The following is a 72,089-nucleotide window of genomic DNA, read 5'->3' as shown; positions in this document are numbered from 1 at the left end:
CGTGCCATTTGCGTGGTCAGCTACAGCATGCTGACAAAGCAATGGTGCCTGCACATGCGTGGGTGCCATGTGTGTGCTGATGCCACGTGGGGCTTTTAGGGACACATGGCATGCCAGACAGAAGCTGCATGGGGTGGCGGAGTGCAGGTAAAGACCTGCTCTCCTCTTGCTTAAAGCACCTGGGCTCTCGTCCCGAAATGTGTTCGAACTACGGTTCATGCACATCCCTATCCCAAATCATGTATAAGCAGAGCCAGTTGGTCAGCATTATCTGAACCAGCCCTATGACTGGTTGTATAATATTGTGGGTTTGTTTTTTTAATGGTATGTGTAATTGTATTTCTGCGTTAATTCATTCTTTGCACCTCATTATATATCTCCCCCCATCCTTTAATGTAAGCTGCTTTGTGTCCCTGTATAGAGAAAAATGCAGGGTGTATGTTTTTACAAATAAAAATAAGTAATAAGAAGAACATAAGAACAGCCCTGCGGGATCAGGCACAAGGCCCATCTAGTGCAGCATCCTGTTTCACACAGTGGCCCACCACATGCCTCTGAGAAACCCACAGGCAAGAGGTATGTGCATGCCCCCTCTCCTGCTGTTGCTCCCCTGCAACTGGTGCCTCTGAGGCTGGAGATGGCCCACAGCCATCAGGAACATAGGAAGCTGCCATATACTGAGTCAGACCATTGGTCTATCTAGCTCAGTATTGTCTTCACAGACTGGCAGCGGCTTCTCCAAGGTTGCAGGCAGAAATCTCTCTCAGCCCTATCTTGGAGAAGCCAGGGAGGGAACTTGGAACCTTCTGCTCTTCCCAGAGCGGCTCCATCCCCTGAGGGGAGTATCTGGCAGTGCTCACACTTCTAGTCTCCCTTTCAAGTGCAACCAGGGCAGACCCTGCTTAGCTAAGGGGACAAGTCATGCTTGCTACCACAAGACCAGCTCTCCTCCTAGTAGCCATCAGACTAGTAGCCATTGATAGACCTGTCCTCCATGAATCTGTAGAAGCCCCTTTTAAAGCCATCCAAGCTGGTGGCCATCACCACATCCCATGGCAAGGAATTCCATAGATTAATTATGCGCTGTGTGAAAAAGTACTTCCTCTTGTCAGTCTTAAATTTAAAAATCCTGCCTTCAAACACAGCAGAAGCTAAAATGTCAAAGTGTGCTAGTGTAAAGGCTCTACAGTATTTTGCTACTGTAAGCTTATCTAAGTAATGAGCAGGTTTCATATTCAAAAGTTGATTACCAACCATTAATCTCCTTGGTATAGAACTTGCCACGCTACGTCATAAATTCTTTGGGAGAGTGCCAGGCTAGCTTGATCAAGATTCATTGCCAACAGTAACTGTGGAACAAACTCATAGGAAAGCAATTTCCTTTTAAGTTCCATTTCCCAGTTGGAAGTGAACTTCTCTGCTAACATTAAGTGGTAACAATCCAGCAGGATTAACGTTTATTTTAAGCCAAAATTTAAATATTAAAAACCACATTTTAGACTCAACATTTATCAAATCTGCCTCCACTCTCAAAGCTGCGATGGAAATGCCTCATGGCACTTGAAACCACTTTCTAAGAAATTTAGATTGCACGGCTTCTAAGGTTTGGATGTTAGGATAAAGGCCGAGCTGCTCCATAGAGCAAATGAGCCAGCACCTTGGACTCAAATGATGAAAACACTGCCTCTAGAGTTAAAAAGCATCAAAATTACCAATTATGACCTTTGAGCATTTTGAATGACATATTCTTATTGGGCTCAGAATGAAATATAATACCTAAGTACTTATAATAACTGACCTGTACGAGCCTCTGCCCATCAATAGACCAACGTGAGAGCTTAGGGCGCTTAACAAACCTCGTAATCTGCGTTTTGGAGTAGTTAATCTGCAGAGCATGATCTTTACAATAAGGAGTGAGGGGATTAAGTGCTCTTCTCAAGCCAATAGGGGTCTGTGATAGCTTTACAGTGTTTTCTACATACAAAAGCACTGCTACAGGTTTAGAGGCTAATATTGGAGAATGAAAGTCTGAATGAGTCAGAAAGGCAACCATAGAGTTTATGTAGACATTAAATAATAACGGAGTGAAGATACATCCTTGCTTCATGCTTCTATTTATTGGAATATCTTTAGAAGAGTAACCTGCTGCATTGCACCTAACTTTTAAATAGGTGTTCTGGTGCAATTTATATACCAACAAAAGTAAGTGATGATTGATAGTGGATGCATGAAGTTTAGACCACAACCTTTCCTTAGATACTGAATCAAGTGAATTTAAGACTGTCAAATGCAGCATAAAAGGCCCTTTTTGGCTTTGAAATATATTTTGCTATCAAATGCTGAAGAATCAAGGTCTGAGACATTAGTGAATAACCAGGCCTAAAACCAGCCTGTTCTGGTAATAGAATAGTTTTGGTGTCTATCCAATCCAGCAACCTTTCATATAAATGCCTAGCATAGAAAGATCAGACTTATGCTCAAAAGTCTTATCGGTCAATAATTGGCAAGAAGATCTCTTTTCCCTTTTTAAAAAATGCGAACCATGACAGCAATACCCCAGTTCTTTGGGATAGATGCCGATCAATTGATAAAAGTAAAAAGTGAGGCCAAAATGGGACCCCACCATTCAATATTATTTTTTAATACACTCTAGAAGAATAAGTCGTAGCCTGGAGCCTTTCCAGGTTTCAGATATTTTACCAAATTAGAGATCTTGACTGGTGTTATTGGAGGTCATTCTGGGAGTGAGTGAGCAGTTAGATCAAAACTAAAAAGGTGATTTTCCTCCCTTGAATAAAGGCCATAAAAGTGACTCTCCCATACAGTGGCCAGGATAATACAATCCAAATGGGAAGGACCTAGTATTGTACTTATGGCTACATGATGCCAAAAAAGAGTTGAAATTTTGGCCCGAGAGGTAGCTATCAATTATTGCCATGAAGCTCTACATGCACCCATTTTTAAAGATCTTATTACAAGTTTGTATTGCTTTTTCAGACACAGCAAGCTCTGAAGAGTTACTATCGAGGGATTCTTCCTGTATTTCATGTATGTGTTTACAAGGGTTCGTTTAGCTTGATAGCATTCTTGGTCAAACCAATAGTGTGAATGGGTATTTCTATAGGGACGCACCCTCTTATAATCAAAATAAGTTAATATCAAACAAAAATGATACTGCATACGTGCTCACTAAGATGCTATTAAATGGACTGTCCGTTTACCCTTGGTTTGAAAGGTTTGTGGTCTTTCACAGCTTATTTTCAGCTTTGTATTATGAAAGCCCACTAAATAAAATATTTGTCACACCTCCCCACCCCCAAGCTTCATAACTAGAATAAATTCATTTTAATAATCTTTCTTTGGGAGGCGGAGCATCTACATATTGACATAAAACAGAGTTCAACTTTGTTCCCTTCAATAACAAACTAGCACAGAAGTCTAAGCACTCAGTTTGACATGGTGGCAGACATAATGTGGGTGGTTCTGAACTTCCCATACTAGTGCTAATACCTAAAATTGTACAATCACAATTGTGTGACACTATGTGCATAGGAAACAACGGATGTAGCACAATGCAACTGTGATTGCACTATTTTAGTTATTAGCACAAGAGCATTCTTGCGCAATGCCACAGACAGTGCTTTAGATATCCCCAGCAGCACAGGTGGTTAAGAACCACCTACCTTAATCTGCACAGGATGTCAGTCATTATTTTTCATTTAGGTTTTTTACTCAGCTTAAGGCCTCACATAAATATGTCTCAGACACCATGACCTAAACTGGGAGCCCTTGGTTGTTTGCATCATCAGGGCCAGGGGTGGAACCACCATCGGGTGAATATGTTCAAAGAACCCAGGCCGCCACCAATCAGGGATCATGACCACAGCCCCTGATGCGGGTGTGTGTGTGTGTGTGTGTGTGTGTGTGTGTATTTCGGTCTCAAACGGGGCCATGCGGCCCAGTTTGGAACTGAAATTGGCCTGCGCTGCATTGGCAGCATTAGGAACATAGGAAACTGCCATATACTGAGTCAGATCATTGGTCTATCTAGCTCAGTATTGACTTCACAGACTGGCAGTGGCTTCTCCAAGGTTGCAGGCAGGAATCTCTCTCAGCCCTATCTTGGAGATGCTGCCAGGGAGGAAACTTGAAACCTGCTCTTCCCAGAGCGGCTTCATCCCCTGAGGGGAATATCTTGCAGTGCTCACACATCAAGTCTCCCATTCAGATGCAACCAGGGCAGACCCTGCTTAGCTATGGGGACAAGTCATGCTTGTTACCACAAGACCAGCTCTCCTCTCCTAGCATTGCTCCTGCTCTCGCTGCCAACGTAGCAGAGCCAATCGATCTCCCTCCCAAATGGGGCTGCGTGGCCCCGTTTAGAAGGGAGATTAGCCCGCCCATTGGCAGTGTGGCTGGAACGGGTCTCCCAGCCTTAAAGGCAGGGAGAGTCACTCCAGCCCGCGCTGCCCAACACAGCACGGGCTGATCTCCCTTCCAAATGGGGCCACACTACCCCGTGTGGGAGGGGGAACATGCCCCTGTGATGTGGGGGCGTGGCTAGTCGGCCCCCTACAACTGACACCAGATGCGGGGGTGGGGGCAGGGTGCTGCGGCCGCAGCTGCACACAGGCTGCCGCCAGCCTCCCTACACTCATGACCAGGGCTGTGACTAGTCAGAGGAGGGAACTGTAAGTAGTTTGAGCAAAGATGGTAGCACTATTTAAACATCATGTTGTTGAGCGGATTATGATAGCTAAATGGAAAGTGTTCAGAGGCAGTATACCAGTTACCTTCATGCACTGCTTGTGAGATTCCCACTGGCATCTAGCTGGTCTCTTTTGCAACAGGTGCAGGGATGCAGGACTAGAAGGGCCTTTGGTCTGGTCCTATGTTTGAGATATCTGTTTGAGATCTTCTAATGATTATTTCAAAAGAAAAGAGTGTGTTGGACTAGGGCCAAGGAAACCCAGGTTCATATTCCTGCTCAGTCAAATCCCTAGCCGACCAACATATCTCATAGGGTTATTGTGTGAAAAATAGTGGGGTAGTCCATATGCCCCACTCTGAGCTGTTCGGAGGAAGAGTGGAATATGCACATGAGCAAAATGGTGGCTTAGAAAGGAATAAAAAGGGAGCTTAGAAAAGAAACTAGTTTCAGTTTTTACGGTGACCTATGGAGTCTTGGTATCCAAGATTTCCAACTCAATTTCATTTGTGTTTAGTGAGGAGGAAAAGAAGAGGTTAGATTTAATGTCAATAATAAAGACATTGTTTTAGAGAACAAGTGAATATCCTGTGAGCACTGTCTCAGTCAATAAAATCTTATCACAGAAATTGTGTTGTAGAAGCTGAAATTTTGCTGCCTCATAGGACAGTCAAAGGTGTTAATCGCTGTAATATTTATTCATAGACAAAACGTAGCACTTTTGTCAGAAAAGGCCACTGGCTGTCTCTCATCAGTGTGACATTTGAAGGATTAAATAGGAATCAAGCAGAGCATTGTGGTATTTAAAGAGGCTGATAGGATCAGTTGCTTTTATGGCAGGCACTATTTCAATTTTATCCATTTGTGCTGGAGACAAATGGCACGCGCTGAAGTCCATTTAAATACAATTTGGATTGCTTAGCTTTAACCCAAGACTCTTTTGCATCAGACTGCAACTTTAATGTAATCAGTATTACAAAAGAGAGGCCTACACATCTGGACTGGAGACAGAAATAAAATTGGGCATGAAGTATGCTGGCACACGTGGCACAACTTAGGAGTGGGTCTGCTCAGTGCCTGAGCTGAGTAATCTCACAATTTGTCAGATTCATGATGGCTACCAAAATGACGACCAGGGAATGCTCTAGTGTAAGAACAGTTTGGGCTGAGTTGAACAAAAAGCCACTGAAGCTCTTCTCATGATCAAGTGAGAAGGGCTACCCTCTTTTGAGGGGAGGGAGCCCGAAAGCGCTTACCTTCCCACAGACAATTCTCCCTTGGTCCCTGAGTGGGCAGATCATCCGCCCAGACGAACAGCGGCTCTCCTGCCATCTGCCCTGGCCTCGCTTGGTAGCTCTGGGGAAGGGAAGTGCTGCCACGTGGTGCCCCGTTCCCTGGAGCCCCAGTAATGCACTGCGCGAGTGCGTGGTGGATTTCTGGGACTCCCCTCCTCCTTCTCTTCTCCCGAGTGTAAGCAAGAAGCTGTGGTGGACAAACGATCCGAAAAATGAGGTTAACGGAGCACTCGCTCCATTAACCTTGTTTAAGAGGGTGGCTATGTAGGCATGTTTGCCACCGTGGAGCTACTGGGCTTGCCCTCGAGCCTGGTGGTTCTCATGAGTGAGCAAAACTGGGCTGGACCCTCTTAGCCCAGTTTTGCTCGCTCTCGAGAACAGCCTCACTGTCTCCTTGCACACCCCTTTGGCAGTATTGAAAAATGCGATTTCCCCTTTAAAAGGTTTTCTATGATACTGGCACAGTCAGACCAGTATAGTTAAGAGATGAAGAGTAGTTTCAACATTCCACCATTATAAGCCCTGAACATTCTGTTGCTTATAAAATCAAAACCATTTGTCCGATCTGCCTGGCCATCAACATACATTCACTAAATGACAAGGGACACCTCCCCTGCAAATTTGGTGAAGATTGGCTGAAAAATGGTTAAGATAGAGCAGTTTAACGGTCTTCTCTTTTGAACAGGCTTTAAAGGATTGGTGACATTCTTTTGGACTGAGGAAGTGGTATTTGCATGAGTTTGCAGTCCATTTTCATAGTTTCAGCCTTTAGATAACATGCCAGAAAAATGCCTTTTGTATATCCCTCTGGAACTCAATCAATGGTTATTTCACAATTGATCCTCAAAGTTGCATTTTAAGAGGCTGAAAAATGCATCTTTTCTGCTAGAAGAGTCTGTGCAATAGGACTTTTGAAGCTGTGGTGCCCACAGCATTGCCCACAACCAATATGATGGTCATATGATCAATAAGCCTAATAAAGATATTCATTCATTCATTCATTCAATATGGTGGTCACCTCCTTCCCTGTCCAAACCATGGGAGCACAGCCCTTCAGTTTCCTTCCCTGCTCTCTTCTTTCCTTTCCCCACTGCAGCTATACCTTTTAATACTGCTCCTTTGCCTTACAGAAAGTGCTGTTCAACTCTGGTCGTTGGTTATTCCATGGCTGCTGGTTCTTCAAAACCATGTGTGTTTCATTCCAACCTCCAGCCCAAACCGGCACATTGCTTTGTGCACCTAGGTGTAAGCAGGAGGCAGGGAAAGGAGACACGGTTTGTTTAGCTAGGCTGCAAAAGGCTCCTCTGGGCTCCTCCAGGCTGCAGTATGTGGTTTGTGTGTGAGAGATGGTTGTTGGTTCTCCAATACCATGTGCATTTCATCCCGACCTTTAGCCAAAACTGGCATGCTGCTCTGTGCAACCGGGTGTAAGCAGGAGATGGGGGACAGAGACATGTTCCATTTAGTTAGGCTTCCAAGGGCTCTTCTAGGCTGCAGTGTGTGTGTGTGTGTGTGTGTGTGTGTGTGGCTGCAGAGTGTGTGTCTGTGTATGTGTGTGCATGCATGAATGGCTGCAGTGTGTGTGTGTATGTGTGAATGGCTGCAGTGTCAGTCTCTCTCTCTCTCTCTCTCTCTCTGAAGGGCTATGTCATTTGTGTACAACCTTTACACTATTTCACTGATAACACCAATTTGAAAGAAATTAAATCAAGCAGGAGAACTGTGAGGTTTATGGGAAATTTCTGGGAAGATAATCTGTAGTTTTGGATATGGTTGTTAAAGCATTTGTTATTTTTAATTATCATTGTTTATGTGTGTGCTTTTTTAAGAAAAAGGAAAAAAGACTTAAAGTGAATACAAATTATCTCCTTGTTGTTGTGTCATTATTCACTGTTGAATAATCATGAGGTGAGATCACACTGTAACTATTACTGAATCCACTAATTTCATTTAATTGTGTTTTTTTCTGATGGGGAAGTGGGCAGAGTGTGACTTTATCTTAGTTAAAGGTTTTACAAAGTTTTTGGTGTTCAGCATCAGGAAGTTCGACCTTGTGGTTTGGGTAAGCTCTTCTCTCTAATCATATTTCCCTTTAAAAACACCTGGACATTCAGTAATAAAAAAACCCTTCAGTTTAAGATGAGAGTTAAGATGCTTTACATATTCACGTGCTCTAAAAAGAATGGAAATTGCAAGTTAAGGTGTCCATCTTAATTTCCGTGCCATATAAACTGTAAAGACTTTGTACAGTTTGGTATATGATGATGACTTTAGAAATGAGGCTCCGTGCACCCACACTTTGCCTATGGTCTTTCCGTTGAACATTGGGATAGGGAGGGATACATCCAGGCAGACATTTAACAGGTGCAGTTTCCCTATTCACTTCCTAGAAATGCCCAGTGAATTTCTGCCTGATGCATCTGTTAGTCAAACTGCTCCAGGGTAATTGGTGAACACCCCAAAATCTACTTTTGGACTTGTATGAGGAAAATAAGCTCAGCAAGGAACTGTTTCAGTAAGTTTTAATTTGTGGACTCAGGAAATGATTGGATTGAGACAAAATTTAACTTTTGAAATTAAAAGAAGGTATTTATTGTAGGAAGGGGTACAGAGGAGAGAAATATGTGGTTAAAGCAATATTACTATCAAAAATACATTTAACTGCAATCAGGGGCGTAACGATAGGGGGGGCAGGGGGGGCATGTGCCCCAGGCGCCACTTGGGAGGGGGCGCCAAAAAGTGCCCCTGCCAGTCCCCTGCTTTTGGCAAAAAAAATTTTTTGTGTGATTTTTTTTGGGGGGGGGGTCATTACGGAGATCTCCGGTGGGCGGGAGCTCCCATTGGCTGCCGGAGAACACATGACCACCATGCTGGTTGTCTCAGTTCCTCCCTCCCTGCTTGCTGCACGCAGGAGGAGTGGAGCGGAGTAGCTTGTGAGAGCTGCTGCTGCTGGGGACGTTCCTTGACTCTGCCTGCCTGCCGTTTGCCCATTACACTGCCCTCTGGCTGCATTTTATTCTTCTGTTCTGCATTAACAAAGTAAGTTTCATTGCTCAAATCTCTCTCTCTCCCCTGTGTGTGTTGTGTGTGAGAGAATGCCCCTACTCCCTTGCATAACGTCCTCCTTTTAGCTCTTCTGTGCTTTGCATAGCAGGCTTCACCCCCCCCCCCCCAAACCGAGGGTAGCTGCCTGCAAGTGGAGCCAGTGGCGCTCTCCTGGCTTGCATTGTGTGAGCTTCTGGCTTGCATTGTGTTTCTGGCTTGCAATGTGTTTCTGGCTTGCAGTTTCTGGCTTGCATTGTGTGAGTCCCGGTGGGATTGCAAAAGGAAACTCACGCAATGCAAGCCAGGAGAGCGACTTGTGGCTCCACTTGCATTGCCCGAGTTTCCTTTTGCAATCCCACCTCTGCAAAAGGAAACTCATGCAATGCAAGTGGAGCCACAAGTCACTCTCCTGGCTTGCATGCATGAGTTTCCTTTTGCAGAGGTGGGATTGCAAAAGGAAACTAGTAGTACTAGTACACAAGATCTTTGCAGCTCTGCTAGTAATTACAACTTCTGGATCATCCCTTAGCACGGGGGGTGGGGTGGCAATTTAATTTGGAACTCATTAATATAATTTTTGAATAATGTTCAGTCTGTCTGGATTAATACTAGGTTTATTCTTTATAGCAGATTTTTATTAGCAACATACAGTCTACAACATTTTCAGCCTTGTTCATTTGGTGCATATTGTAGATGTTCTGTCTCCAAAACGTAAGTACAGCATCTATATTTTTGAAGGGGGGGAAATCCCATTTAATACAGTGTGAACAAATTGGTCCAAAAAGTAGCAATGGGAAGTTTTTCTTTCTGCCCCTGTAGCTTTAATAAGATAGAGTGCACAAATATCACTTGATTAACAGCTGCGATATTAATTTCCCTTTTTGGTTGCTTGACTCACAGAGAGAATCATGTCAAGGCAGTGGAGAACCAATTAAATTGATTTTAATCTTGGTTAGGGAAGATAACATGCCTTTTTCTCTCCTTGTTTAAATAATTAAAGTTTCAGTAGGTATTATTTCTGGCTTTAAAGAAATTGGTATCTTAATGTAATGGAATCCTTCTAATTACATACGTAATAGTTTTTAAAAAGTTAATCACGGTTTTTCATTCAATGTGTATTTTGTTTTACATATTGAACTTATATTTTCCTTTGAGAGAGTTTTAAAAATAAGAGGAAATTGGGAAGGCTTTTTTAAAACAAAGAAAAATCTCACCCCTACTTATTCATGATCTTTTTGATTTGCCTGTGTAATTTCAAGCAAGTCAGATGTAATTGCAAATAACATGCAGAAGATCCCAGGTTCAATCCCTACCTCCAGGTAGGGCTGGGAGAAACTCCTGCCTGAAACCTTGGAGAGCTGCTGCCAGTCAGTGTGGGCAATAGTGAGCTAGGTGGACCAATATCTGACTCTGTAGACAGCTTCCTACGTAATCAAACCATAACTTGCCCTTACGTTCAATCCAATTGGATGCATTCACATTCACAGCTTACATCCAATAAACTGCTGAGTAAGCCCTCCAAACTAGGATCACACAGTGTGGTTTGCAATTCTGGTATATGAAGGGCCCAAACCTCAGTTTTGCTGTTCAGGTGCATAGGCAAACGGTGATTTAATTAAACCAGGAGGTTATTTATTAAGACTGTGTATGAGAGGGAAGCAGAAAGAGGAGGAGATCATGGCTCAAATAATGGTGGCTGAATGTGGCCATTGAGTTTCCCAGGAATACAACCAACGTAAAGTGTGCAACAAATAGACATTATTATAGAATTAATAAACATAGAATATCTATGATAGACTAGAATATATGTCTATTATAATTTAAGTCTCTATTATAATATAAGCATAAATCTTGAATAGACAAGAATATCTATGATGCAAAAGACTAGAATACCTGTCTTGTCTTTTCCATTTTGGGACACAAAACCTATTACTATGTTTAAAAGCATTTATTTTCTGGCCATGAGGACTGCAAACTTAGGCTGTTAGTATGCAAGACATTTCTTTAAAATATATATTTCTAAAGAGCCTTGTAGCCTCATGTTTCCTTTTTCCTGTCCCAGTATACTTGCACTGATGCAGCCCACAACCCACATTTGACTATGACTGTGACACATTTCCATATTTCCGGGGGCAGCCGGGGGGAAGGAGAGTGGGGGGGGGGGGGGCGCAATTTCAGTGCTTGCCCCGGGCGCCGTTTTCCCTAGTTACGCCTCTGACTGCAATGAGGTGTTTTAGCTGAGAGTCCTAATTGTGTAAGTTCCCAGGCAGGCAAGAGAAAGAGGCTTTTTAGTGAAGGAGGCAGTTGGATTTAAGAAAGGGGAATAGAGATAGAGTTTGGGTCCAGTGAGGGGCAAATGCTCGTATCACCTGGTTTTGACTAAGGACTCTGGGAACAACTAATGAACCTCGTTCCTCAGGAACAGGAACAGCTTGGGCCAAGACAAGAAGGTTGGACGGGTTAGTCGGTAAAGGTGAATCCACAAGGGTGCTTCCTTCATGGAACCAGCTTCCTATATTAACGAGGAAGACTGGGCAGATCAGGCTGGGCAAGAAAGCCAAACTGGAATGTGGCACAAAGTACCCAACACAGTCTTGCGTGTTGGCCTGTGGACGGTAAATCACTCCAAGAGTTGCTGGTAACTCCAAAGTAGCTAGTGCATAGAGAGCATGGAGATCACAAGGAGCACACTGGATCATGTAACTGGAACTTCTTATACCCAAAGACATCCTGGGGGCAAATTCCAAATGACCTTTTTTGTCGGACAGGTGTGTTGGGTGGAACTGACAAGGATTCCATTGTTGGTGATCTTTCTCCCTGAGTGTAACAATGTGGGAATTGCCGAGGTATGCCAAGGCTTTTGTCATGAAAAGTGCATAGATGTGAGAAGAAGAAATCTGCATGGATGGAAGGTCCAATAATCCAATCAATATTTTTAATGGATGCATCTTTTAGGTCCTTATTGCTGACTCAACCTCTTTTGTGAAGGGGGAGATTTACCTCTGCAAGCCTTATCTGTGTTCTTTCACTAAGTGACCTGTTCCCACATACCATAAGTGGAGAACTCACAATACTGTGAGGCTCTTGAGCATGTCCAGAGTGAGATCTTCAAGCCTGGAGACTCAAACACAAACAAGGGGGCTCCTGGGAGACAACAGAAAAGCATTGCTAGTAACACATCTCTGATCAAGGCAAAGTGTGGGTGTATGGAGCCTAATTTCTAAAGCTTTCATATACCAGACTGTACAAAGTCTTTATAGCTTACTAGTAATTTTTAGCCCGTTGTAATAACGGGCGCTAGCCTTAAGGGGAAAAGAGATTTATTTACGGCCCCGCCCCCCAAGTGCGGCCGCAAGCGGGCCCAGTCCTTTCCTGTTCGGCCACGGCAGCTACTGCCACCTCTTGCTGAGGCCGCGGCCGCCATCGGGGCTAGTCGCCCCGCCACCGCCTCACCCGCACTCTCGGTGGCGTCGCAGCCGCCGCCAACGGGGCCAGTCGCCCCACCGCGGCCACAACTACCTTTGGCCGAGGCCGCGGCTCCGCCGCCGCCTCGGCCACACTCTCCTCCTGCCGTTGGCGGCGGCCGCTTCTCCTTGGCCCGCCGCTTCTGCTCCTCCCGGCCCTCTCGCCGTAACGGCGGCGGCCGCCATCGGAGCCAGTCGCTCCGCCGCGGCCACCGCCTGGTCCAACATGGCCGCCCGTCTCTGGGCGGCCGTATCTTTTTCGCCCGATCTGGGCATGCGCGGAGCGCATGCCCAGATCGGGCGAAAAAGACACGGGCGGCACGGACGCACGCCCAAGGCTTTTATGGGTAAGGATATGGTGCAGAAGTTAAGATGGGTAATTTAACTTACAATTTCTATTCTTTATAGAGCACGAGTGAAAATATAAAGCATCTTAACTCTCATCTTAAACCAAAGGTTTTTGGATTACTGGATATACATAATGGGAGAGGATAACATATTATTTTCACTTGCAACAACAGTTAATGTGTGTTTGGAGGGTTGGAGGGGAAGGGATGAAGCTCCGTGGCTTTATATGCAGAAGCTCCCAGGGCCAATCCTTGTCATCTCCAGGTAGCACTGGGGAAAGACTCCTGTCTGAAACCCAGGAGAACTGCTGCTAGTCAGTACATGATACTGAGGTAGGTGGATCTTTGCCTGACTCAGTATGTCAGCTTCTTTATATTTGCTTGTCAGAAGCATTTGCTAAATAGAAAAAAAGCAGAAGTCTTGGTTTCTTTTCAAATCAGACATTTGGGCTTTCAAAACCCAGGAAAACAGCAAACCTGCAGAGCTGCTGGCTGTTAAGGATCATGCTGTCCCGCTTATATGAAGAGTGGAGCCCTCTCTGCTCCATGCAAAGAGAGACAGATGCCACCCCCTGTAGGCTAAACTTACCACCCTCATCAGGTCTAGTGTTTATCCCCCAGCCCTAGGAACAGCCACTCAAGTGGGCCTGTGTCAGCTGTCTATGGGGGGAATTTCAACTGACTCAGGCCAAGATATTCCATTTGCTCCTCTTCCTGGTTGGTTTTCCTCATCTCACCATGATAGGAATACAGAAGCAAGGTAGTTGGCAAAAGGTCTCTTCTGTTCTTCTCTTTCCCCAGCTGCTGTGCATTGCTTCTGTTGCCTGTTGAGGAGCCACACTGGGCCTGGCTTTATCTCCCAGCCCCAGAAACAGCTGCTCAGGAGAGCAAGTATCATCGTTGGTTAAAAAAAAAAAAATCTCTTCCCTACTTCCTCATGAAAATATCTATGACTCAGGCCAAGGAGTTCCATTGCAGAAGCATTTGAAGAGACTTCCATACTCAATAAACCCTGCCCCTTGCTCAGGCTTGAAGGGTTTTTAAAAAGATGCCTCTTCCAGACTCCATTTGAAAGAACAGTTATGTGTCTCAGTCTCTGCTCCCTCACTGCCGGGAGTGTCTTGCTTCCTGCAAGGTAAGTGCAAAGGAGTGAGGGTGTCAACGAAGCCTTGGTTGTGATTTGAAACCACTACTTCTCATTAATGGCCCGGAGAAAGTTCTGGAGCAAATAGCAGAGAGGGCCTTGCAATCTAGCCTCTTCTTCCGAGGCAGCCAGGTGAAAAGGTTGTTGATGGAAGCAGTTCCACTAGGGAAGAAGGCACAAATCAGTGGGTCCCAGGCAAACTGATGGAGGTGGTAAATTCTACCTGCCTCTAACCCAGAGCTGTTCAACTTCGGCCCTCCTGCAGATGTTGGCCTACAACTCCCACAATCCCTGGCTATTGGCCATTGTGGCTGGGGATTATGGGAGTTGTAGTCCAAAAGCAGCTGGGGTGGGGTGGCTAAGTTGAGCAGGCCTGCTCTAACCTATCATCATTCACATAAGCATTTTTAAAAACAAGTTTTGCAGTTAGTTAGTAATTCATCTATAAATCCCTTGAATGAAATGCCATAGAGTTAATCAGCTGTGAAACCATGAGGGGTGAGGGAGAGATTTTCCTTATCTTAGGTCCCTGTTTTTGGACTTGCTGTAAATACTTCTTCATGTGGTGCTATGTTAATAGGCTCCTTCATGCAGAACATTTTTGGCAGTCAGGTAGTGTTCTCCAAAAGGCTGATTATTTTCCCTTGCCTGAGGCCTGCTGCTGATCATAAGTTACTTTTCTCTTAGCACGTCACACATAGTTTAAATCAAGAAGTGCAGCAAGAACGGAGCATTTAGTCATGCACTAGTTAAAGACCTTCCAGCAAGTAGAGTTCTATACTGAGGTAGTTCTCTGATAAGAAAACTAAAAACAACAAACCCTAAAATCGTGGGGATTATAAAAAGGTAGAGAATGAATTCAACGGTGTACAAAAAAGCTAACTATTTGTTTTTATACTTCAGTGCTTTAGCACAATCTAGCTTGTGGCCGCTTTCAAAGCACTTTCAAGTGTCACCATTCTCACAACCTATCATCTGTCTACAGCCTGAGGCAGTATGGGATGAGAAGCAACACAAAATGAAACAAAACAGAATAAAATGAAAGGGAGTTTAACATAGCTGCGCAAACCAGTTCTTGTTTAAATTCCATGGGAAGAGAAATAAAGAAGTAATAGTTAGAGGCAAAATATCTCTACAGGTTCTTACACATTTTGTAAGAAAATAGGCAGATCTCTGCCTTAGGCCAAGAAAGGCTATTTAGTCTAGTATTCTTTCCCAACAGCCAACAACAACCAGCCAGATGTCTCTAAAAAGCTCACAAGTGGCTCAGACAGACCACCTGTTTTTTGTTCTCCGCATAGGGAATTCAGAGGTATACTGCCTTAGAACACAGAGGTTCTATTTAGCTATCATCACTGTTGATAGAGTTAATGACTTCTATGAATTTGTTATAACACTTTAAAACCAGAACTTGTGGTCATGAATGTAGTTAGGCATTCTTATGAGAAATGATAATTGTTGAAGTGCTTTTATTTGCTAATTGCTTTTTGGATGAGGCCAGTGTCATCACATAAAGCATTATAGATCCTGCCATTTTCCAAAGCTGGAAGAGACCCATGTCAGCAGCAACCACTAAAAATAATGCACTACAAAATACATGGCACAAGATTCAAATGGCATTACTGCCCCACTTTCTAACATGGGGCACAATCCATCATGAGGTTCTCCTGGGGAAGCCTATCTGAATTGAAAGGGGACTGCACATGAGTGCAGCAGTGTCCATCTGCTCTTAATGGTACCAAAAAAACCTGCCAAGAGGTGGTTGCCTCATGTTTGGGCTACCACTGAGCTGGCATATCACAGGTACCCTGTCTGAATGAGTTCTCAGTATTTTGTGCATTAAAAACATATATTGGTTAGAAAGAAAACTGTGTTTCATCTACAGGCTAAGCTCTGATGGTAAAATTACCCATTGTGATTTAGTTTCCCCACAAGATGGAAAGCGAAATTCACAGCAGGAGAATCATGGTGAGAAAGAAGCACTTTGTCATTTGACTTCTAATCAGCAGTACATATTGCTGTAGAAAGAGGAAGGCGCGGTAATAAGAGAAGCAGGCATGAAGCCTGATGGCAGGGCACAAAAGCATCTTTGACTAAGTGCCAGCTTGTGTCTTGTGATATTGCACACTGAGGTTTCTATTTAGTCATGTTGATTGAAGGGAGTAGAGGGGGGGAAACAAGAAAAGAATGGAGACAGATAATGTTTGTAATCAGCGCTGTACAATTGCTATTGTCTACACTCAGTATCCTTAGCAGAGAAACTAATTACACAACGCATTCCTCTTTTTAAAAGTTACATTTATATATTGCATGGTGACATAATATGATTTTCTCTCCCTCTCCCCTCCCTTGTGGAACGCAAACAAGACAAACAGAAACATGCTGGGGGGAAACTCTGCTCATGGCAAACCGTTCTTCCTACCGAGTCGCTGTTTTTCACATTTTGCAAAATGAAGTTAGAAGCAACTACTGAATGTTGACTGTGCAGACTTAATACCTCCAAGGCAAACTCAGTACCTTGATAGATATCTTTAAGGCTGTTCTAGTAGCTTATTATACCCACACATAAGCACTGTAACAAGTCAGACAGCGTTTTGTTGGCTATGGGTGACTTTCTGGGACTTGACTTGGGAATGTCATGGGCCAAGGCTAAGATTAACCTTAGTGGTATGTGGCCTGATCTCAGAATCTTTTTCAGGTGCAGAATGGAATAGGGATATGTGAAGCATCAGCCTCATCATTCTGAAAATACGAAGCTTCAGATTGGCCAGGCCTGACACAGATACTAGGAGCCTGAAATAATTTGGTCCTTGCCTGGTCAGCAGACCTGTACCTTCTGCTTGCTGCACTTCTGGTCTTTGTGTCAGTTCCCAGGGCCCAAGCATCATTTCTTTGGGCCCAGTACAAACTGGTAAGGCGGACTCCCTCCCACCCGCAAAAAATCTCATCCATCCATCCATCCCGCCATATCATGAGGTCTCAAGGCAGTTGTTGTTGTTGTTATTATTATCTTGTTTACACAGTCAGACAGGTGTTATTGACTGGTTTGTTTTATCCAGACATCGAGTCCTTCCCAAGGACCTGGGATGGCTGAATTTTATTGTCAATTGTTATAGATATCGTCGCAGAATATAGGCTGTTCCCAGTAAAGCTGCTTTTTGTAATTGCCTGATGGTGATTTCTGTGACCCCTATGGTGTTGAGGTGCGCTTCAATGTCTTTTGGAACTGCACCCAGGGCGCCAATTTCCACTGGGATTATTTGGGTTTTTTTCTGCCACAGCCTTTCAATTTCAATTTGTAGATCTTTGTATTTTGTGATTTTTTCTATTTCTTTTTCTTCTATTTTGCTATCCCCTGGTATTTCTATGTCGATTATTTTGACTTGTTTTTCTTTCTTCTCGACTACAGTTATATCTGGTGTATTGTGTGGCAGATGTTTGTCTGTTTGTAGTCGGAAGTCCCATAATATTTTTACTTCTTCTTCTTCTTCTTCTTCTTCTTCTTCTTCTTCTTCTTCTTCTTCTTCTTCTTATTAATAATAATAATAATAATAATAATAATTCAATTTCTATACCGCCCTTCCAAAAATGGCTCAGGGCAGGTTACACAGAGAAATAATAAGTAAATAAGTTGGCTCCCTGTCCCCAAAGGGCTCACATTCTAAAAAGAAACACAAGACAGACACCAGCAACAGTCACTGGAGGTACTGTGCTGGAGGTGGATAGGGCCAGTTACTCTCCCCTTGCTAAATAAAGAGAATCACCACGGTAAAAGGTGCCTCTTTGCCCAGTTAGCAGGGGATCAAAAACCAATAATTATAACAAATTAAAAGAAAACAATTTATGATGTAACTAAAAGCCTGGTTAAAAAGATTTATATTTAGAGTCTTCTTAAAAGTTGTCAGAGATGTAGAAGTTCTTATAGGAGTGCATTCCAAAAATCAGGGCAGCTACAGAGAAGGCCCAACCTTGAGTCACTGCCAGATGATGGACTTTTGGGCTTGTAATTGCTACCAGCAGCATTTAGGCTTCCAGGATCCCTGGATCAATGCAATTATATGGTGGTTTGTCCATTGCTTCTCTAGCTACATGCACAAATAACTCTGGGACTTATAGTTCTTGGGGGAGCATGTCACACAGGGAGGCATAAATTCCTCTGTCTCTCAAACTAGAAGCTATAACTAACTACAAAGCCCGCTCTCTATTCTACAGAAGGGCCCTGAGCTGACCAGCAATTCACTGTTCAGGATGTTGCTTGTTCTGCTTCTGACTGGTTCCAGCAAATCTCACAGTCGAGATCCCATAGGTAGTAAACAACTTTCTATGAATATTGGCAAGCATAACCTACCATTTAGTCTTAGGGTTTCCCTCCCCACAGTAATAGGTTTGCAGCCCAGGCTGACCCCCGCTGGCTCTCTGGGCCTCAGTAAGGTGTACCCTTTCCCTGCCCCCATGCTTGTACCATGCTAGTTCTAGTCCCTTACTCTGACTCTAGCAACAGAGAACAGAGGTTCCTGAGTTGACAAACACTCATCCTAGATCTAGATTTGGGGATGCCTTCTTCTAGCCCACCCTCAGCCTGTTCCTGAGAAAGATCACCTAAGTAAGTGGCAAGCTCCTGCAGTGTATGTGTTGGAGTTCCAGTGACATCGACCTTTTGCACTGACCACTAGGGGCATTGGGAATAGAGGTAGTTAGTGAGGGTCATCTGTCACTGTTTGCCTCTGCTCTATGACTCCTGCTTTGATTCCTCAGGTTCTTCCTGAGTTGAATCAGTCCTCTTCCTTTTCTCCTAGAGGAAAGGTGGAAACATCTCTCCCTACTTATTCATTATGTAGCTAAGATTAGGTCTTTCCTATCTGAATGGATTTCACCAATAAACTAGTTAAGTAATTTAGACTCTATAGTGATCTCCATGTGTGTTCCTTAAATAGCTGCGACGAGATTCACACTCTGTAACTGGAATGGAAGCTTTCCATAGCACTCCATAGGAGGCTTTCCATAGGGATATGCAGTGCTGGTGTGCAGATGCTGCATATTATTAAGGCGTTTTGGGACATTTTGCCTGCTGCATACTGTTGGGGTTTATGATGATTTCCCTTTCCCTCTGGGGAAAGTCCAAAGTATTTTTACTTTGCACTTCCCCCAAAGGGAAATAATCATAAACCCCAACAGTATACAGCAGGCAAAATGTCCTCAAACACCTTAATTATATGCACCATCTGCACACCAGCACTGCATATCCCTAGTAGTGGCAATGCTGGTGTTTAGATGCTGCTTGGGCTTGAGGAGACATCTTCTAAACTAAGTACATGGAGCAGTAATCACAAGGCCTATTATGGCAGATTTCTTTCAAATTCCACTGGGCTTTCTGCTAGGGCTTACATCTTTCTAGGTGTGGTGTTGCCACTCCATTTCTTATGTTGTCCCAGTTTGAAGTCTCTTCCTCTGAGCCTCTGCCCCAGTCTCATCCTCTGAGTCTCTGTCCAATTTGCTTTTCCCTACCTGCCCATAATAAATAATTAAAGGTTATTGCCAGTATTGGAATATTTAAAACAACAAATTATATCCAGATCTCTCTTATTATCTTTTTATTTTGATATGCTTGAAAATATAGTATGTTTTATTGAATAAAATGTATCATTGTTTAACAGTTCTTTGTCTAAGTCAAGAAAAGTTCTAGCCAAGCCATGAGACCTTGTCCAGGTAATTTATAGAATTCAAAGAAGAACAAGCCCTATTTAGACATGATTCCAAAGATGCTGTATGCCCCAGCCTCTGGATCACGGAAACACACACCATCACTGATACTGTTGGAGACGCAGCTCCAGTTGCATCATCTGTTTGAACCTTCTATTCTAATGACCCCTGCATTCTCCATTAGCCATGTGCTCTCTCTCTCTCTCTCTCTCCTAAAAAAGTACTCTCTCTCTGTACTCCTCTGTACTAAAAAGATAGAAAGTTCAGGCACACAGACTTTTTATCCAAGTATAGTACAGGTGCCCCCTCATCACTCGTGGATCCAGCAACTGTGGTTTCACGTATCCACAGACGGGCCTAAGAGACCCGGTTTCTTTATCAATGGTGCAAAAATAGGCTAAAACCCACCTATTCATGGTTGCAGAGTGGCCAGAAATGATTTCCAGCCACCATTTCTTTTAGCATGGAGCCATTTTTAGGCTCATTCTTCCTTTAAAAAAATTTCTTTGAAAATTTGGCTGATTTGGGTGGGGGGGAACCCTTCGGGAGCAACTGCAGCCCTGGAGAGCAAAGTACTGTTCATTCCTTCTCTTATTTCTCCCCCCTTCACACTTTTTAGGCATTTTAAGACGCACACACCCTGTTCAGAACCTAGCTTTCAATTCCCATAGCATTAAAGTTTTGTTATTCACGGTTTCATTATCCGCAGAAATTGGCGGGAACAGAACCCCCACAAATAAGTGCCACCTGTATGTAACTTGCGCAATAAACCTTCCTTGCTTTTGAACATTAGATGGCTGTCTTAAGAAACTCTTTAAATGGTTTGCTCTTCTCACACACGCTTGCTCAGCTATAATTAGTAGTCATGGGATAAGGGGACAAGTACACGTGCAGATTGCTAACTGGTTGAAGAACAGGAAACAGAAGGTAGGTATAAACTGAGAGTTTTCACAATGGAGGGAAGTAAAAAGTGGGGTCCCCCAGGGATCTGTACTTGGACCGCTGCTTTTTAATTTATTCATAAATGATCTGCTAGTAGGGGTAAGCAGTGGAGTGGCCAAATTTGCAGATGATACCAAATTATTTAGGGTAGTGAAATCCAGAACAGATTGTGAGGAGCTCCAAAAGGATCTCTCCAAACTGGGGGAGTAGGCGACGAAATGGCAAATGCAGTTCAGTGTTGCCAAATGTAAAGTAGTGCACATTGGGATGAAAACCCCCAACTTCAAGTATACGTTGATGGGATCTGAGCTGTCAGTGACTGACCAGGAGAGATCTTGGGGTCATTGTGGACAGTTCATTGAAAGTGTCGACTCAATGTGCAGCACCTGTGATAAAGTCCAATTCTATGCTAAGGACCATTAGGAAGGGGATTGAAAATAAAATGGCTAATATTATAATGCCGTTATATAAAAAACTATGGGGCAGCCACACTTGGAGTACTGCATACAATTCTGGTCACCACATCTAAAAAAGGACATTGTAGAACTGAGAAAGGTGCAGAAGAGGGCAACCAAGATGATCAGGGACCTGAAGCACCTTTCTTATGAGGCAAGAGTACAACAGCTGGGGCTTTTTAGTTTAGAAAAAAAGATGACTGTGGGGAGACATGATAGAGGTCTATAAAATCATGCATGGTGTGGAGAAAATTGGCAGAGAAAATTTCTTCTTCTCGCATAACACTAGAACCAATCCCATGAAACTGATTGCCACAAAATTTAGGACCAACAAAAGGAAGTACTTTTTCACATAATGCATAATCAACTTGTGGGAATTCTCTGCCACAAGATGTGGTGACAGCCAACAACCTGGATAGCTTTAAGAGGGGTTTGGATAACTTCATGGAGGAGAGGTCTATCAACGGCTCCTAGTCTGATGGCTATAGGCCACCTGCAGCCTCAAAGGCAGGATGCCTCTGAATACCAGTTGCAGGGGAGTAACAGCAGGAGAGAGGCCATGACCTCAACTCCTGCCTGTAGACTCCCAGTGGCATCTGGTGGGCCACTGTGTGAAACAGGATGCTGGACTAGATGGGCCTTGGACCTGATCCAACAGGGCTGTTATGTTTTTAATTGGGGTGAACTAAACTTCTCCCCTCCAACAGATACAGTATTTGCCTCTTCAGATGAACACTGTTGTAACTGTGTTTTGGTGCAATGCTGGGGATTTGTGACGAGCTGGGATGAGACTTCTGGCCCCACTTTTGATGCTTGTACTTGCATACAGCATCTTTCTAGTCACATCCAAATATGGCGCAAGCAGTAGCTTGGGAAGTACCATTAAGTCTAATGTTCAAAAGTGTCAATACTTTTTCTATATTACTTCTTCAAAGTCCAGCTTTCGCATCCATAGAGTGTCACGGGGAAAACCATTGTCTGAACTATTCTAATATTTGTAGGTATAGACACGTCACGGCATCTAAATATCCTTTCCAAGGTCTACCCTACCAAGTGCTAGTCTGCGGTGTATTTCTTGACTGCTGGATCCTTTACTATTGATGGTTGATCCTAAAAGGCAGAAGCTATCTACCACTTCAGTGTCTTCATTATCAATTCTGAGGATGGTTTCTGTACCTGTTGTCATTAGTTTAGTCTTCTTTACATTTAGTTGTAGTCCCATTTTTTCACTGTGCTCCTTGAATTTCATTACTAGAGCTTGCAGATCATACACATTCTCAGCTATCAGAGTGGTGTCATCAGCGTAGCGCAGGTTATTGATGTTTCTTCCTCCAACTTTAAAGCCACACCCATCTTCTTCCAATTCATCTTCTCTCAATATGCATCCTATAAGCTGAATAAATAAGGAGAGAGTAGACAGTCTTTCTCCTTATTTATTCAACTTATATGCTGAACATATACTGAGAGAAGCTGGATTGGAAGAAGTTGGGTGTGGTTTTAAAAGTTGGAGGAAGAGACATCAATAACCTGCACTACGCTGACAGCCTTCCCCCCCACCAAGACAGCCTTCTGCTCTCCCGCCCCCAAGTCCTGCTATGCTGCCTCATCATGGCGGGTGTGTGTGTGTGTGTTTTCCTGGGAGGGATGAGCGAAGTACGCCAGGAGGTATACTCCTAGTAGGGTCACTCAAAGCATGAAAGTCATCCCAGCTGCCCAGCTAAAGCAAGCAGGCACCTATATTGGGCAACAGCAATACAGGAAGGTGCTGGAGGCGGACGATCACTTCAGTGACAACGACAAAGGCATCATTTCATAGTGCACGGGAGAAGGCAATGGCAAACTCTTCCTGTAATTTACCAAGAAAACCACATGGATAGAGAAAATGGAATGATTGTCAATGTAGTGCCGGATGATGGGCCCCTCAGGTCGGATGGTACTCAACATGCTACTGAAGAAGAGCTGAGGATTCCTCAGAGTACCGATGGCGTTTATGAGGGGTTAGACTAAAGGTTAGACTAAAGCCTTTTGGATGTCTAGCAGCTGATGTTGCCATGCAAGAAAAGAAAATCCGAAGCTGCAAAGACAGAATTACAATGGGAAAGTGGAATGTAATAAGCATGAATATGGGAAAGCTCGACACAGTGAAAGATGAAATGAATCGACTACAGACTGACATCTTGGGCATCAGTGAATTAAAATGGACTGGAATGGGACACTTTCAGTCAGGAAATCATACCGTTTATTACTCAGGACACAAAAACCAGAGAAGGAACGGTGTTGCTTTCATAGTCAGGAAGGATATGGCAATGACAGTACTTGGGTACAATGCAGTTAGTGACCGACTAATATCAATTAGATTTCATGGACAAGCCTTTAATATGACAATTCTTCAAGTCTATGCCCCAACGACTGATGCAGAAGAAGAGGAAGTTGATGAGTTTTATGCAGGGCTGGATTAACATAGTAGCAAATGTAGCATTTGCTATGGGCCCCGCGTTTTCTAGGGCCCCGCACGCCTGGCTTGAACGTCTGCCCCTTCTTTTGCTCTCTATTTGGTGCTCTCTGCTGACTCTCCCCATTGCCTGCTGCTGCCCATTCTCTCGCCTCGCTCGAGGGCATTTAAGCAAGGTCTTCGTGGCACCATGGTGTTGATTGGGTTATCTATTATGTTAAGCAGCACGGGAGGGAGCAGTAAGAACAACAATAGGAACAGATAGCTTGCAAAGGGGTCTCAAAGATAACTTAATTGCCAGGGAGTTGGTCTTTATTTGTTTAAACTGTAAAAGTTTTTAAAAACATACACAGAGAGAGTAAAAGAAATAAAAGCAGTTTAGATTAAAAAACAACTAACTATTGATGCCGGGCGGAAGAAAGGAAGCTAAAGAAGATGCTAGGTGAATGTTGCCAGCGTTTTCCGACTGACTGGGAGAGGGTAAAGATAAACAATGAGAACGTGTACCTTTAAGAGGAAAAAGAAAGCCGGAAGTAACTCAGATGCACAGCAAAAGTAGTCTCAAAGTTTAGTGGATCAATTGAGGGGAGCTTATATCACGGTCTTGTTGAGTAAGATCACTTATATCCTCCTTTAGTATCTAGTGCTGTTGGGAGGGAATTTGTGATCATTGCTTTTCAAGGAACTGCCAAATTTAAGGTGAGCTCCTTTCCTCTCCTCTAGAACTGAAATAACTATTGCTGCGTTGCCAACTTCATTAGCTTTATATTGGGATGCCCGTTGAAATTGTCCAAAGATAAACGGAGGCTGCAAACCTAAACACACTTACTAGAGAGTAAGGCTCATTGAGTTCAGTGGGACTTACTTCTGAGTAAACATGCTTAGGGTTGCACTGAATGATTTGTGCATTTCCTCCTTTTAATATTAAGCATGTTAGTGTAATTTAGATTGAAAGAGGCTGTGCCTCCTGCGAAAGATTGTCTTTTGGATACTTCTGTTTTCATGGAAGTTGCTAATGCACCTCATCATAATCACATTCATTTGCAATGCATCAACTATTTTAAATATACATCTGCTTTCCTGTCAGGCTTGCACAAGAGGTTAAACATATATTCTTAATATTGTCAAATGGCCCTTTTAATGTGATGGCTGCTGGGATCCAATATGTTCTGCACACATTGGAATCAAACATCCACTGTTGTGTGCCAAAAATGCTAATAGGTTCAGATTTCTCAAAGTACAGAATTCCTGAGAACCTTTTAATTTAAACATTCAGAGCTTTGTTCCCCACCCCCTTTCTCTTTGTGAAAATAACTCCAAAGGAGAACCCATGGTCAGGAGTCACAAAAGTGTGTGTGTGTGTTGCAAAGTTTGTTGACTGGCTGGCTCAGCTGAGTGGAGGCATGGGGTGGTTGGTGGGGGGGGGGCACTAGGCAAATGAAAAAATTGAATTACTTTACTATGCAAGTAAATAATCTATGTTTTAATATTTATGTGCATTTTTTTTTAATTTGGGGCCCCTTCATAACATATGCTACAGGCCCCACACTAGCTTAATCCGGCCCTGGTTTTATGCTCAAGTTCAGTCTGAAAGTGACAGAACATGCAAGTAGGGCTGACCCTACTGGGGTTGCTCATCCCTCCCAGGAACACACCTGCCCGCCCCCCGCCATGATGAGGCAGCATAGCAGGACATGTGTGTGTGGGGGGGGGCCTCTGGGAACCATAAGTCAAAAGCTATCTACAGTGAACTTGGACTTGTTTGAAGGATCATGCTGTTATCTTTCTAAACAAGATGTGTCCATTTAGACACATCCACAAACTCTCTTTGCAATAATGACTGCTCCCCCCGCCTGACTGCAATGGGAAATATCCCAATTCTTTCCCATATCTCCCACTGTTCTGGGGAAATTAACTACCCTAGCTCTGGTGGCGAATGAGATGCAGGATATCATGTGAGAGAAAGGGGTTCTCCACTGGAAGAAAGTAGGGATGGCCACAGAAAGGACAGCGATTTACAGCAACCTCACCTCTGGTTTGATAGCATTGTGCCACACATTTCTTTTTGCCTTCAAGGGTCAGGAAAGGCAGGGTTGTGGTGGTAGTCAAAACTCTCATATATGTTAGAAGTGAAGGACTTTGCGCTGTCTCTTGTCTCTTGTCTCAGTGACATAGGAGGACAGACTAGTGAGTCAGAGGTCTAGAGGGTCAAGACATTGGTCATCCTTTCTCTACTTCTCTGACACTATCCCTTTGATATGTAGATTGCTAATCTTAGGGACTTCCTTCCTTCCAGCCGCTTCCTTCCTCTCTCCCCCCTTCTCTTCCTGTTCCTTCTGCCTTACAACATGCAAGCTCCTCTCCCTGCATCATGTGTGTAGAGAAGCAGAATCCATCTGCATCCAGCTAAATAGATAGATTAGAGATCCTAACTCCTCACTTTCCTATCTAGAATGGAGTTCTCTAATAAATATATCATTTATATTGATTTGAAATTATGAACTGGCTCCAAGTTACTTTACTCTTAGCATACACGCATGCCTAACCAAATTCCACTGTGTTGTGCCTCTTGCACTCTGCTATAATGAAAAAGGGTTTCTCTTACCAGAGAGAATTCCCAACAGGTTATGGTAGCCCAGTATTTTGACCTGTGTGTACTGCAGCTAAAGAGTTAGGTTTGTTCCAGGAGATCCAGTGAGATCTAGCAGTGGACACTTTGAATTGCTAATCTACAGCATCTGCCCTTTTACGGAGCTCAGTGAGGATGCCTACTTACCTAGAGGGAAAGCTCAGGCTGACTATCCTGAACCCAGACAATTACTTGGAATGGAAAACATGACTGAGGCTTGCATTGCGTGCTGAAGGACTACAGAAAGTCAATGAAGAAGACACCCACCCACCCCCACCCCCTGCAGATGGAACCACAGCTGCTTAGAAAACTACTAAAGAGATGTGGCGGCTCAAGGATGCAAAAGCTCAAGCTTTGATCGCGGCTTCTGTGAGTAAAAATTATCTTTCTACCATATGTGATCTTGAAACCTCAAAGGAAATGCTAAGCAAGCTAGACTCCTTGCATATGAAAAAGGGGTGGGCATACACCTTTCACTTGAGAAAGAAAATGCAGAATCTCTAGTATAAAGACGGGGACTGTTTTGTCACGCATGTTGGACTGCTATGGGACTTTTTTGCACAATTTAAAGCTGCAGAGGAGGAATTTACAGAGAGTCCAAAATTGGAAGCTCTGTTCCTAAGCATGCCTCCCAGCTGTAGCAATATAATTGGCCAATTGGAAGTCCACACCACTCTAACCTTTGAGATAGCTGTGGAAACCATCTCTTCTGGGTCAAGCAGAAAGAAAGTTTTGAATTCTCGATATGAAGGTGAATTGGCAAATAACTTTGCTCTTAAAGCAACAATTGGCCATTCCAGAGGAAACCCAAGGTGGGGAGGGAAGGCTGCAAGAGGAAACTGCATGGGCCCCCCACATTTGCAAACAAAAAGGCCTGGCTGGGTTGCCAAGGGAACTCTCTCCAGAGAGAGAGGTCACATGACCGCCAGCGGGGAGACTGCTCCTGGAATGAGGCCAACTGGGACTAATGCCTTTAGATGTTTTCTGTGTAACCAATTTGGCCACAAGGTGGTGAACTGCCTCAAGAATCAGACAAGAAGAGCTGATTTTACAGAAAGAGATTTAAATAAGGATTTTAAGAGTGCCGATTCACATAAGAATTTCAGTGTTTCCCTGATGCAAGGCGATGAAAAGTTTATTCTGGACACAGGTTCAATGGTCCACATTTCAAACCATTTAGGTTTCTATATCGAACTGTTTGATATTCCTGAAGAGACTGTTCATTTGGGAAATAATACTACAATTAAAGCAAAGAAGAAAGGCGAAAGAATTTTGTATTGCAAATTATAGGATGGATCAATTAATGAGTTTTTTGAGAGAGATGTTCTGTATATCCCTGACTTCTCAAGCTCCTTGCTTTCAATATCCAAGCTAGAGAAACAAGACTGTGAACTGTATATTAGAAATGGATAATGTGTTGTTACCCAGAATGGAGAAGTTTGCCTTGTAGACTTTGAATGCAAAGGCCTGTACAGCATGCAGGAGCAACCTGTATCAAAGACAGGCAGAGAAAGACCAGCCCGATCCAAACCTGAAGCATACCAGCCCAATGAAGTGAACCTTGCTCAGTCATGCCCGCATGAAAACTGCTTGCAACTGTGGCATAGATGCCTCGGACACAGGAGCTATAAGTCAATCCAGAACATGAAGGAAAGAGGGTTAGCTAATGGCATTGATTTTGTACCATGTGACATTGTGACTAACTGTGTTTGTTGTCTTGAGTCCAAAGCAGTTAACCAGCCATTTCCTAAGCAGAGTGAAAGGAAGACCAGAAGACCCCTGGAGCTGGTCCACAGCGATACATCTGGACCACTACCAGCGACCATAGGTAATCACAAATATTTCTTAACAATCACTGACCATTATACACAATATTCAGTTGTATTTCTACGAAATCACAGATGCTCGAGAAACTCCAGGACTACGTGGCCATGGCAAGCAACAAATTTGGGTGGAAGCCAAAGATCCTGCACACAGACAATGGAGGAGAATATATGTCCAGCGCCACACAGCAGTTCCTGAGAGAACATGGAATCGTGCATCAAACCACAGTAGCTTACAATCCGTCACAAAATGGAGTCTCAGAAAGGAAAAATAGAAGCCTCCTGGACATGGTAAGATGCATGCTTGCTGACGCACACCTCCCACAGAAACTCTGGGGAGAAGGCATCATGACTGCTACATACATACAAAACAGAATGCACACAAAGCCTGTAGGAACAACACCATATGAACTTTGGCATGGTCATAAGCCGTCCATGATGCATCTGCGTGTCTTTGGAAGCATGGCTTACTCATCCATCCCAAAGGAAAAAAGGACTAAGTTAGGGTCTAGGGCCAGAAAAGGGATTTTGTAGGCTACTCAGCACAATCCAAAGGCTACAGAATTCTGGATCCTGACACCAACAAGATAACCATAAGCAGATCGGTGTATTTTGATGAGAATGAAAGATCTACATCTTCAGTGGGGGCCTACACCGAAGCAAGCAACCAGACCAAACACCCCGACGACTGGATTATGCTTCCTGATCTCAGAGGAATTGAGGAGGAGGAGACAGAAGATCCAGAGCCAACCACGTTCAATACGGAGACCCCCAGCGATCCACCAGACGCACCTGAGGTAATGGAAGGGACCACAGAGGGTGAGCTGAGGTGATCAACGTGCTCAAACAGAGGTGTTCCAGCCCCGAGACTGTCCTCCCTCGCAAGAACGGCGGAACAACCAGAACCTTCATCATGGAAGGAAATATCCCAGCTACCACAACCAGAAGCCCAGAAGTGGAAACAAGCTGCAATTGAAGAGCTTGAGGCTCTACAGAAAAACAAAACCTGGACTTTTACTAAGTTACCTCAAGGAAGGAAAGTTATAGGCTGCAAATGGGTTTTCAAACTCAAACATGATGCTGATGGTGAGATTCAGCGCTACAAAGCCAGATTAGTAGCAAAAGGATATTCACAGAAATATGGAGAAGATTATGATGAAACTTTTGCACCAGTGGTTAAATATACCACAGTAAGGACTTTGTTAAGTATTGCTGCTAGCAAAGGAATGCATGTTGAACCTAGACGTGAAAAACTGCATTCTTGCATGGCGAACTAGAAGAGGATATTTACATGCAACAACCACCAGGTTTCTTAGAGAAAGGCAAACAGGACCTTGTATGCAAACTGCAAAAGAGCATTTATGGTTTAAAAGAGGCTGCCAGAGCATGGAACACAAAATTGAATGATATGTTGCTTCAAGCAAACTTCAAAAGAAGTGAAGCTGATCCCTGCCTGTACACGAAATGCAGAGATGGCAAATGGACTTACATTTTGGTGTATGTTGATGATTTGATTCTTGCCTATGAGAATCCAGATGACAGCAAGGAAATAATGTATCATCTGAACAGAGATGTGGAAATCAAGCAACTTGGCAACATTGCACACTACTTGGGCATTCAAGTACAAAGAGAAAAAGATGGATGTTTCCTCATCAACCAAGAACAGAAAATTAAAGACTTGATAAACCTGCTCAGACTGGAAGATGCAAATCCTACACCAACTCCAATGGAAGTGAACTACATAAAGCAAGAAAATCAAACTGAGCCACTATCTGACAACCAGAGATATCGTGAAGCATGGGGTAAGCTTTTATACATTAGTACACTCACTAGGCCAGATATTAGTACAGCAGTTGGCTTACTTTGCAGAAAGACTGCATCACCAACAGTCAAGGACTGGAATGCAATTAAGAGACTTGTTAGGTACCTAAAGGGTACTACACACTTTAAACTCAAGCTACCAGCTAACAGAGTCAACCAAAACTAGAAGCATACGTAGATGCAAATTGGGGTGGAGACCTAACAGAAAGGAAATCCACCAGCAGCCACATAATCTTCTATGGAGATGGATCCATAAGCTGATCAACCACCAAGCAAGACATAACAGCATCATCAACCACTGAAGCAGAATATATATCAGCTACACAGGGCTGTCACGAGATACAATGGTTCTGTCAACTACTGAAACATCTAGGTACAGATGTACCACAACCCATACCAGTGTATGAAGACAACCAAAGCTGCATTAAACTCTCCAAACAAGAAGATGTAAAGAGGTGTACCAAACATATTGATGTGAAGTACCATGTAGTGAGAAATCTGCAAAAGGATGGACTAATCAAGCTGATCTACTGCCCAACAAATGAAATGCTTGCAGACATACTCACTAAGCCACTACCAAGACCCTGCTTTGAAAAGCTGAGAGGGAAAATGAATCTTGTGAACTGAGTCATGAGACATCGAGAGGGGGTGTTGGAAATGAAGGACTTTGCGCTGTCTCTTGTCTCAGTGACATAGGAGGACAGACTAGTGAGTCAGAGGGCTAGAGGGTCAAGACATTGGTCATCTCTTCTCTACTTCTCTGACACTATCCCTTCTATATGTAGATTACTAATCTTAGGGACTTCCTTCCTTCCAGCCACTTCCTTCCTCTCTCTCCCCTTCTCTTCCTGTTCCTTCTACCTTGTAACATGCAAGCTCCTCTCCCTGTACCATGTGTGCAGAGATGCAGAATCCATCTGCATCCAGCTAAATAGATAGATTAGAGATCCTAACTCCTCACTTTCCTATCTAGAATGGAGTTCTCTAATAAATATCATTTATATTGATTTGAAATTATGAAGTGGTTCCAAGTTACTTTACTCTCAGCATACACACATGCCTAACCAAATTCCGCTGTGTTGTGCCTCTGTGCACTCTGCTATAATGAAAAAGGGTTTCTCCTACCCGAGAGAATTCCCAACAATATATGTACTGAAAGAAAATTCAGCTTAAACTACCCTGATTCTGAGAGTAAATTCTTAAAACAAGAAGTACTAGATAATGAATCCCTCTTTAAGTGAACCTGTGGGTATGCTCCTAGCCATGGTAAAAATAGAAAATAATTTCAGCAAACAATAGTCATCATTTTTGCTCTCTTTTTGCTTTTGTTTTTCTTTCTCAAAAGGCCTGAAGTCATGTTTTTAATCAGATATCAAAAGAAATATTTTTTATGCCAGGCCAGGGCCACAGAATGGATTAGTTCTGCTTCTGCTGTTTGCATGTGTATCCAATTACAAGGAGTTGCTGTATGCTTGACAACAATGTCACATCTCATAGATAAAAGCACTCTAAGGTGCTAAACCAAAGTGGTATGCACTAGTGATTCCATTAGTGCAAAGGTTCTTTTTAAAAATATGTGTGTATTTCTCTGCACTCCGCTTTAATTCTCCCATTGCTCTCCATTCTGCCAATGTTCATGGTTTGTTCATCATTTGAAATGCAGCCACTCAAAAGTTGGTTCATCAGAAATAAGAACTGGATGATTTAAACAAAAAATGAATAATTCAAGGCAGAAGTTATCTCAAGCCTTGCTTTCTGTGGCCAGCTGTTGGTGCAGTTTCTCTTGTAATGTGAGTCTGAGTTGCCTCAGATAAACTGCGATTCAAGATCAGTTTTAGTGATGCCTTTGCCTTCTATTACTGAAACTAGTTCAAATCTCCCTGGCCCTCTTATCATCACGATAATGTCATCAACTCTTTATTGTAATGGCAGAAATCCCATCATGCACAGGACACAGATAACTCTTCCATTGCTTATGCAACACAGGGCTGGACTTTCTGAACTCACTTCTGCTTGCCCAACTGTGACTTAGCTTCTCCCCCTACCTCTTGCTTCTTCTATGCTTTCTTTTATCCATCCTTCTTTCTGTAGTGACTGGGGGGAAATATATAAGCAGAAGGAGAGGAGAGCTGGTCTTGTGGTAGCAAGCATGACTTGTCCCTTAGCTAAGCAGGGTCTGCCCTGCATATGAAAGGGAGACTAGAAGTGTGAGCACTGTCAGATATTCCCCTCAGGGGATGGAGCCACTGAGAAGAGCAGAAGGTTCCAAGTTCTCTCCCTGGCATCTCCAAGATAGGGCTGAGAGAAACTCCTGCCTGCAACCTTGGAGAAGCCGCTGCCAGTCTGGGTATACAATCCTAAGCTAGATAGACCAATGGTCTGACTCAGTATATGGCAGCTTCCTATGTTCCTATTCTGGGTTCTAGTTGTTCCATACTTCCAGGGCCCATTCCTCCTGTCACCCTGTTCTTGACTGATGGCTCTACTGTACAGCCAAGTGACCTGGGTGCTTTCCAGACTAGCTGCTCATCATCAACAAAATTCCTCCATTCAGGCAGGTTGCATTTGGAACATAAACAGCAGGGGGAGCAGTCTCATAGCAACTAACAACACCCCCCCACCCAACAGCAACTTTTTCACGCCAGATATATGGTGTCCTCCTTGCTCTATGCTGCAGTGGTTAAATTCGCAACAAGGCATTGGAAATGTGAACGGCACCCTGCTACCCGCATAGGGATTGCAGTGTCACGACGCAGGAAGTGTGGAAGCACACTTCCGAGACACGTCCTGACCCCGTTGTAGGGTCTAGTCTGGAAAGCGCCCTGGTAAAATTACTCTGGACATTCCTCAGCATTGTGTAGGGCTACTTAATTACATCTTTAAATAAGCAGTGCCAATTATTGCTTCGATCTTCAATATTTATTTTCTACTCTGATGACAAGTGGTTCTCCAAAGTCTCAGGGAAGGATCTTCCCAGCCTTGCTACTTGAGATCCCTTTAACTAGATATGGCAGTGATTGAAACTGGGACCTGTAAAGCATGTGCTCTGCACTGTGCTATATGTTGTCCGGGGAGCACTCTCCTGGGAGCGCTATAAGGGGACCATCTTTTCAGCATTGCGAAGGGCACGCAATGACTGTCCTGCTGCCTGGGAAGACACAAAGTAGACATGGTGATGATATAGCATGGCTCTTTGCTACCTCCACAGTTTAGTAGCTGGAACTGATAGCAGATGCTCAAAGGTGGGGCTCAAAGGTGATGGCTTGCTGTCAGTTGATGTCATGACTCTGGAATCAGAACCATCCAACTGGAGATACGTAAGGAAGAAAATTCAGGAGATGAGATGGATTGAGGAGCCCCTGTGAACCCAGGTATTGGAGGCCCTCACTTCTCCAGAGCATGCTGCATGTTGCACGTGGAACAGACAGAGACAAGGGCAGAGAGAGTGAAAGTTCCGGGAGTTGTGGTGCAGGCCCCTTAGAGGGATTCTAATGTGGGGCAGCAATTCTGCTGCTTCGTGTGTGTGCTGGCTGTTTGCCTCCACTTATGTTCTACTTGCATATTTGAAAATAAAGCAAATATTACAAAAATGCCACAAGTCTAGGACTTTTCCCACCAAACCAAACCAAACCAAACCAAACCAAACCAAACCAAACCAAACCAGCTTCTCACTGTTTGGGTGAATGGAGAATGTGCAGCGATAGGCTTCCAATTCCCCTTCTCTTCCACCACATCTCCAACTCTGCCCATTTTCCCCTTCTTGGGCAGTCCTTCCAGTGTGAGGGTTCTGCTTGCGATATGTTTGTGTCAGCAAAAGGCTATCACTACAGTGGCATAATTGTTTACACTGGTTTAGCATTGTGCTTCACCAATACAGAGGAATTTGGGAATAATTCTGTCTCCATCCAGCGAAAGTAAGTTGGGGATCGAATCGCTCCAGCCCTTTTCTCATGCCCTCATGCCCCAAACATTCAACCAATGAGTAGAAGGCAGGAGGATCATTGGCTGGCTCCATTGCCCTATCAGCATGTGGCCACTAGCCCCATTCCTTACCCTCCATGAGGCAAACTAAATATAAGAACACACCCTATACATATATAACTGTATGCACATAGGGCCTCATAGTGGTAGATAGGGTATAATGAGAAATTATGGTCATGTAGGGGTCCTGATCACATACAGTATAGAGGCTCTGCACAAATAGTTGCACATGTTGAGGGCAGGGGGTGAGGCTGGTAGCCACATACTGGTCAGAGGGCAGGATCAGCTGACACAATCCCGTTCCCTTCCACACATTGATTGGATGTGTGGAGGGTGAGAGTGAGAAGAAGGCTAAAGTGATCTTATCCCTAAATTACACCAATGGGGTGACAAAATCATTTGCAACTCTCCTTGTGTTGATTGAACACATGGAAGAGGAATATGAGGGGAGGGTTCCTGTTAAAAGGAACTCTTCCTACAGAAGAGTCCAAGTTGGCCTGTTGGATAAAATATACCCAGGCACTAAAACAAATGTGTCCAGAAGCACTCCTCTTTAACTCCCGAAAAAGGTCTAAAGGAGCTCTTGGCCTGGCAGGAAAATTATGCTGCAACTACAGTTCACTCTGTGTGTTTAAAACACCACTGCAGATGTCTTTAAAAACGGTGACTCAGGCACTGGGATAATAGCAAGCAATGTAGAAATGGAACTGCAAGAGTAATTTGAAAGAATGAAATGCTGGTGATTCAGAATTGTGACACAATGGAGAGAAAGAGATCAAAAGGAGGCAAAGTATGAGCAAAAATTAATCTGCGGCTACCTGAAAGACACAGCTGTGTTAAGGACAAAACTGCCTGAAAGGAGCTGGTTCTTTGTCTGAATAAAGGAGATGGATGAGATGTGGTGCAAAGGACACAGATTCAGGAGGCCAAGAAAGGTATGAAACGTCAAGGGATTACATTCTGAACACACAAGAGCTATGCAATGAAAGGTAGGATGTAAGGATAGGAACTGAATTACAGAGGCAATTAGACAGTGTATTGGACACATTAAGAAGGACATTGGAAAGAAGAAACTACAAATGACTTCCTTTCATAAAGTGATGCTTCCACTTTACACAAAGAGTTTCCATACAGGTGCCATCCATTCTGCCATCTACCAAAACATCCACCTGTGGATGCTCAGCTCAGTACGTAGCCTGGTGGAACACAGACCTTCATAGTTCCTCTCCATTTGGCTCCAAACAGGCTGAGGAGCACAGAGAGCAGACTCAGAGCAAGGAAGATCTATGATCTGCCAGATTAGAGAGCAGCACTCGGCCTTCTGTCCGTCACCACAATACAAGCATGGGGCAGACCTACCAAAATCAGGCTCTGACTCTTACTTGCACACTGACAGATGTTGGGTTGAATGGCAGGAATCCATTCTTTACTTTATTTGTTCCAGGGGCGTATCTAGGGTGGGGCAGGCAGGGCACATGTCCCAGGCGCCACTTGAAGGGGGGCGCCATTTTGTAAAATTAAAAATAAAATTAAAAAATGGCTGCTGAAAACAAAATGGCCACCGTGCATGCTCAAATGGCCTCTGTGAGGCCCTAGGTCATGCCAGGCCTTGCAGAGGCCATTTGAGCATGCGTGGTGGCCATTTTGTTTAAAGTGGCCTTAAAAAAAAAGATTATTTTTAAAATTGGCCACCGCACATGCTCAAATGGTACCTGTGAGGCCCTAGAGGCCAGAGGGGTGAGGGGGAACCTTTGCCAAAAAACCCCCCACAGACTTTAGGAAGCCCCCCAAAGGGGCTACATGTTAAAATTTTTTTTACAAAATTAATGTAAGACACTGTACACATATTCAGTTTGGCACTATGTACAGAGAATCAGGGCTTGTGAATTCTGAGCTGACGTTTATGAGCTAGGATTGTATTCATTTGCTCTTACTTTGCTTCTTGTGATAAGTGAGTTAAATGTGATGTCTTGCTAATATGGCTATTAATGGTGAGTTTGTCTTTGAATCAGTGTGAAATCCTTAATATTAAGGCCCACTGGGAGTTTCTTGCTCTCTTTCTCTCATTTTAACTGTCTTTCTGAAATACTAGAATATATTCCAAGCAGTGACACAGTTTACTCTGCATATCCTTTAATTATTTTCAGAGTATCTGGGAAAAGTCAAATTCTCCATTGATTTTTAAAACTTATGTAATAGTGATGCTACAATGCATAGTAGAGAATTAGACAGGCACTTCTAGTTTTCCAAGTACACCTCCACATAGTATTTGGGTATTTCATGAGCCCCAGCATACTGAAATTTGTAGTTTTCCAGCATTTTTTGATCTGGCTAAGTCCACTGCTAAAATAGTTTTTGAAATATTAAAAGATTAATGAGCTTGACTTGTATTTTTCAGCTGATATTATGGTAAAGTTATCTGAAAGATGGGTGTCAGATGCTTGGACAGGGGGTGCAATTTCAGTGCTTGCCCTAGGTGCTATTTTCCCTAGATACGCCTCTGATTTGTTCATTTACTTTATCATTCAAGGGCTGGGGTTGGACCTGCTGAATTGTTCCCTGTTTGCATGAAAGCAAGGAGGAAAATTGCATTCCCACCAGTGGTCAACTTTGGGGTGGATGGAGTTGAGATGGCTCAAAGAGCTTAAGAGCGAGGGTGAAATGGCTCTCAGCCTGTGGGCCTGAGCTTATGAGCTGTGAAGAGAGGAGCCTTCATAGGAAGAAAAGACCACAGTGAATTGTAGTATTGGAGTACTACAAGCAATTGGAGGACTTGTAAAGACTTTCTATAGCCAAATATGGTGTCGCCTAGAAGGCAATGTTCCTTGGGTTTTTCTGTACAGTCACCCATTTCAAGCAGAAAACTATAGGGGATTACATTTTTCCTGCTACACATGATAATCCTATATCCTATATTACATTGAGTACATTATTTGATTCAACTCTATTTATCATTTGAATATCTTACATTACATTTAGTGTATCATTTGATCCTATTCTATTTAATATTTGATTAAATCCCATTTAATTGCCTTTTTGATTGGATTTCACTTTGTTCACGGTTTGTTTTTGTTTTTCTCCTGGTGGTACCGTGAATTCCCCCTCCCATTTCCCCCCCTTACACATGATAATATGACAGATTCTGTTGCAGCATGGTTGAGGGACCTGAGTAGTCCAGAGGTGAACCGGATTGTAGCTGCTGCAGATGCTGGGACTTTCACAGGGCCTGATGCCACAAATTATGCTACTCCCATTTTTGATTCAAACAGCTCTATACCGTAGTAACATTGTTTGACAACCTCAGGCTACCTGATATTACCTCTCACAAGCAATAAGATAATTTAGGCCTCCTTACTTCACCACCTGTGTCTACTCCAAAGGCTTCTCATCAGAAGAAAGGAGTGACTCCCCCTCCCTTATTAGCTTTGTGAAAATACTGTACTTGGTCAGGACAGGAAGTATTAACACTATTTGAAGAGGTCTCCCAAGTAAAAAATGTTTTAATGGGTGTTCGAGCAACTTTAGCAGCTATTTGTTCCTTGATTGAACAAGGCATTTTGAAAGTTGCTTCTCCTGAATCTATTCCTGATAGGGAGATAAACTACAGAAACTAAAGATCAGATTAGCCACAAGTGAGACATTAGACTCAGAACTACCGAATATAGACAGAGATACTCCCCTTTATTCTGAACAGTTTTAAGGCCTGTAGAGACAGCGATCTGCCCTACATTTGATGGGCCATGGGGCATTGAAGTACCAGTCTCCGCAAGCTTTGAAGAGGACACTCTAGTAACAATAGATGAGTTCTGGGATAGTTCTGAAATAACACCCAGAGAAACAAGTGAGATTGCAGTGGAAAGGGATAAGATACAGTAGATGAGGCTATCCTGTCTGGAAAACGTACTTTTAAACTCCATGACCAAGTCATTAGCAGGGAGCAAGGGCCGGGGTCCAACATACTCATTCTTCCTTGAGGGCTTCCAGGGAGCCTGATCCCAAAGAAACCTTCATTCTTACCTTTTCCAACTGGGCAATATAGGACAAAGTAGGCTCATTTGTAGGGGGAAAGGCAGGATTTGGGATGTATTGCTGGAATAACACTGGTCTGGGAAGAGGTGGAGATCTTAGAAATCAAAGCCACATATAGAGGTGACTCTCAAGATCAGTGAGACTCACCGAGAGTGGGTTAGCGGGGAGAGCAGGCTTAGCCCGCTCTCCCCACAGACGATCAGGCAGGAAGCCCTGGGCAGCTGGATCAGCCGCCCACACGATTGCTGGCTCTGTCACCGAGCCGGCGGGGGCTGCAGGGATCAGGGGCCACACGGCTCCTGGAAGTTCCAGGATGCCCCATGCGAGAGCCGGGGCAATACACGATCAAATAGATGGGCTAGGGGAGTACCTTGTCTAAATAGTTGGACAAGGTACTCCAGCAGCCCATCTTAGGGCAGAGACAGGGCTACCCTACATCACTGCTAGAATTGATTTATCTTTTCTTCGCTGTTGGTGCAGATTAAATGAAATGGGTGATACAAGCTTTGCAAAAATGTGTTGGCTTGAACAATTAAAGGAAGGAGGTTCGGCATAGCATTGTGAGGATCTGCTAAGAAAATACAATATGAGGACAGATGATTTCTTGGCCAATGGCCAGAGTGTAACCCTGAGTGTAACCCAATTTGCTCAAAAATTGGGGTTTTGAACAGAATGCCGCAGAGGATAGGGCAATAATCAACTGCTCACGTTTCTTAGTCTGGTTCCCCAGAATAAAGAGGAAACATTATGAGGCATCCTATTTTCAAACTCTAACTTACCCTCAGATATGCAGAGCTTTCTCAGAACTTCAAATGCTGGACCAGATAGACCGTGGGCCTGATCCAGCAGTGCTGTTCTTATATTCTTATGTAAGTGACATAGCCTTTGAGCATAGATGGAGTAGATTTCTTCCTTTTAAACTTCAGGCCTCTGCTTAATGGTTAGTGGAGGATAATGGCTTACTCAAAGTAGTCTCATTGAAATTAAAAGGACATTAGGCATTCCTTAACATGTTCTTTTAAATTCAGTAGGATTACGTTGAGTAATGTTCCTCATTATGTCAGTTGCTATCTCTTTCTTGCTGTATTCTCCACAAAGTAGGAGAAGAGGGATTACTGGCATTTTTGTTTTAAATATGCTAACAGATTTATGGTAGTCCTGTGGGATGCTGCGGCCAATGTCAGATTCTTTGAGAACAATATGTGTGCTGGGTGGGGTGGTGGTGAGAAATCTCACAGATTTGAGAAATCCATGAGAACTAGCCTGTTTCTTAACCATGAAGTGTAAGACTCAGGCACTGCCTGGGCTCAGGATGAGACTTTATGTACTGCTGCCCCTTGTGGCAACTTGCTGCACTGAAACGCCTTTTGAGCTTTAAGCCCTAGACTGGCAAGACCAATCACAGACTCTCCTCCCAACAGAAAAAAAGTCCTGTCAGAAACTTTGCATCAATAGTGTGGTCACTTATGTGGTCACTCTCACATAACACTAGAATCAGGGGTCATCCCATGAAATTGATTGCCACAAAATTTAGGACCAGTAAACGGAAGTATTTTTTTCCACAAAACGCATAATCAACGTGTGGAATTCTCTGCCACAAGATGTGGTGAAAGCCAACAACCTGGATGGCTTTAAGAGGGGTTTGGATAACTTCATGGAGGAGAGGTCTATCATCGGCTACTATTCAGAGGGCTATAGGCCACCTTCAGCCTCAAAGGCAGGATTCCTCTGAATACCAGTTGCAGGGTAGTAACAGCAGGATAAAGGGCATGCCCTCAACTCCTGCCTGTAGGCTTCCAGCGGCATCTGGTGGGCCACTGTGTGAAACAGGATGCTGGACTAGATGGGCCTTGGGCCTGATCCAGCAGGGCTGTTCTTAGGTTCTTATGTAATTTCCAGCAAAAGGTCTGCCTTGGAGAACTGCATACTGCCCGTAGGTGGACTGTTGCTTCCCAATCATACCCTCTCACTATGCTTGCAGGTTGGTGGCTAAACCATCCCTGGGCAACAGTTTGCCCCACACTTCTGGGTCACGTTTGAGGAAGAAAGAAGTACATATGCCCCAAGAGATGTGTGTTCCGTCCTTGCATTGGGAGTCCACAGTCTCTGTGTGGGGGACAAGCACTCTTCTCCCTGCAGATATACAAGAACTCATACTTCCTCCCTAACCACCTTTGGAGAACATTTTTTTTTCAAAGTTTCCTGTTTGACCCGTGCCTAAGCACACTAACTACCTAACCTCCACTAAAAAAGGAAAAATCCACCAACCTGCAAGCAATCTGGGCAAAATGTCTATCCCCATTTTGATATCAAAGCACACAGCATATATTAGGCCACTGCCAACCTATGTAATCATATGAGTGTAGCCCCCTGTTGGAGCACAAGGACAGATGGGGTGTTTTGGACCTTTGAGGTTACCGTAGGGTGGATTCAGAGGGAAGAGCTGGACTGAGGAAAAGAAGGGAACAAGAGAAAAACATTTATGTTCTGGAGAGAGAGAGAGGATGAGAATGGGAGAAAGAAGCCAAGCAAGCAGGAAAAAATAAGACAAGCAGGAATGCAAGACCAGCTCTCTGCAGGAGAAGAGTGGAGTGAGGGACAGGTCAGAGCCAAATGAATTGCTGGACTCTGAGGGTTTTCTGTTGTGTCTGTGTGTGTGGGTGAGGAATTTGCTGTATCCTCTCTAATAAAATGCTTGGTGTCCGTCCGTGGACGGACACCAAGCGTGTGTCCGTGCCTCCCTGCCCTGTTCTGCACCTGCGCGAAGCGCAGGTCCAGAACAGGGCAAGGGAGACACGCTTGCCGGCACCGGCAGCCATCTTGGGCGGCCAGAAGCGGCCGCCCCGAAGAAGCCGGAGAGGCGGCGGAGCCGCCGCCTCGGCCAAAATAGATGGAGGCCGGGGCGGAGCGGAGGCCATGTAACTTAAAAAAAAAAATTGCTCCCGACGCCGCCGACCGCCCACCCTCCCTCCCAACTGCCGAGTCCCCCTTACCCTGGCCGACTGCTGTCGGCCGAAGACTGCCCTCAATTTAAGAGGCAGAGAGGAGCTCGCAAGCAGAGCTCCTCTCTGTGCAAAGCCTCTTGCCGAACTGCCGCTTTGGGCGCAAGGGATGCCAGCGCCCAAAGCGGCAGTTCGGCAAGAGGCTTTGCACAGAGAGTTCTGCTTGCGAGCTCCTCTCTGCCTCTTAAATTGAGGGCAGTCTTCGGCCGACAGCAGTCGGCCAGGGTAAGGGGGACTCGGCAGCTGGGAGGGAGGGTGGGCGGTCGGCGGCGTCGGCGGCGGGAGCAATTTTTTTTTTAAAGTTACATGGCCTCCGCTCCGCCCCCGGTCCCGGCCTCCGTCTCCCCGGCCTGGCGGGGGCAAGTGCCTGGGCCGATTTGGCCCTTAAAGGTGGGGGGGCGTACAGCGGAGGGAGGGGGAATGGCGGCAGGCGGCCAGGAGCGCCATTACTAGCGCCCGTTATTCAACGGGCCAAAATTCACTTGTACTATATATGCACTGCAATCATTTTTAGCATTTCTTCCCCTTCCCCCCCGGCCTTCTTTTGTTGAGTAAACCCCAGGTCTGGTTATATAGATCTGAAAGTAGCTCACTGGATTCCCACCCTTCCCCCTAATAGACTGAGAATAGGGAGGGGCTGCGCCACACTCGTCTGGGGTTTCACTGGGTTATTCCTCACCCCTCAGACACCTAATGGAGCTCAGGCCCTACCATCCCCTTCACAATGGAATGTTAAGATGTTAAGAGGAGGCCGTCTTCAGCATGAGCCCCATCGCCCTCATTGAGATCATCCGGAGAGGCTCGTCTGCATTTGCCACCGGCTCGTCTGGTGGCCACACAGGGATGGGTTTCTTTGTTGCTGCCCCGGAGCTCTGGCATGTGCTCTCTGCTGAAATAAGAGCCTCCTCTCTCTGACAACTTTTAAAAAGTACCTCAAGACTTATGTCTTCACCCAACATTTTTTATTTGACTGTGGTTTTAAATTGTTTTAAGTTTTTTAATTTCCTCTGTTTTAACTTGTTTTACGTTGTTGTAAACCACTCAGAGATGAATGTTTGAGGCGGTATACAAATTGGATGGATGGATGGATGGATAAATAAAATAATAAACTGGAGAGGTTGAACTTTGATATTCTGAAGTCAGGCAGAGGCCTTCAAGTCCTTTCACATGGTTGCCATCTATTATATTAACTAATATTTTTAAGCCCGTTATGATAACGGGCGCTAGCTTTCTCTCCCGCCTTTAATGGTTTTTTTTCTTTTTCTTCCACCTTTCTGCTTGTCTCTTTCTCTCAGTTTTTTTGTTTTGTTTGTTTTTTCCATTTCCCCTTCCTCCCTCTGTCCTCCTGCCGCCAGCTCACCCGCCCTCCCAGCTTTCCAAAATCCCCTTCCCCACTCCTCCCCCCAATTGATTACGGGCCAAAATGGCCCATGAGAAGGCCGTCGCCCCCGCCTATCGCCCACCCGCCCACCCAGCTGCCCGAGCCCACCTTACCCGCTCCAGCCCACGATAGTCGGGCAAAGAAAAAAAAATTATTCGCACAGTGGAAGTGAGGAGCTCAGGAACAGAGCTCCTCTCTGTGCTATGCTGCTGCCCAAACTGCTGCTATGGACGCAAAGGACGTTGCTTCCCCTGCCGCCTCTTCCCCCCTCAATCACTGGCCGGGCGGTCTCTGGAGGCGCCGCTGTCATCCTCCGCGGCAGGCCCGGGCCCTTCACGGTCAGCTCTGTCCCGCCGGTCTCCGTTCCGTCCCCTGTCTCCCCAGCTTGGTTGCTGTCTCTTCTGGGCGAGGCGGCGGCTCTGCCGCCGCCTCGGCCAGTTTTCCCCGCCGGCGCTTCTCCAGCTTCTTCAGGGCAGCCGCTTGTGGCCGTCCAAGATTTCCGCCGGGTGCTGGCGGTCGTGGCTCCCTGGCCTGTTCTGGGCATGCGCTTCACGCATGCCCAGAACCACCAAGGGAGGCACGAACACACGCTTGGTGTCCGTCCACGGACGGACACCAAGCGTTTTATTAGAGAGGATTCTCCTGGGTGTGCCTTGGAATGTGTGTCCCTGTACCCAGCTGACTGGCTGGGCAGCGGATGCGCCTGATTGGCTGAGGTGCACCCAGGAGGATTGGTCGCCGCGGCGACCGGCTTGGTCTTGGAGGCCAGAGGTGGTGGCGGGCCCAGCCCAGCCATGGAGGCAAGGCCCAGGAGGGGTGAAAGAAAGAGGGGGGGTAGGAGTGGCGGTGGGGAGGAGAGGCGGCTGAGCCCAGAAGCAGAGACTGGGGCAGAACGGGGGGGGGGGGGTGGGAGGTGACCACTGGACCCAAAGAGCACACAGATACTCTGTGTGGGGTCGGCTAATTATAAATTAAACACACACATAAAGGTCAAGTATGCCATCGAGTCCACACACAAATTCACAACAAAAAGTTATCCGTGCATTTTATATGGCAAAATGAAAGTAAAAACTATTCCCAGCCCCCAAAGGCCTAATTTTCTTAAAAGAAACCCAAGGGAGACATTAACAAGATCGAATGGGAAGGGTGTTATGCTGCACCAAATAGGAACAGTTGCTCTTCCCCTGCTAAATACAGGAGAGCTGCCCGTTTTAAAAGTGCCTCTGTTAAAGTTAGTAGGGTTGTTGGAAGCATTCTAACTGGCTGGAGCTCTACAGAGTAGTTGCTCTGGCGACCAGCTCAAAGGCAAGGAAGTCATTTTGGAGACCTGGATCTTTGCATGCTACTTTCTGGAGATATATATGTAAGTATACGCAAGGAAGTGTTCCCACCTTTCTAAACAGTAAGAAGTCCAGCATTAGTCTCCTTTGTCTAAGAAAAGCACTTTAGAATTAGAGCCAGCATGGTGTAGTGGTTAGAGTGCTGGACTAGGACTGGGGAGACCCGAGTTCAAATCCCCATTCAGCCATTATACTTCCTGGGTGACTCTGGGCCAGTCACTTCTCTCTCAGCCTAACCTACTTCACAGGGTTGTTGTGAGGAGAAACCTTAGTATGTAGTACACCGCTCTGGGCTCCTTAGAGGAAGAGCGGGATATAACATGTAAAAAAATAAAATACATTTACAAGACTATAGGCAGAACATAGTTGAAGCCATGATGGACTTCTGCTGCAGGCAGCAAAACTGCTCATCCTGCCTCAGATTCCCAAAGAGAACAATTGTTTGGACTCCTAGCTTTCCAGGCTGTTTCCGGTCCACCTAAACCCATACCCCTCTACTTCTGATTAACTCTCCCTGTCTGAGCAGATATGAACTCTCCCACTCTCTTGTTACTGATTTAACTGTCCTCCACCAAACCCTTTTAAAAAGCATCTGTCTGGTGAGAAAAGACCATTCAATGTCTTTGGTTAGGTGTCTGTGAAAGAAACTTCAGCAAAAGAAAAAAAAACTTCAGCAAAATGGTGTTCTTCATCAAGGAGAAGGTTCAAAGTTTAACATGGTCCTAATTGGTGTCACTCCCGTTCACACTTTAAAAGGTGTATATATATTACAGTGCATGCATGTGTATAATTACATATACATAAATGTGTGATGTGTTTTCCAGTAAGTCTGCAGTTTCTGAGATGGTTGATGTCGCAGTGAATGCCATACTGTCTCCTGGTGCTGTATTAAGAATGAAGAACTACCTGGCCAAGGTCACTTGCTTCCAGCTATGTACCTTTTCCCTTAGCCTTTGTGGCTAGAATATGTTCATGACACCTGCAGGGCTTGTCTAGTGGAGAATGTGGAACTTTTCTAACATCAACGGTGGCACTAGTGTGGTTTGGATTGGAATTTGGGAGTGCTGTCATATTGATGATATTCTGTCCATCGTCTTTGAGCCAGATGACATGAACTGTATAAGATTAAGTGAGGAACATACTTTCGTCTCCTGGGAAATTTTTGTTGCCCAGAACCTCATGGCACTCACCACCATTGCAGGGGCAGTGGAAACAGGTTTTCTATTGGTGGCCTTCTGGAATATGTATAAGAAGGGAAAACAGGAAAATCTTGTCTTCAACCTTTTTTTTATTGGAGGCATTATAAACATAGCATCAAGGATAGGTGTGTTTATTCCTATTGCCTGGAATATGGCTTCAGTCTTGTTAAGTGTGCCCATTTTCTTTCCTGAAGCTTTCCATTTGCCATCTGAGCTGGAGTACCAGTATGTTGGAGCTGCTTTTCCTGTAGGGTTGACCTCTGCCATTTTTTAGATACTGAGCTGGTAATATATTCTCAGCAATAAGTGTTTGACTGTCAATAACAGGTCAACAATACCAACAGAGACATCTGAAAGGGAAAGGGAAAGAGCCATTTGTCCACAATGTTCATCTTCCTTAATGCTTAAAAATCAAAACGCAAATAAATGTGATTCTGTGATCATCAGGACTGAGAGCCCATTGGAGGTCCTCTGTACTGAAAACCCATCTGTGATACTTCAAATGCATGTACTGTCTGAAGACAGTACAGACAACGTGACCAGTCAAACTAAACCTATCCCATCATCTCTCAAAACTCACATTATATTTGTGATACCATACAAAGAAGCATAAGTTCATGCTTATTTGAACTTTATTTCAGTTAATCGAAATGATCAGATTCTGGTCCCACCAAGACATGAACTGTAAATATTTGAAAATTATATAAATCTTTGAAAGGGATAGCTGGTCTTTTTATGTTGCAAGAATTTAATTTGCTGTTGGGATTCTTTTTATGTTTTGGGGACAGTTTCTGTGCTGTTAATGGTAGTGGTTGCTTTCATGGTATAGGCTACTATTCTCTGTTATCGTTCTATGTTTCTAACTTCTTCTTTAAAATATTAACATTTTAATCACATGACTGGCTTTTGAGTTTTTTCCATTAATATGAAACAATGTACAATACTTTTATAATTGAAATGTCACACGGTCACATAATGAATATATATATATATATATATATATATATATATATATAGCTCAGGCTCCACAGAGCCGGGAAAAGTGGAACCTCAGGCTGATGCCTTAACAGCAGTGCCACGTGGGTCAGTAGTGACATCATGCAATGTCACAAATTGTGCTCACTTCCAACTTGCGCTCCGTACATCCACACCTTTCCTTAGTCTTTGTGGCCCAAATTAAGGTGGGGAAGGTAGAATGCCTGACACCAGCAAAGATGACCCATGTTGTCCTGCTCCTGTATTGCCTTATGAAGCATCTGACCCATCAAACTGATTAAATAGGAAAGAGGTCTTATGGTGCACTCCAGTAAAGGCTGGATGGCAGCACCCTTCTGAGCTGAAGCTTCTGAGCTTCAGAACCCTTCTCCCATTTTCATTTGTAATAAGGTAAAATATGTAATGCCTATGAGGAAGCAATGTAACATCCGAGAGTCTACATACAAAGCTTTTAGAATCTACACACAGTGTAGATTATCGGTTGCTATATAACTTCATCATAGGAAATCACTATGAAGAAATTATGTAGCAACCGAGAATCTACACTGTGTGTGGATTCTTGGTTGCTGTAGAACTTCTTCATAGGGATTCCCTATGAGAAAAATTAAGTTAACATCAGATAATCTAAAATACATAAATAAAAATTCTTTAAAATTACCTGAGTAACCCACTGCCTTGTAGGTTGGGTGGTAGTTAGCACCCATCGCGCCCTACCGCCAAACCCACTTTGGAGTACCTAGGTGCTAACCAAAGGGAATAATGGGGCTGCTTCAAATCCACCTTATTCCGGATGGCAGAAAAAGAAACCAACTAAAAACTACAATAAACTACAAACCTAAACTCAGCAAGCCACAAACCTAACTACGGAAACCACAAACCTAACTACAAACCACTAAGCAACACAAACTACAAAAAAAGACATTTAAAACACAAACATTCCAAAATGTTTACAATAACATACCTACTGAGAAGTCGTCTTTCTTTTGTGCATGCTAATATTTTTTTAAAATCTTCAGGCTGGCAGGGCCACCACAGCTTTACGGCATTGCAAGGCTCTCAGACATGTGGTTGCATCAGACCACTGACTCATCACTGGCATTGTGTGCATGTGTGGTGCATCTGTGTATGAGTGCGGATGCCAGAACTAAGAGGAAGGAAGCAAAGAAACTATATGAAGCATTTTAAGAACATTAACTATTTACAATATATACAATCCGGCTCCTAGTGTTTGTGCTCTGCCATAGCCCCCTAGTGCTGCTGGGCAGAGGCACCAATTGGTCAGCATCATGGGCGGTGCCAGTGGGGTGCATGCATGAGTGTCTGCATGTGTCAACAGCACTATCAGCAGACTGTGACATGTGCTGTTGCCAGGTGAGGGTGAGGTGAGCTGCTCTGAAGGTTGCAGGAGTTGGGGGGACGAGTCACACTTACCTCCACTTCCAGCTCGGGGTAGCCCAGCAGGGGGAGGTTAACCTTGAGGAAAACAGTTGTTCCACCAATGCAGAGTCCAGGAGTAACCAATGGGGTGTGATGACCTCCCCAGTCATGGAGAACAACCTCTTGCTCTGGACACTGGTCGATGGGCAGTAGAGGAGACATCCGGCAACCACCGCCAAGTCCAGCCAGACTTGATGGTGCATTGCCTAGAACTGGATGCGATCCATCTCTGGGTCTTTCTCCACCAGCTTCTGCAGGTACTGCAAAACGCCCTGCTCAGCACCTGGTCAGCAGAGTCCCCCGCACCCCTGGCAAGGCGCCAAGCCACCCCCACTTGAACCATTGGGTGGAACAAATGGGTGAACTGCCAGCTGTGTTGGTGCACCTGCCAGATATGCTGTGCAGTTGGACTGGGAAGAGGAGGGGATAAGGATGGCCTGCTCTGCTACTGGGTGTGGATCACACCCTTGAATGCACACCAGCCCCCTCCTCCTGGTTATTGAATTTCCCCTGCTCTTCCTCTCTAACTTGTTCCACCAGAAGATCCCTCCACCCAGGCAGGTGGTCCACATGGACAGCATTGCCCTTCATAACTGGGCCACAAAGACAGGCCAAAACATGCTCCTCTTGATCACCCAACTTCTTGATGAGCCTCTCCACTACCCCAGCTCTCAGCAGACCTGTCACAGTTCTACCATCCTTAGTGGTCAGTGAGGTCTGGAGTTCACCCATCAGCTTCTCAAGGAGAAGAATAGAAGGTAAGGCCTGGCTCAGAGGTGTTGCCTTGGCATACAAGTTCTTTGTTGCAAACAGAAAGGGCTCAAGTGCCAGATCATCTCTGACATGAGCTTTCACTCCATGTTGAGTGGTTGCACTCACTTAAGACACAATTCCAAGTCAGGTCGTGGATGGCTGCCTTTTGCTCCTGCAAGCATAGGAGCAAGAGAAGCATTGAGTTCCATCAGTTCTCGACATCCCCAGGGATGAAGTGTGGACGGAGGTCATACTCACACTGCCACTCATACAGCATGTACCTGCCCATCTCACTCTGATGGAAATAGGCTGCAATCTTGCAGCACTTTTCCACAAGTGCAGCCGAGGCAACAGCAGCACCTCTTGGCGGGCTCCCCTGATTTTTTAGAGGTTTTATGGTGCCGTGGCAATAGCTGCTGGTACATAAGAAGATCTGGTCTTGTGGTAGCAAGCCTGAATTGTCCCCTTTGCTAAGCATGGTCTGCCCTGTTTGCATTTGAATGGGAGACTACATGTGAACACTGTAAGATATTCCCCTCAGGGGATGGGGGCACTCTGGAAAGAGCACCTTCATACTTGCATGCAGAAGGTCCCAAGTTCCCTCCCTGGCATCTCCAAGATAGGGCTGAGAGAGACTCCTGCCTGCAACCTTGGAGAAGCCGCTGCCAGTCTGTGTAGGCAATACTGAGCTAGATGGACCAATGGTCTGACTTGGTATAAGGCAGCTTCCAATGTTCCTACGATGCATGCACCTCCTCTACCTCCTCCCTTATTTGCCCCTAGACTAATTATGAAAAGGGGGAGGAAGCAGAAGAGGAAATTAGGAATAGGCTTTAGAGTATGGAGATGCTCTATAGACTACCTGTTTGAAATGTTAGTTCAGCCCATTTTATTGCTTCCTCTTGAGGACAGCTAGGAGATTAGAGATTAGCCTTTGCTAACTGAGCAAGAGGCACTTTTTAAATTGGTGATTCTCTTATACTGAGCAGGGGGAGAACAACTTTCTCTATCCTGCTCAAGCACAACATCTCTCTAGTGGCTGTTGCTGGTGTTTACCTTACGTTTCTTTTTAGATCATGAGCCCATTTTGGACAAGGAACCATTTTATTATTCCTTCTGCTGTGCAAACCATTCTGAGAATATTGTTGAAAAGCAGTATATACACATTTGCAATAGTAGTAGTAGAACAGGTGGTTACTTGCTCCTTGAAGAGACTCTCTGAATTCCCTCAATGCCCGGTTCTGTTCCCAGAGGGGGAAGGCTTTAATGACTGATTTTCTTTCATTAGTTTTTTATAAATAGTGAAATAGCACTATTTCTCTAAAAAGAAGGAAGAGAGAAAAATGAGATGAAATTCATCATTAAATCTTCCCCCACTCCTTTGGAACAGAAGCTGACATAATGTGTTAAACAACCTTTAATATGACTATCAGCTTGGTAGATTCTAATGTTAATGGACTTAGAGCCTTAATTGGAGTTATTTGATGTCAATACCTGCTGAGGTCAACACGCTGATTGACCTTGATCCACTATGATCCACACCAGTAGGAGGAGGAATGCAAAACATGTGCACCATCAAGAATCTATAGACTTTTGAGATACAGTGGGCATCATCCAGACTAAATGAGTCATGACTAAATTCCATTGAAATTAATGGGGACTATCTTTTCATGACTAATTTGTTAATTGATTTCAATGGTGCTTAGTCATGACTGGATGCTGCTCAGTATTTATACCAATGGGCACAACATTAATCCCTCCAACCACTAGACGGTAATATGATCCCACCCTTCCTTCATCTATTTGTTGTAGAGCCTCAGTTCTCAATGCCCAAATGAAAGAGCAGATATTAACTGTACTGTACTGCTTTCTCGTGCTCAACTTGCCCCATAAGTTATGGTGGTGGCGGCGGCAGCTGCAGAATCCAAGGGAAAGAGTTGTGGTATGCAAGGACATGGCAGTGGAGTTGAATCAGGAATACTAATAGCGTAATGAAATCGATATTACATACAGAGAGGCAAATGCAGACTGCTTTGCCATGCTCTTGCTGCTGGCTGTTTGTTAGCCCTGCCTCTGCTCCAGGACTGGAATACAAGTAACTATAAAGCTCCATTCAAAAGCTGGCTTGGATCAATGAATGGATTAACCAAAAACGAAAAAGAAGTGGTCTTCTTTTTGAATTCTGCTTCTTCCAGTCCCAGTTGACTCTCATTTAAACTGCTTCTCTTCCTACTGAAGTTCATTCTGTGAGACTCCACACCCCTCTGCATCCCTCGCCAGTAACACCCCTACCTTGCTCCTAGGTAACTTCAATATTCATGTGGATGATCCTTGGATGCAGCTGCTTCCCATCTCCTCTCTCTAGCCTCTGCCTTTAATTACTGATTTTGGTCAGACACCCCCATGCACTGCCTTGGGCCTTCTTGTCTTCAACAAAAGCTGTTCTGTCCCTGACCGATTTGCTATAGAATTCCCTCTGATCATCACCTTATCATAATCCTATAGCACTGCATACAGTCCACCCTCCCCATATCCTGCTTCCTGCTCTTTCCACAACCTACATTGGTTTTCTCCAAAGCATTGCCCTCCTCTGCCAGGTTTGTACCCTTCTTAGGCTCTACAGTTCCAGCCTTCAATTCTTCCCTATTCTCAAGCCATGACATATTTGCCCCCACTCCAAATGACCTTTATGCACCACTTGTCCCCACTTATGGGGATACTCAAACTTAGCCAGCCCTGGCTCATTCCCTCTATCACGAAGCTGAATATATTTGAGGAGAATAAAAAAATGGGTTGACTACATCCATCCATTACAAATTAATCTTCTCCTCTTTCTTCTCTGTAGTCTACCTGACTAAACAACCTGGTTACACCACCCTGATCCACACCAGCTTTAGGACTCCTCAGCACCTCTTCTCAGCCTTTGAGCCTGTGCTAAGGCCCTCTGCCTCTTAACTCTCTGCCCAGGACTCTGTTGCCTTCTCCAGTGCCAAAACTGAAACCATCTGTTCTGTACTCATTTCCTTTGTCCCCCTCCCTTTTCCAGCATTCCCTCTTTCTTCACCTCCCTCAGCCCTTTATGCTTTCCCCTCTGTCTTACTTGATGTGTTGTCTATTCTATTTTCCTGCAAGCCCTCCACATGACCCCTTGATCTTCCCAGCTTCTGGCTGTCATCTCCCTTGCCATTATCCATTATCAATTTCTCTCTCTCCCTCCCCCTAGGTCCTGTGACATTCAAACATGCCACTGTCTCCCCGATTCTCAACATCCCTTGATCCATCCTCTCTCTCCCTCTATGGTCCAGTCTGACTTCTATCCTTTTCCTCCAGACTCCTGGAACGTATTGCTTACTCACACTGCCTGGACTTCTCTCCCTTCAAATCTGCTCTTGACATCCTCTGATCTGGCTTCTACCTCCTGTACTCCATTGAAACTGCCTCCACTGAAACTACCTCCTGTAGTCAATTGAAACTAATAAAAATAACCAATTATGTCCTCTATTCTATCCACATTCTTCTAGACCTTCCTGCCACTTTTGTTAAGGTTTATCACTCTCTCTTGCTCAATTCCGTCTATGCCTTAGGTGTTTGTACAAATGATTCCTTTCCTACCTGTCAAATCATTGTTTCAAGCTTTCCACAAGAGGAAGTTCTTCCTCCACTTTTCCTCTGATTGTGAGGACCCAAGTCCCTTAGGGCTTTGTCTGGATCCCTCAATATTTCTCTCTCTAAATGCTGTTCCCAGGTTACTTCATCAAATCCCATGGTTCTCTGTTCCATGTGTACACTGACAATTCCCAACCCTACCTCCCTACTCCAGAGTCCTCTCTTTCCATCCAATATCTCATCTCCAATTGCCTGACGTATCGGCTTGAGCTCCTCCTTTGTATCCCATTTCATTTCTGCCCATGATCTTTGCTCTTCCTCCAGCTTTACTAGCCTAGCCATCTGAAGTTCTTCTGCCCCTTCAAATGTCTTCATGCTTTGCTGCCCCTTATGCTTTTAATTCCCTCCCAGAACAGGTGTAAAATGTTTTCTTTCTTACTTCCATCCATCCATCCATTATTCTTCTTATAATCCACCTTTTCCATGAAGGCTTTGGCACAACATGTTAGTCCTCATTTCTTACTGCAACAAAAATCAAATATCAAATCAACTGAAACATTCCCATATTCTTTCTCTGCTTACCCAAAAGAACAAATAAATAAACAAACAAATATTAGAAGTAATTTTATACAAAAACAGAAAATATAGGATAAAAATGTTGTTTTTAAAACCTGAAAACTACTGGCTGTACTTGAAAGACCCTTTTGAGAGCCCCATGAACTGGGCATAAGGGAGCTGGAAGGAAGGAAGGATTATAAGCAAGTCTTAGAGGAATTGAATTTCATGACTGTGGAATTGCTACTAAATGACTCCCTTACTGTATAGCCTTGTAGAGATTTGGTGCACAGATGCTGTCGTCAAGACGATGTTCTTGGTTAGTTAGGACTTTGTGACACAGGCAGAGCCCTTATCCACAGGACTTCTTGTGAAACCTACTGGTTAGTCTGGTCCTGGATAGAAGAATGACATTTTAGAAGGCACCTTAACTATGAAAGGCAAAAGCAGAAAGAACTTGTGGCACCTGCATCCAATTAGAACAGGTATTTCATCAAGTAGAATTCAACTCTGATTGTTTCATTTTGTCCTGATTTTCTTTCACCTGTACAAGCGGGAGTTGCGATATTCACTTTTTCACAGGTGCATAATTATTCTGCCTGTTTTCCTCAAAACAGAAAAAGTAGAGAAGTAGCCACAATTAAATCAAAGGCATAATACTGTTTCTTCTCATAAAGTGAAAAATGGTGCCATAATCCTTTGCACTTCTTCATTCATCATATCTATAGTTATAAAATTGTTTGTAAGCTTTGAAACAGGTCTTAAACCAACAACTCTGGCAACAGGACGCAGGTGCCTTACCCACTGCACCACGACAGCTTGACAGGAGGAGGCTACTACTGGCCTAGTATTGCTTATGGCCAGAGGCTGGTATTGCAAGCTCAATAAGGTTCAAGTAACACAAAAGGCTAATAGGATTCCAACAGGTTCTATAAAATTGCTTATTCCAGTTTAGTTCCGCAGTCTGATCAACTTGTTGCTCAAGGATGGGCTGAACTGCTTGTAGACTTCCTCCTAGTTGCCAGCTCTGATGCTGGCAGCCATTTTGTGAACTTCTGACATACCCCTTCCCTGCTAACTTGGCAAAGAGGCACCTTTTAACGTGGTGATTTTCTTTATTTAGCAGGGGGAGAGTAACTGGTCCTATCCAACCCCAGCACTGTACCTCCAGTGACTGTTGCTGGTGTCTATCTTATGTTTCGTTTAGATTGTGAGCCCTTTGGGGACAGGAATCCATCTTATTTATTTATTATTTCTCTGTGTAAACTGCCCTGAGCCATTTTTGGAAGGGAGTTATAGAAATTGAATAAATTAATAAAATAATAATAATAATAATACACTGAATATTATCTCAACCCAGGTGATGGACACATTGAGTTTGAAATTCTTCACCTATGTCTACTGCATAGCCAAAGTATAACCCATCCAGGTATGCATTGTCTAGATACTGTATAGACTGACTGTAGAGCCACATAGTACTTAGTATCAACATTAAAATATATTTTTAAAATGTTTTCTTTTTAATTGTATTGTGTTTTAATTATATGTTAATTATATGTTGTGTTTTAATTATGCTGTTTTATTGGGTTATTTTGTGAGTTGCCCAGGAATAATTGTTATGGAACAGCCAATAAATAAAGTTATTTAGTATGTAGTAGTAGTAGTAGTGACATGTAATCTTACATAAATGTATTATATTTTGAGATTTCAAATGTCCTTTTATCCTTCATTATGCTGATGAGAGTTCAAGTGCAAGAATGAAAGAAGCCTGAGCTTTAAAGAGCTGGAATTCAACTTTCAAATCCATACAAAGGGTAGAATTCTGATTAGGATCCCCCCTCCCCACTTTGGCAGTAGCAGAACAGAGATTATTTCAGATATTCGATTCTTCAGAGCTGCCTTGTTTTCTTATTGTACTCAGCTCACTTCTTTTTAAAAGACCAGACTTCTAGGCCACCCATGGGAGAATAATTTCTGCTGAAGTTCTCTGAGCTGTGAGAGATACCTGTGATGGGCTTTGCAGTGCCCATTACTAAGTTAAATCTCTGATCTGGACCATCAGCATGCTGACAATAAAAAAGAAAAGATTTGTATAGAGACAGTGGGAAGAAAATAATTAGCTCAGCCATGCTGAGTGTCCTCATCAAAAGAATTTTCTCTGTGTGAGACAAAAATTGTAGCCTGTTTGGATTAATAAAGTAAAGAGGCAGAGTGTATCGCCTCAGAACAGAAGTGTTCATTTCCAACTTCCACTTTTAGACTGACAAACAAAAAGGAAAAAAAATCCCAGATTTTTCACACTAAACTTTAGTTGTTAATTAGTTGCTAAATTCCCTGTTTCTTACTTGCAGACATATGCTTGTTGAAGGTTTCCTGTGTTGGTTCCTGTCCCAGCATGAAAATTGAAGGGATTGGAGCTAGTTAGTTCCCTCTCTGCTCTCCACTCATGCCTTTCAGCTCCTGAGGCAGTTATACAGAATTACCTCCTGGCCTTCTATAGTTTGTCTTCTTGTTTTTAAGTGTGGGAGTTTCCCCCCACACAACTACTAACAAGTATTCTGGAATGGAAGAAAACAAGATTGCCATCATATTCAGAAAGTCATAGGGAAAAGTGGGAGAAATTGTACTTCCAGATTGCTTGAGGAATTCTCCTAAACAAGTCAGTCAGTCATTTTATTACAGTAATCTACTAGACCAAAAGTAGTTATAAACATACAATGGAAATACAATAAAACAACATGAGATGTCACCTAAATCTATCTACTATCTATCTATCACAGGTTTCCAGGCAAAATACAAGGTTTGGGTTATAACCTGTAAAGCCCTAAACAGCTTGGGTCCTGGGTATTTAAGAGAATGCCTTCATCTCTATGAACCACGCCATCCATAGAGATAATCAGGAGAGGTTTGTCTGCAGTTGCCACCGGCTTGTCTGATGGCTGCTCAGGGACGGGCCTTCTCCATTGCTGCCCTGAGGCTTTGGAACACACTTCCTGCTGAAATAAGAGCCTCCTCATCTCTTACAACTTTTAAAAAGGCAGCCAAGACACATTTGTTCACCCAGGCTTTTAATTAGATATTGTCTTAATTGTGTTTTTAACAATTTTAACGTTTTAAATTTTAAATTGTTTTAATGTTTTAACCTTTTTATTTGTTGTTTTTATTGTTATGTTGTGAACTGCCCAGAGACTTGTATTTTGGGCGGTATACAAATGTGTTAAATAAATAGTAATACCATTACGTAAAAAGAGTGTACTCCTAGACAGTTAATCCAGAAAAAAACAATATATCAGCAACCTGTTCAATGGTATTATTAACATTATCGATAGAACCAGATAATTAACACATTAACATATTAATGTATTGATTGGTCAGTGCATCTCTTCCGAATTCTGCAGGCAACTACACAGAATCTAGTAACATTCTAGCAAATTTCTAGAACAGAAATTTCAGGTTTTTGATCTCAAGGGAGGAGAACAACATAAAAATAATTAGATCTACCTGGATACTTAAGCAGAATAGGAACAATCAATTCTTGATGAATATCCTGATAAAAATGGCAATGCCATAGGACATGGTCTACTTTTTCAACTTCCAGATTACCACATGGGCATGGTCTATTCATACACGGGATGTTATGAAATTTTCAAGCTTTCATAAAAACTTGCCTCAAGTTCGGAGTTATAAGGCAAGATAAATAATTATCTGGCTTATAAATAAGTCTATTATCACCTAATCTAGCATATTTAGGAACAGAGCTCAAATCCCTCTGCCATTCCATATCCAGAATGCACTGTCTCTATAAAGCTCTTGCATTGTCATGGCCCATTGAAATTAGGAACTCTGCAGAGAGTCTGTGTGTCATGAGTTTTCTAATTATAAGATTGACCAATCCAAATTATATGAATTATTCAGTACCCATGGGGCCAAGCCAGAAGGAAGGAAAATTAATTTTAGCAAAAAATTGAAAATATAAAACCGGGCAAGAAAATATAAAACCAGGCAACTAGGAAATCCTACTTCTAGCTGCACAACAGTATTGGGTGCAGCGTTCCCCCTAAGGCGTGTGCACACAAGATTTTCGATGTCCGCTTAGTTTATCTTAGATCCACTTAGGTTGAATCAAGAAGCCCCCATTCAGATTGCATGTGCACACACACTTCCTTGATACTGCCACCCGGAACAAAACTCATTCTGTGCACAGATGAGAAAAATTAGAGGGAACACTAAGTTTATTATTTATTTTAAAAATTTATACTCCATCCCTCCAGTACACTACTGCTCAGGGCGGCTTACAACATGTATAAAATAGTGACAAGTTGGGTGTGCATCTCGGAACTGTCAAAACTGAGGTAAGGAATTGAAATTGTACTGCTTCCAAAGAATAAACATTCTGGTAAACACATATCTGTGAGCTATATAATAACTGAAGGAGCACTCTAGCCTGAAAGACCCTAATAGCCGAAGGAGTATGATGGCCTCCTTTGGAGACAGCTGAACCTAAAAATAGCATTTTTTGACCTCTGGGCATTCTCCCTCACATACTTAGCACCCCAACTGCTCGTGGCTTGAAAAATAAAACCGAAATATTTGCAACACATCTTCTGTTCAATAATCACTCCATTAATCTGCCACTTATGTAAAACAGGACTTCTCGCAAAAACTACAAACGTGATCTTCTGATAATTTATTGTTAGATATTCTTCTCTGCAGCACTCTGCAAAGGTATGTAACATCCTTCTCATACCAATTAATGTTAATGGCAAAAGTACTGCATCATCTGCATAAAGTAGGACCCCTAGATGTCTAGCACATATTTTTGGAGAATGAAACTTAATATCTATTAGTTCTCCAACCATGTTATTAATATACAAATTAAATAACAATGGAGCCAATATGCAACCCTGTTGGACTCCCTTTGAGACTATTATAGGTCTAGTCAAATGGCCCTGCTGGTCACAGTATACCCTCATAGAGTGTCCAAATAAGGAGAAATAAATGACGTTCTATAGAAGTGGCTACCAATTTCATCCATAGTCATTCTCTTGATAGATGATCAAAGATAGCTCTAAAATCAATAAATGTAGTGTATGAAACTCCTTTTTATTTAACAGCATACTTATTTACCAAATGTTGAAGGACTAGTCCTTGGTCCATTGTAGTTCAACCTGCTCTAAATCCTGCCTGTTTGTCTGCAGTAATATTTTCTAAATCCATCCAACTCGGTAGTTTCAGATACAAGTGCCTAGCATATAGTATGCTTACTACACTCAAAAGGCTAATTGGCCTATAATTAGATGGTTCAGACTTATTTCCCTTCTTAAAAATAGGGATAACAATGGCAAGGCCCCACCTTAAGGTACACTTGCAATCCAATCCATTGCCAGGATTGGCACCCACCAATAGATATCTATATATATAATTCTCTTAGACGTACCGATCACTAATCCCATGTGTGGCAGCTTTCACGAGAGTTCACGAGTGAGGGGAGGGGGGAGGAAAGCAACAGTGGCAGGAAACGTAAGGCCAATGGACAGGCCAGCAAATGGGCAGGCAGGCAGGCTGGCAGTGAGAGAAAGCAGCAGTGGTGGTGGGGAGATGAGGGGAAAGAAAGTGAAAGCGGTGGCAGCTGGGGGAGAGAAGGGGGGGAGAAAGTGGTGGCGGCAGGGGGAAAAAGAGAAAGTAGGTGGGCTGGGGAGAGAAAGCGCCGGCCAGTGGCCAGCCAGAGAGAAAAAACATTGGAGGGGGGAATAGGAGGGGTGAAGGCTGAGAACGAGGGGCTGAGAATGAGAGAGGGGGCCCAAGAACAAGGGAGAACTAGAGGCGCAGATGCTCTACACTCGGGCCAGCTAGTTAGATTTAATTAGTTCTATAGCTAAAAAGTCACCTTGAGGAGCCTTCCCAGACTTTTGCTGTGATACTACCTAACCTACCTCACAGGGTTGTTGTGAGGATAAACATAACCATGTATATCGCTCTGAGCTCTTCAGAGGAAAAGCGGTTATATAAATGTAAAATAATAAGAATACATAAAATAAAATACTAGATCAGAAATATCACCAGGAGTGACTGGGGGCCATTCTGGCAGAAGATCAATATTAATATTATTGGTTGTAATCTGATGAACCTGCTGCATGTCTACAACAAAATGTGAATGGAAATAAGCTTCCCAGGCAGCAGGGGAAATCTGACAGAACATACCATTCCTTTAAAAATTAATACTTCTTCTCACAAAATGCCAAAATTGAAAAGAGTTGTTCAACTTTGCCACCTGTATAAGTTGATACCAAGACTCTCTCACTCTCAGGGTTTTTTTTGTACAGGAGAAAAACTTGATATTGCTTTTTTTAATAACAACACTGATTGTGCTGACACAAAGGGTTGTTGGACTACAACTCGCATCATCTCCAGCTACAGTGGCCTTTGGCCATTGTGGCTGGAAATTATGGGAATTATGATCCAACAACATCTGGGGACCCAAATTTGAGCACCCCTGCATTATTGAGCTTTGTACAAAACAGCTTTGTATACAAAAGAGTTTTGGGTGTGTTCTAGATCTCACTGAGTTTTTGTGGGGCATCTGCGAGGCCCAACAGGCCTGGATAGTGCTCCCATTCACCAAAGAACATGCACCAAATTATTCTGCAATGTGCTGGGGTTTTGTGATAGACCTCTAAGGGCTCTTAAGTTGATGAATCAATGTAGAAAGAGTTGCTTGAAGACCGAAAGTATTTTTAAAATGATTTGGACAGACTTCTGCTCGGGGTACCAGAAGGGTATTTCTCCTAATTCCTCCTGAATGGCCAGGCTCTATAACAAAATTAAAACTGGCACCATTTAAGTGCTATAGAGCTTACAGCACTATAGAGCTCATAACTATGGAGCATAAGAGCTCAATCAATTCAGTACAAGGTAATAAATGAGGGGTCATCAAAACTTTGGGCTGGTTTGCATGATACTTCATCTTCCCCTCTTCATGTTACAGAAATATGTTCAAATTAGTATTTTTAATGGGTGTAGAGGAGCAGTTTGGATAACACCCCTATGTGATTGGGACGGGGGAAAGGATATGCACACTCATGGCATGTGCAAGTTCTTATCATGTATGGCGAGTATGGTGGACAAGGTATTGCCTGAACCGCCCCTCCTCCCCATTTTAAATAAAAACAGAAGCATGCAGAAAACCCACAGGAATCCCCGCCAGAGCTCACCCCAAGATAGAAAAATGGGTGTGTTTTTCAAATGGAACAAAATCCAGTCATCTTTTTAAAAATTTCAAATAGTATTGTGTGCCATATAATTTGATTCTGTACATGCCAGGTGTTTATAAGCCATGTGGAATTTTTTGTTTCCAGCGGGGGAAGAAAGTAAGGTAAATTTAGCAACAGAAATTGACAGTGGCAAGGCAACATTAGAGAGTTTGATATGTGATGACAGAGGGACTTAATGGATGGGCGATTACTCTTTATTTTCCCTATAGCATTACTGGATAAGCATTCTCTATAATCTGATCAGATCAAATGACTTTACAGTATATTAAATTTAATGGACTTCAAAAGCAATTAAGACAATCATATTGTTTCACACATGTACCTCACCACTTCTCAAGGCAAGAGATGTTCCAGAGCAGTTGGTGGAGCCTCCATTTCTTTGTGATGATGGAGCCTATGGCATTGTTGTGATCATGGTTTATTTACAAACCACTTTAAAGCTTGAAATGGCTTAGGACTCAGTTACCGGGGAGAGTTACACTGCTATAACCAAACACATTTCAGTAATCTGCTTTCTTTGGCAACACGTTGAGTTCCCTAACTTGCCAGAACCACCCCATTTTGTGGGAACCTATGTTATTAGAAGAAATTCTTTTTGTGCTCCTAAAGAAAGTACATCACCAAAATGAATTTGGCATGAAGAGATCATAAATCCCATACACAGAGCCCTCTCTCATGGTTGGTGAGAAAGGGCTACAGGCAGACAATCTTCATTGAGAGTCTGCACACGAAGATCATGCACCCAGACATGTAGCGGCCTCCTCAGGCAGCGTGGAGACCAAGGTGCCAGGAGGAGCTGCACCCCTACGGAACCTGCATAATGCACTGCATGAATGTGTGGTGCATTATGAGGATGCCCCTTCCCTGAAGCCAGAGAGGAGGCCTGCAGTCTGCCAGCCTGATTTGCTCTCTGCGGCAGAACCCGCCATCACACATAACATTGCCAAGTTTTGTGCAGTAGCGTGTCAAACCTGCTGGGTCCTGACACGAAGTGGGTCCTTATCAGGGCGGCCACAGTGAACTACATCAGAGCCCAGCTAGGGCATGCCCTCTTGACCATACTATAGCTTTCAAAATTGTGCTACACGGAAGGTTTCAACACCATTGTATAGCTTTTTATATTTTTAGTGTTTCTATAGTTTTACAGTTTTACTGCTATTATAGCACTTTAGTTAGCCATACTGATTTTTTTTATAGCCTCATATGTCTTCTAAAGTTTTAACTAAACAGCTACACAGTGTTTTTTAAATGCCTTTGTGCCTTTTATGCCCATTATACCTCACAAATCTTTGTGCCTCCCATACCTCTTTTATGCTTTGTACTTATGCTGATCTGAGACTGTAATGATAAAGATGATTGATAGAGTTGTAAGATCGTGTTGTGGATCTGGAGAGTGGGAAAGGAAAAGAGTATCTCCCCCGCCCCTGATCTCCTCTCCTGAAACATCCCTCTATAGTGCAGGCAGGGGGAGGTTTTTTTGTATTTTGTTTTTAACCTCACAGCAGTCATGCCTCCAGCCCCAATCCCATCTCCAGGTTACTAGCACTATTAGAGGCTTATAGAGATGTAAGTTTTGGGTGGCGTACAAATATGTTAAATAAATAAACAAATAAATAATGTCTTCCTTTCTCCAATTTCCTTCCCCTCATCATTTCAGGTAACATCTTTAACATCTCATGTCTCAGCAACAGATTTAATTAATAGACTCACAGAGTCTGCCTGACTTCTGGTTCCTTTAGACTCTTTCCCCCGCTCCTCTTCTGGGGCAGAAGTGAGAACTGTCCATAGAAAACAATGGAGGAATCCAGAATTTCTATGTAGTTGTGACGGGACAGCAGCAGCAGTGTGTCTCTTCTCTCATCTCCAACCAAAGGTAGCAGCATAGACAGGAGTTCCATTGCTCCAGACAATGAGATGTTATTCTATCACTTTCTTATTGCTAGGCCTGCAACATTCTGTAAGAACCTGGAAGCTTAAGATTCTTACTCATTTGGGGTTAAAACCTTTTAATTTGCAAAGTTATATACTTTGCCACGCCGAAGAAATCAGATCTTGTCCCATCTGTGGCAGCTGAGTTTCCATCCCACTTTCTCCTAGCCAGTAAAACTCAATGGGCCTTTTGTTAACATGAAGGATAATCAGGAGTTCTGTGGGATTCCCCCCACTCTCTTGACATATTTCCCCTGTGGTTTAACTGTAGACTTGGAGTCCACTACAAGAATATAGGGCCCAATAAACAGGACTTCTATGTAAAGTTGGCCAGGAAATGTCACAAAAGAACAACAAAGCACGGAATACTTATTTTGCCATTTGCAGTATGCTACACATTTTGAATCAAGTGAGTGCATTATCTGGAAAATGATTACTGTATCTGAGGAAAGAAAGAAAAAATGACACCTTAGTTTTGAAAGGTTGTTTTTTTTTTAGTTACAGATTTCATGAAGTGGAAGAAGGAGGCACAAAGGAGATTATCTGATACAGTAGTGGGAACAAATCATTCTGTAAAAATGAAATATTGATTTGGTATGTGCTCTGTGTGTGTGCACATGTGAGCTGTAGATCTCAATTCAATCCTACATATAGTGCATGCAAAGAAAGCTAAAATGGAAAAATAATTGTTCTTACATACACAGTCACTAAGCTCTGACCTGTAGATCTATGATATGCAGGAAATTATCCCTGAAACAAAGGCACAAGGAGAACTTATTAGCATCTGAGGACTTCTTAATTAGCATGTGTATGCTTAATAAATCTGTCAAGTGTGCCTTCATTGCAACATTTCCTTTCCTTTCTATTTTTATTGTCTTAACAAAAATATTTACTACGGACGTTCTTTGAAATTCTGGATATGCCATTTCTGTTCAGAAATTGTGGGGGAGTGTGTGTGGGGATCAGGCAGAACTCCTGGGACTGGCTTCTGTACAACATGTCTACACCATATACTTAAACTCCTCTAGCCATCATTTCTCCTGCCCAGGGAATATTAGGAACTGTAACTCTGTGTATGGCAGGAATTAAAGAGCTCCAATGAACAATTCTCTGTATCCATACTAAACGAAATTCCTCAGCAGTACTGGCCCTAGTAATAGGCAAAGTGAGGCATTCTGTCTCAAGTGGCAAGGAGTGCCATTAAAGGGCACTAAAGTAAAGGTAAAGTGTGCCGTCGAGTCGATTTTGACTCCTGACGACTCCAGAGCCTTTGGTAGAATATGGGAGGGGTTTACCATTGCCATCTCCCATGCAGTATGAGAGGATGCCTTTCAGCATCTTCCCATATCACTGCTGCCCAATATAGTACCAGCAGGGAGGGATTCGAACCGGAAAACTTCTGCTTGTGAGTCAAGCATTTCCCTACTGCGCCAGTTAAGGGCAGTAACTTGTCCATAATAATAATATTTATTTATTTATTTATTTATTTGTGGAATTCTCTGCTACAAGATGACAGCCAACAACCTGGATGGCTTTAAGAGAGGTTTGGATAACTTCATGGAGGAGAGGTCTATCAATGGCTACTAGTCAGAGTGCTATAGGCCACCTCCAGCCTCAAAGGCAGGATGCCTCTGAGTACCAGTTGCAGGGGAGTAACAGCAAGGGAGAGGCCATGTCCACAACTTCTGTTTGTGGGCTTCCCAGAGGCATCTGGTGGGCCACTGTGTGAAACAGGATGCTGGACTAGATGGGCCTTGGGCCTGATCCAGCAGGGCTGTTCTTATATACCACCTGACTTCGAAGGCTCTAGGCACTTCATGTTTTTACCAACATGCTGGACAAGCTAGCCGATCGCCGCCCTTCTAGGCGGCGCAGCTCATTTGCCCCCAGCCTCCACCTAGGAGAGACACGTGGCACAAGGAGCCAGCTCCCAATGACCCCGGCGTCCCTCCCGGGCGGGGCCTGAACAGGGGAGCCGGCTGCGCGCCTGCGCTGGCTCAGTCCTCTTTCTGACTCGCTCGGGAGAGGACATCTGAGAATGCTCCTAGGCCGGTCACGAGCACATGGCCAGGCCTAATAGGAGCGGCTGGGCCGGGGGCTATTGTGGCGGTGGAGGGCTCTTAAGCCCTGCCGCCGAGGACGCGGCTTACTCGAGCAGCCGCTCTCAGGGGCTGTAGCAGCGGCTGAGGGCTCCAGGGTGGCGAGCGGCCTCCCCCTATCGGAGCGGCGGCTCCTGGGGGATGCTTAGTGGCCGGCTGCAGTGATGCCGCGGGCGCGGCCTTCTCCGCGCGGCTGCTCTCGGGGGCTGTAGCCAGGTTTGGAGCGCGGGTTGGTCCGGCGGTGGAGGGCTCCTAGGCCCTGCCACCTGGGGATCCGGGGCGGCGAGCGGCCTCCCCCTATCCGTCCGGCGGCTCCGGGTGGCTCCTTAAGGGCCAGCCACTGCAACGCAGCAGGCGTGGCCTAACCTGCGCGGCTGCTCGGGGGCTGTAGCGGCGGCTGAGGGCTCTTAAGCCCTGCCGGCGGGAACCCACTGCGGCGAGCGGCCTCCCTGCCATAGGAGCGGCTGTTCCGGGGGCTGTAGCGATGGCAGTGGGCTCTTAAGCCCCTGCCGACGGTGCAGGTTGGCCTGCCGCAGGTGGGGCCGCCTCCCACAGCCCCCAAGGGGTTTTTTAGTCACAACAAAGGGCTCTTAAGCCCTCACCAATGAAGCAGGGCTCTTAAGCCCCTGACACGAGGGTTTTAAGCCCCCACCAGGCGGTGAGACCTGGGAGGGGCTAGGCCCACCCCCTCCCTCCCTCGCATCGGGGGGTGTGTGTTTGGCCCTGGCTTTGCCCCACCTCCCCTGGGGGGGCAGGGCTTCTGGGCCTGTGGCTGCGGGAGATAACCACCCCCCACCGTGTTGCAGCTCTCAGCCCTGTGGCTGCTAGGGCGGGCAGCAGGCTAATTCTTTGGGCAGCGGGCTAATTCTCTGGGCGCGGCGGCGGAGCAGTTACGAAGCGGCAGGACTCAATTGGCCGGTTGCCCGGCCCAGGTTTGGAGCACGGGTTGGTTGTGGATCTGTGGGAAGTGGCACGGGCATAGGGTAGGCCTGAATGGGGCTTAAGGGGCCGGGCGTACATCCTTCGCGGGCATTATGGGCCCTAAGAAGGCCCCAGCTAAGAAGGCCCCAGCTAAGAGGGGCGGTAAGCCAGTGCGGCCTGCTAAGAGGCCACACATTCCGGTGGAATCGTCATCCGACGATGAAGGGGACCTCAAACTGGGGGCCATCAGGGCGCTTATCGTCCGCCTCCAGGCCCTGGAAAAGCAGCGTAAGGTACCAAGCTGTCTTGGGCCATATCTGATTCCCAGGATTCCTGAGGAAGAGTCATGGTAGTTTCTGAAACTGAAATAAAATTGATATATGTCTTTAATATAGGTAAGCTGGAAATGTTTCTCCTCATGCATGTGTAGCCCCTTTAAGTAACTGACATCTCAGTAAACCAATGAGAGTCTGAGAAATTGAACTAGGATTTCAAAGGAGTCTGACTTTTAAGAAAGGCGATGAACATTCTGAGGCAGCTGGGAGAAGGAATGAAAGTCCCGTGGCATTTAAAGGAGAGACTGAGACTGTTGAATTGTGTAATAGTCTGGGATTTGACTAAGAGTTGGTAACAGCATGTGATAGACCTTATTGATAAATAAGACAATGGATTAGATCCAAAGGTCCTGTTCTTTTGAAGGAAGGTGCTTCCTCTGGAAGAAAAAGTCATTCTACTGGAGGAAAGGAACCTTTGTATCCTACCCACTGTCTATTTCCATTCTGCTTTTCTTTTAAAAAATTATTGTAGAGTACAAAATACATACATAAACAATCCATAAAATAAATAACAGATACTATAAACATCATCTAAAACTTGAAAGCATCCTTAAGTCATCAAAATATCAGTCCATTGCTGACTTTAAGTTGGTTATATCTGTCCCAATATTGAAAAAAAGCCATCCATATTTTTCTAATGTGCAAAAATATAAGTAAGCTTTAAATATTTAAGAATAGATCCTACCAGACTGATCATCTCTCTTGTTTTATTAGGGTACTAGCTTAGCAGATTTTGCAGATGCTGTGGACATCATTTATTTTGATTTACATAGGAACATAGGAAGCTGCCTTCTACTGAGTCAGACCATTGGTCCATTTAGCTCAGTCTTGTCTACACAGACTGGCAGCAGCTTCTCCAAGGTTTCAGGCAGGAATGTCTCTCAGCCCTATCTTGGAGATGCCTGGGAGGGAACTTGGAACCTTCTGTATGTAAGCATGCAGATTTTCTTTCCCAGAGTGGCTACATTTCAGGCCCGTAGCCAGCTGGTGGTATGGTATGTACCTGCCACACCAAAAAATTATTTTTCCTCACCAGCCTCACTGACTGTTTTCACTGAACATTTTATAACCTGCCTCCCCTGACTTCTGCAATCTCCCCACCCCCATTTTTTTTGGGGGGGGAGGCTGGTTACAGGCCTGCCACATTCCCTAAGGGGAATATCTTACAATGTTCACATGTAGTCTCCCATTCAAATGCAAGCAGGGTGGACCCTTAGCAAAGGGGACAATTCATGCTTGCTACCAAAGGCCAGTTCTCCTACAATCATTTGGCAAAGTTCCCCTTGATAGAATGAAAAGCTGAGCTAAAATTAACAAAATGAAATACAGCTGAGACAAAATGTAAAGAACTGTATTTAGACAAAAATAATCAAATGTATAGTTATAGGATGCCTGTCTTAGCAGTACCATATGTGAAAAGGATATTAGGCTGCAGTTGATCATAAGCTCAACATGAGTCAGCCATGGAACTAATTGCCTGATGAAGGGACCATAGGATGCATTCTCCCTTGCTAGAGATGTTCAGTCAGTGGCTGGACAATCATCTGTTGGATATGCTCAACTCTGGATTTCAGACATTGAATAGAGAGTTGGACTACATGCCTACAAGATCCCCTCCAACTCTGTGATAGTATTGTTCTTTTTCTAAGGCAGGAATGTCAAACTGTGGCCCTTCTGCAGATGTTGGCCTACAACTTCCATCATCCCTGGCTACTGGCCACTGTGGCTGGGGTTTATGGGAGTTGTAGTCCAAAAACAGCTGGAGGGCCACAGTTTGACATCCCTGTTCTAAGGGAACCAACATTTCATTTCCCATTGTGAAACAGGGTAATCCTAACATTTATAAATGCTACACTAAATCAATATCTTACATTGACCCTATATTCTGCAGGTACACCAAAATTACCAATAGATTACGTGACACAATACTTTCAGGCATTTGTAAGATCGTACAGAGAATCTGAATCCAAAATTGCTGTATTTCCAGGCATTCTCACTGTATGTTCATTACAGCAGCAGCAGGAGACATTTGGTAACTTGTTCCAGATTATCTGGTATTAGATGTAACATGACATTATTTTATAAAAGTTTTCAGTTCAATTTACTTATGGCGATCCCTTATTCCCAGAGGAAGGACTAAACCTCCTCACTTATATAGTTTTTCTTAGGTCATGATTCTACTTGGTACAATAATTGTTTTTCTTAGAGCCAGACAATGTAATCAATATCTGATAAATCTGGAATAACATACCCTTGTTTTGACCTAATAACATGGATTCAAATTCTGTTTCCTTTTTTAATATTTAAGAACTGACTCTGTCTCTTCTGTGCTCTGGAATGTGATTACTGATTCCCAGAAATCCTTGCAGGAAGCCATGATAGCAAAAGTGAATAGTATACATTTTCAGTGTAGGGATGCTGAAAATATTTCTCCTCATGCATGTTTGTCCTCCAGGAGGTTTGTCAGACAGTGATTTCACCGTAACTTTACGTTGGGAGGGTGGGTGTACATTCACATATCGGCCAGATTTACCCTGAAGTCCATGCAATATTTCAGAGAGCACTTCACACACAATTCAGGTTTCCCCCTCCATATTGGTATCTAGCCCAATTTACGTCCGGGTTAAAGAAATCCTCTTTTTGTGTCAGAGTATCTTTTATGTCCCGAACCCGCAGTAAAGCCTCGCAGTAAACCCATGGGAAAGCCTGCTGTCTGAAAAGCCTCCAGTCTGAGATTATTATTATTATTATTATTTATTACATTTGTACACCACCCCAAACTTTCATCTCTGAGCGGTTTACAATAGTATAAAACAAGTTAAAATTTATACAAAAACTTAAAACAATTTAACAATTTAAAAATCAGCCACAAATTTAAACCTTATAATTGTAGGAGCTGGCTCATACATTACTTTTTTCAGCTCTCCAGTACACTTAATGGGTCATGCAAGGGACCATCTAATTGCAGAGGAGAGGGCTCACAGGACTTTGCTAGTCAGTGTCCATCCATGTAAAGTAAAGTAAACTTGTGCCCTCGAGTTGAATATATAGACAGAGTACAATCACAGTAATCTACTGCAGAGTACAGGAAGAGGGAGACAGTTGGGAGGGGACTGTTTTTTGGGTATTGTGGGAAATGACGTAGAAGAACATCAGTGCTATCTTCTAAAGGCCCAGCATTTTTGTTCAAGAAGACAGCTTGTGAATACAGTAGGGATGTACATGGAACCAGTTCTGTGTACTCCTGGGAGAGCAGGGGAGGGTTTCTTTAAGGGACAGGGGAGGCACTGCCTACCTGCCAGACCCCGCCCCGCCACTCCCCCCCCCCCCCACCGGCGCTCTTGCAAAAAGCGGGCGCAGAGGGCTGCAGTGTGCCTCCCTGCAGTCTTGGTCAGCTGCACAACTTTTTGTGAGAGTGCCAGTGGGGGGAAAGCAGCAGGGTGGGGGCTGACAGGTAGGCAGCTCCTCCCCTGCCCTCTGAACTGGCTGGAATGCCGGTTGATGGAACCAGGTCGGCACTCCTAGAATGGAGCGCTGAACAGTTCCGTGCACATTCCTAGAATACAGTCAGGCTGTAAAAGGGTTATAGCAGCTTCAGAATAAGGAATGCACTTGTGTGCATTAAAAAGACAATCACTTTGATTTCTTATGAAATAATATAACCTGCACCTCTTCGATACCTATATTTGAGCACAGTTTGGGTTTTAGTTCCTTTTCAAGTAAATCTACTTATTTCCTTGAATGATAAGCATTTCAAAAGCGATTGCTTAAAGAATCCTCTTTGAATCCAGTGCTTTTAATCTTCCGAGCAACATGTGTAATAAGATACTACTATTCGTGCATAAAAGATTTTTAAATGTCAGCAAAATCATAGAGTAGAGATATTATCATACCATTATGATATGCAGACATATATATAAATAGACGATGATAGAATGTGGCTGAAAGATAGTTTTGAAATGGGAACATTATTAACAATTAATGAAAATGCATGCATTAATAAAAATGATGCATTTATATAGCACTGATCAGAAATGCCTGGAGGTCATCATTGCACCTTCTAATAGTGAACTTGGTGAACAAAGAGTGAACAAATGCCCACCAGTTTGGAAGCAAATTGGGACCACTCAAAAATAAGGTAGTAGTTTCTACATATTTGGGTGACTCCCTAGTTAAGCAAAAGTGCATACATTTGTAAATTAATAGAAAAAGAAAACAATTTAAAGCAGCAACAAAATAGCCTTATGAGCTTCCAGGACCTTAACAGATTGAGAACATACTAAGGTCATTCATACGACCAAAATCCCTGATGCTAGGGAGGGCTGGGGGGAAGGCAGGATCATACCTACCTTCCCCACATGACCGTGACAATCCTCTCACCATGCTGCTTGGCCACACACATTATCATGGCTGTGGTGAGCAGTGCAGCATTCTAGAGGCCGGGGGAATGCAGCCCAGCCTCCAGAAATCCCACAATGCACCACATGAGGAGCACGGTGCACTGGGGGATCTCCCCACAGCTGGGCACTCTAGCCACCCAGCTCTGTGTCTGCTTGCTGCAGGCCCGACCAGGGACCAGGTTGGAAGGGCATGCTTGTGCCCTTCTACCTCTGTAATAGCCCAGGGGGGAATCTCGGGCTACCCGGCAGGACAACACTAGGATCGGGTGCAGTCCCGGCGCTTCACCTGAGCAGCCCTACCTGAGTAGGGCTGTGCAAACCCAGGTAAGGCTGCTCATGTGAACAGCCTCATGTCTAATTGTCTGGAAAGGGAACTTCAGGGTTCACACTCAGGCTCAGACTGGCCCACAGGGCAACAGGGCATATTCCCCCTGCGCCCCAACTCCCAACCTTAATTACCTATTCTGCTCAAAACTCGGTGCCCTCCCCACATACATTCCATCGCCCTCTCAGTGCCCCCAGTCCAGCCCTGTTCACACTGAATGCCAAGGAGAATTCCTGTTTTTGCTGCTATCTTTTGTTTTCTATGGGCACCTCTCACTTCCAAACCATGGGAGGGGCAAAAAGGAGAGTCTAAAAGAAATGGAATATGGACAGACTGGGTAGGTATAGAAATTCAGTCTACAGTTGAAAGCAGCTGATCTATGAAATGTTGAAGGTATCAATTTCTAAAAAGCATACTGAAAAAAGGGGGATAATTGGCCTCTGAGGCCCTGGCTGCTTACAGTATCACAGTAGGTGAGCATTAGGGTCAGGGAGATGCATCAGGAGTTTGAAAGCTCTTCTTCTGCTTTACTCACATCCCTCAATATATAGCAATAAAGTGCTCAGGTTCAGGTTCGGTAGTCAGCCCCATTCCTGAGCACTTTAGCACTATATAGCAAAGTGAAGGAACAATGGGAAAGAAAAAGGTGTCTCTGGCTAGTCCTAAGCAGAACCTGAATAGGGCATACATCTTAAGTGCTGGGAATATGCCATGATTCTGGACCCTCGAGCTCTTTGGGAGGGTGATAGGGTAGAGAGTCTGGGAGAGGAGTAGGATTGGGAGACATTACCAACTCAGGCACCTGGTGATCCCTTGTCATTAGGAAACCCTATGCCACATGAACTAGGGGGCCAAGTCAGTACCAGTGTTCTCTCTAATTTTCCCCGATCTATGTGAGAAATGAGTTTTGTTCTGGGTGGCAGTATCAAGGCAGTGTGTGAGGGATTTAAAATTAACTGAATGGACAGCAGAAAATGTGTGAGCGTGAGCACATGTGCACACCTTAGAGCGAACAGTGGTCAGTACCCTCACTGAATCCCAAGGACACAGCTCTGCCAACATCCTTCAATTTGGAGGCATCTTCTGAGAACCTTCCAAACCATTATGGATGTCCCTGAGTGCTGTCAGAGCAGGCACCTGCAAAATCAGGCAAGGCCACTTTAAAACCAAAGGTTGATTTTGAAAGGGGCAAGGCCAAGCTCCCTTGTCTGAGTAGCAGGTTACAAAACCCAGTAGTTTGCCAAGAGCCACCGCTGGAGCAACTTCCCCTTTTGCGGAATTCCCAGCTCTGAATCCTTGTGATCATCTCTGACTGTGGTCCTGATCTGTTGTCCTGGAAGCGCTCCAAGATCTGGAGCATCCCTGATCACTGCCTTGGAGAGATTATGGCAGCACCTGAACAGAATAGACTGAATCATTTTGTTAGAACAGCAAACTCACTAACAAGGTAGTGGTTTCTATGAGCTTGATGGGCATCCTACATACTCAAAGAAATATAAATTTATAAATTAAAAGAAAAAGAACTGTGAACAACCTATGGAATGCTGAGGGCTTAGAGATACTAGAGTAACTGATCTGTTAGTCTTTCTGGTGCCACAGGACTCTATTTTTGTGACAAGCAGGGGTTTGAAAACACATGTGTAATATTTGGAGGTCCATTCCATGTTTCCCTAATGGCTCTAACATGCCAAAAGCTGGAGCAATTTCAGTCCAAATTCTGTTCAGGACTCAAAACTTACTCCACATAAGTCTGTTTGGCACCATGTAATATTCTGGTAGGGTTCGCTCTAAAGACTTATTGCAACCAATGTTCAGAAACATTATTATTTTTTTACTATAAATACTTCTCCGGCTTTTCCTGGGCACCTCTAGAATCTTACAGCATGTGTCATGCAGGTACATTTGACAGATATTGGGACTGGCTGCTGTTCTCTATTGTGTATATGCTTTGTGGTAAATCTGGGTTTCTTGTTGTGTGGTGTGTGGAACAGCTTTGAACGGATAGTAGCAAAAGTTACCAAGAGCCCTTGGTCACTTTTAATTTATTGTGGCACGGGTTTTTGGAGGTGAGAGCTTCAATTAATTTTCATTTAATAGATGTTGCAGGTCTGAGATTAACTCTCTAAATGACTATTATGATGCATTATACTACCATAAAACCCAGCAGGGATATCCAATTCTCCAGTTCAACTAATAGTATTATCATTTCATACTCGGTAAATAAAAGCACAGTGATTAAAAGTACACTTGAAAATTTTATTGTGTGATTATTTTTGTTACAAGCGTACTAAGAATGACCCTGGGGTCAAATTGGACATTACTTTAAGCACAAAATTGGCCTGTGCATGTTTGTTTCCTCAATAAATACTAGCTGTGCAGGAGGGAATCTGGATCAGAATTGCAGCGTAGTGGAAGGTCTTTAACTCCCCCCCCCCCGGCCATGGTTCTGATCTAAATTATCCCCCATGCCTTCCATTTGCCCCAGATGTGAAGCTCCTATTGACACCAAAGGAGCTTTCCACACAAAGCATATAGCAGGTAAAGGGGGATGATGAACAATAATCCAGATCAGAACTGTAGCAGGGGCAAAGGATTAAAGCTCCTCTGGTCTGACAGTGTCATTCTGATCAAGATCAGATCCCAATGGTTGCTATTTCACAAAAAACAGATCAAAAAGACACCCTTCAATATGCACACATAGACAC

General features: G+C 44.0%; 3 long non-coding RNA genes across 3 annotated transcripts; 2 read left to right on the top strand and 1 right to left on the bottom strand.

Annotated features, from left to right (window-relative positions):
• Nucleotides 1–40,259: 40,259 nt before the first annotated feature.
• On the top strand, nt 40,260–62,139 carry LOC128326999 (uncharacterized). Its single transcript, XR_008308393.1, has 4 exons — nt 40,260–40,437; nt 53,465–53,533; nt 61,033–61,248; nt 61,803–62,139. It is a non-coding gene; the product is annotated as an uncharacterized LOC128326999 (long non-coding RNA).
• Nucleotides 43,228–45,653, top strand: LOC128327001 (uncharacterized). Its single transcript, XR_008308395.1, has 2 exons — nt 43,228–43,581; nt 44,383–45,653. It is a non-coding gene; the product is annotated as an uncharacterized LOC128327001 (long non-coding RNA).
• Nucleotides 44,829–54,658, bottom strand: LOC128327000 (uncharacterized). The gene is made up of 6 exons (XR_008308394.1): nt 54,450–54,658; nt 52,368–52,499; nt 51,989–52,071; nt 49,142–49,263; nt 46,715–46,897; nt 44,829–45,107 (listed from the first exon to the last, which is right to left on the bottom strand). It is a non-coding gene; the product is annotated as an uncharacterized LOC128327000 (long non-coding RNA).
• Nucleotides 62,140–72,089: the final 9,950 nt, after the last annotated feature.

Source organism: Hemicordylus capensis, chromosome 5 (genome assembly GCF_027244095.1).
Source record: "Hemicordylus capensis ecotype Gifberg chromosome 5, rHemCap1.1.pri, whole genome shotgun sequence".
Lineage (NCBI taxonomy): Eukaryota > Metazoa > Chordata > Lepidosauria > Squamata > Cordylidae > Hemicordylus > Hemicordylus capensis.
Note: the sequence above shows the minus strand (reverse complement) of the source record. Positions and strands in the feature narration are given on the sequence as shown.